The sequence below is a fragment of the Adiantum capillus-veneris genome, chromosome 1, assembly GCF_014529385.1.
Source record: "Adiantum capillus-veneris isolate H3 chromosome 1, ASM1452938v2, whole genome shotgun sequence".
Classification (NCBI taxonomy): Eukaryota; Viridiplantae; Streptophyta; class Polypodiopsida; order Polypodiales; family Pteridaceae; genus Adiantum; species Adiantum capillus-veneris.
This window is the reverse complement of record NC_140931.1, coordinates 100,980,829-101,044,077: the sequence shown is the minus strand read 5'-3', so window position 1 is coordinate 101,044,077 and position 63,249 is coordinate 100,980,829. Positions and strand designations below refer to the sequence as shown.

Here is a 63,249-nt window from a genome sequence, read left to right as displayed (position 1 = left end):
GCTGGTTGTTTTGACATGCGAGTGTCTACGAGTGGTTTTCGTTTCATGCTCAGCAGTTCATGCATATCATGGTTGAGCAAGAAGCAACCTAATGTGGCCACTTCTATTTGTGAAGCTGAGTACACGGCAGTCTTCATAGCTATGGTTGAGTGTGTATGGCCCAGACGCCTTATGGCTGATTTGGGTGTTGGACAGGACACTGTTAACACTATCTACACTGACAGTCAGAGCGCATTGGCAGTTGCGAGGAACCCAGTTTTTCATGCTCGGACAAAGCACATTGAGGTGCATTACCATTATGTCAGGGTGAGGCTCTCAGCAAGAGAGACCATCGTGGCTTATATGCCAACATAGGACAACCTTGCCGATCTTTTCACAAAGGCATTGTCTCGTAAGAAATTCGAAGCTTTCCACAAAGCTTTGGGCTTACTCCCCTTTGTGGATTGATCATGTCCTCACAGAGCATAGCACTTCCCTATACTCTATGTGTCAGCTCTCATTCACCGCACCACTCCCAGAGGGGGGTTTGTTACCATATACATGTGGTAGTGATGTGTGTGAACACACACATCACACACACGGTCATAAGTGTGTGTGAACACACTTAGGACCGTCGGTGCATTTTTTCCCTCACTAGGAGTTTTTTTCTCCCATGCATTGTATACACTCCCATAACTCTAGGGCTATCTTATCTTTCCATTTCACACTAAGTAATACTCTCTCTGTTGTGTGCCTTGGGATTCCTTCATCTTCTCCAAGCTATGTGTATTTTCTTGCAACCCTAATTCCAACACTTGTCGCCTACCATATCTACATCAACATATCCTTGTAAACAAATGTTAGTGCCTTCAAAACATAAAGCATTTGTTTTTGTCCCTTGTATATACCTAAGTGTCCATCTCACACCTTGGCAATGTTCTTTACGTAGATTCTCCATGAACCTACTCACAACTCCCTCTGCATGTACCTTTTCCAAACCATAGCATACATTAAACAACATTCTACTGCAGCACATGTAACTTTAGATATATATAATGTCTCCTATTGTGTCTTTGGACACATATCCTTGGTTAGTCTAAGGTGACTAGCCAAAGGTGTAGAAACCCATTTTGCATTTTGCACTACAAACCTTTTAGTACCTTTTTGATGCAATTCTCTTGAGATAGTATTAGTGTCTTCGTTAGCATGTCTCTTGATACATTCATACCAAGCATTCGTTTTGTAGTACCTAAATATTTCATTGAAAAAGATTTAGACAACTCCTCTTTTAGATCTTTTATGTCCTGCATATTAGCACTTGCAATCAGCATGTCATCAACATACAACATTGAGATGATAAATTTTCCATCCCCCAATTTTTTTGTGTACACACAAGGATTTGAGTTGCATCTCTTGAATCCATGATCTAGTATCCACCATCAATTTTTAGGTACCAATGTCTTGATGCTTGCTTTAGACCATACAAGCTCTTTCTTAACATGTGTACCACTTTCTCCTTACCCTTTTCTTCATACCTCTCGATTGAAGTATATAGGTCTCCTCCTCCAAGTCGCCAAGAGGAAACGCCGTGCTTACATCCATTTGCTCAAGATTCAAGTCTTGAGAAGCCAGAAGACTTAAAACAAGCTTAATAGAATTCATTTTTACAATAGGAGATAATATTTCATTAAAGTCAATACCTTTCTTTTGAGAAAAGTATTTGCGTTCTTTGTTTGTTTTTTTCTAAGTAAATTTTTAACATATTATGCTCGTTAAAAATAACATGCCTACTCCTAAAGATTTTGCCATCTTTAGGATCCCATAGGCGATACCCAAAGTCCCCTTCTCCATAGCTAATGAAGAAACATTTCTTGGAATTTCTCAAACCTTAGACTTTTATCTATGTGCATAAAGGCCTTACATCCAAACACTTTGAGAAATGTATAGTTCATCTTTTTACCTGTCCATGCCTCTTCTGAAATTCCTCCATCTAATGTCGTTGAGGCCAATTGATTTATCAAGTACACAAATGTAATTAGAGCTCAAGCGATAAACTTGCATGTAGCCCCATGCTTTTTGCTCACTCCATGATTGTTCTCTTCATCCTTTCTGAAACTCCATTTTGTTGAGGTATCCTTGAGGTTGTCTTTTGCCTTCGAACATCATTGCTATCACCAAAGCTTTTAAACTCTTGGCTATGATATTCACCTCCATTGTTGGATCCAAGGCATTTTAGCTTAGTACTTGCCTCATTTTTCACAAAGGCTTTCCACCTTTGAAATAAAGAAAATAGATTGGATTTATTTTTCATCGAATAAACCTATATTTTCCTAGTTACATCATTTATGCATGTAAATACATTAGACCACCAAGGAATGGTGTAGTAGCACAGGTTTCCGTGAAGAGAGGAAACATGCCCTAACATCTTTAAGTTTCTATTTATTTTCATTTTTAATTTTGAAAGAAACTATATCTTTGCTAATAATTTCACGAGCTTCATCATCTCCCAAGTATACATACCCAATATTACCTTTGAGGTAATCTTGGAAATACTGCTTGTGGGGTGTCGCATGGAATGAAGTTTTGAAGTCTACTACCCAAGAGATGGACACATTGTCTAATGAAAAAAATAGAGCATCTTGCTCTAAGTTACCTGCCACATTGGCCTTCGATGTTAGCTTGTTGTCCATTCCTTCTTCATGTGTCCCTTCTTGCCATAGTTCCAACAAGAACTGACTTTGATCGTGACTTGCTCCGCCTTAAGTGATCACGACTTCTTTGGTTCTTGAACCTCTCTTTTGGTCTTCCTCTTGTTTCCACCGACAATGCAATACTTGATGATTCTCCTTTGCATTTCCTCACTTCAGAGAACACCCACAATATCATTAAACTTCACAGTGTTTGTACCAAAGATTGAGTTACTTACGACCATCACAAGGCTGTCCCAACTATCCGACAATGACGATAGTATTAGGAGAGCTCGTACTTCATCATCGAAAGTTGACCTTCACCAATCGAAGCTAACTTATCTTGGTATTCAAGTCATTCAAGTGTTCTATAACCAAACCATTGTGTGTCATTTTTAAATTGAACACTCGCTACATGAGAAGCACCGTATTTGACATGCGGATGGTTTCTCATAGAGGTTGTTGAGCGAATTTACCGAGTCCTCCGTGGTCTTCATCTTCGAAACCTTGGATGCCACCGTTGATGACAAGCAAATCCAAATTGTTCCCAATGCCTTTCGATCAAGGGGATTCCAAGCTTTATCTACCATTGTTGCGAGCTTCTTTGCAAGACTGTTTGTTGGGGTAAAGGTGCTACTCTTTGCCCAGGCCGAGTGTCCAGTTGCCTGTCCACATGTGTACATGCCCTTATTCATTATACATATATGAATAAGGAGCACTTCCCTCACACGGTCTCTTGCTCTTCCCCTTCCCCGCATGCACTGCACCGTGCATGCACGCATGCACTCACAAGTGGTATCAGAGATTTGGTTCGGTGGCAGCTGTCTCTCGGTGGCGATGAAGCTCGGCACTTCACGGCACCAGATCGGGCTGATTCGGAGCGGATCCGACACGGATCGGGTGAGATCTCGACTTCTCGATGTACGCAGCCCCTCTCTGGCACGTGGGAGATCTTGATGATTCTCTGAGAATCAAGCAGGAAATTAGATCTGCAATAGACAGTCTATTTTTGGGAGCTTGGTAGAGCTTAAAGCTCCTGGAACAGTCGGCATCTTGCAGGGAATTGAAGCAAATTGGGGAGCAGTAGAATCGAGCTTGGCGGCTCATTGTGCAGATCTCGATAGAGATTAAGAACCGGGGAATTGAGGCAAGATAGTCAAGAGCTTGGAGCTTGGAGCTTGGAGCTTGAAGCTAAGCACAGTCGGGAAAGCAAGCAATTAACGGAGCAATTTCAATTGCAAAGGAAGTCGGGCAGTGCCGAGCTTTTGGAGCAGAACATTCTTGTGACACAACCAAGCAAGGCTTGAGCAAAAGAGCAATTAACACTCTTGAGCAGCGCTGGGGTAAAGGCATCATATCTGAGTACTAGAGAGCAACATCGGGCAGGCCATAGAGAGAGAGTTGGAGGCTCATAGTGAGACGAGAGAGAGAGAGAGAGCGAGTTGCAGCCAGGTCGAACATCTCAAGAAATCCTGCAAGCTGGAGGCAAAGCAAGCTTTGAGCAGTCAATCAAGGGGAATTTCGGGCAGCGTTGAAGCTTGGGGGAAGTCTAGCAAGGAAAGCTTGAGAGCGTGCAACAGTCACGAGGCACATTTAGCGTAAATTGCAGCTCGACAAAGTGAGGCCTTTTTTTGACAGTCAAACAATGTGCAAGATTTTTTTTTAATAAAAATTTTGACTTCACACACCTCTTCTGTGCAAGTTTTGGTTCCCACCCAAGCCCCTCGCCCCCCGCCCGACTCCTCGTGTGCAAGGGTTAAACCCAGCCCTTCGACTCTTTGTCTTGACTCACACACACCTCGATAGAGCAAGTGAGAGAGAGCTGTGAGAAAGAGAGCTTGAGAGACATCTGAGAGCGAGAGTGAGATAGAGAGATAGCAAACGAGTAATAGAAAGAAATAGCGAGCAAGTGAGACATAGAGAGAGAGCCCTCTTTGTTGGTGTGCGCTCACGTGCACACACACAGAGGTGTTTAAGGCACTTGCGAGCCTCGGTGAGTAAGCCCGGACATCACCCGGCATCGACCCGACATCGGCTTCTCCTCGACTACGATTTTTCTCCTACTTCTCGACATCAATTTCGACACTAATTTTGGCATTTTTCTTAGTGTCTCAAGGTTTTCTTCTATGGCTTCGTATTTACGGCTCGGAACATTGGTTTTGACATCGATCAGGTGGCTATTCTACTAGCACGCTTCTCTTCGATGACGGAAGCCGACATCAAGCGTTCTCTCAGCACAACATCGATGCTGACAACTTTTAACAGGTTTTGTCAGTTTGGACACAATTTGGTGTTCTTGTACCCACTCTCACAGGAGTGAGGATTTGTGTATGCTTGTGTGGCTACAAACAGACAGTCACAAGTTTCACAGGTTTTTTGTAGAGTTTTGCAGGCAGTTTCTCTTGTGGGAGGTTTTGAGCTAATTTTCTCTCTACTTGCGTATATGGTTATGCGCTTTACGATCGATTGAGTAGTTTGTCCCAGATTATATGCTTACAGTTTGCAGATTGTGGAGTTGCTTTTAGGCATATGTGAGCGTTAGTTTTGATGCGTTTGATCATGCTTTTGACGATTGTATAGTGGTTGAGTTACCTCCCACTTTGTTGCTAGTTTGTAGCACGGTTTATGATTGAGATTGTACTTGAGGTTTGCTCAGTTTACAGGGGAGATTCTGCAAGATTTTTCCCAGATTTCTCGCCATACTTTGATTCTTAGCCATTCACTTATGGCAGCAGACATGTGTGACAGTGAGATGGCGGCCTCATTCTTGCCGATACGTACGATGTTGGCATTGTGGTCACACATGAAACATTAGGCGCCGTTGTTTCAGACGTATGAGACAACAGCAGAGATGTATGCATGATGCAGATACGGCTTTGACACAGGTTAGAGAGGCAATTCCAGTGGCAGTCTATGCCAGTGACGGTGATTTCATGTTTGCCTCGAGTGTACCTCTTGCAAATATGCATATGGCTAGCACACTTTCTCCACAGTGGTTAATAGATAGTGATATTGTTTTCCACGTCACACCATGTCGTAAGTGGTTCATCACATTTTCTAGTGGGAGACTTGGTTGTGTGCACTTGGCAGATGGTTCGACGTTTGACATAAAGGGTGCAAGAGACGTTTGTTTGTCTTTGTACAGTGGTGCGTCATACACGCTATGACATGTGCGTTATGTTCCTCAGCTGAGATAGAGCTTGATCTCAGTGAGACAGTTGGCAGCTTTTGCTTGTCAAATACTGCTTAGAGAGCAGTCTTTTCAGATGCAGTGCGGGTCACTAGTGATTGCCAGAGGAGCCCGCAACAGTCTGGTATATCCTATGCATTATCTCCATCATGCTCAGGAGACAAAGCATATAACTATGCAAGACGTGCAAGTAGATTATGTAAAGACAGAGGTAGATCGGTAGTGCTCTAGCACGACACAATAGGTGTTGTCAAAGTTTGTGCAGACAGAGGTAGAGCAGGTCTTCTCCCTAGAGACACATACACAAATGACAAATATGGAGTTTTTTGACATGCTCATGCTAGAGGCTGATGAGCTAATGAAAGGATACACAGTTTTGCCTATGGGTGAGAGGGACGTAGGTACCCCAGTGTCAGCAGTGACATATCCATACACGTGATGGGTAGTCTTGATGATGCAGTGATGGCAGATAGCACAAAGGAGGCGTGTACAACCAGGGTTTGCATAGATTTTGTCAGCGTTCGAGCGTCTCATGTTCGATTTGTTAGTGTCGAGGCCCGATCTAGCAACTGCAATGGGAGCATTGCAGTAAGGATTGTCAATCGTGCGATGACTGACACTAGCATGATGCAATGGAGTTTTGCAGACCATACAAAGTTGTTGCGAGATTTACATGCAGGTTCTAACGTGGGTACACACACTCGCCTACCACCAAAGCCGATACTATTGCGTGTAGATCGACAGAGTGAGCCAGTGGACATAGGTTGAGAGAGTCTCTCACCTAGTTTCTTGTACATACTAATAGTTTACCTAGTAGGTCTCACTTATCGATGCATCGCCTTTAAGCAGGAGATTGTTGGGGTAAAGGCTCTATGCCTTTACCCAAGCCGAATGTCCGATGTCCGACCGCCCGCCCACGTGTACATGCCCTTATTCATTATACATATATGAATAAGGAGCACCTCACTTACTTGAGTTCCTGAGAGGTTGCTCCACCCACACGGTGTCTTGCTCTTCCTCTTTCTGGCACGCACCCACCGTGCATGCAGGCAGGCAGGCATCTACGCACACACGTACTCACACTGCCTAATGGCAAATAGAGATCCTTTTGGTAGAGATAGTTTTCGATCTATATCTTCCAGTGTTGGTAGTTCTTACCATTGAACTTCTAATCTTGAACATACCTTCTTCTGTCATCACTCCCACTCAATTCAAAGAATCTTTTCCTTTAAATATTTTAGCTACTAGTAAACCCTGCTTTGATGCAAGTTGTTAGGCATTAATGAGTAGGTAAATAAAGACTAGAGTGATCTTACTTAATGGAGAGAGATAATTTTCACACACAAAAGATATAATAAAGAGAGACTGACAGAGAACATACAATGTACGTGGTTTATCGAAGTGTGGGCTATGTCCACAGGAAAGCAACACTCAATAGCTTTGCACTTCAAACTTAAAGTAAGGGATTAAAAACCCTTAATGGACCTCCCGTCTAAATCTCTTCTTCTCCTTGCTTCACTCCACCACTCTCTTTTTGCTACCTATGGTCACTTATTTCAGAGCCACTCCCACAGCAGAGCTCCCCACCATCTCACACCAGAGGCACACTGATTGATCGAGCTATTGAACTGGGGAAGTCCAGGCGCCCACGACTGCGCAGGACTACACAGCATCGACGGAGGCTACGTCAAAAGATTCAGAGCACGCTGGCTAGGCATGCACGACGCCCGATCAGACTACTAACCATGGAGAAAATTGATGAGATTTGCCAACGACCGATGCTAGATCTTTTGTGATTCAGCTATCCCAACTAGCCGCCCCTTTTTTGCTTAGTTTTCGGCTCAGCTCACATCGACCAATCTAGAATCCCATAATATATATCTTTGTTTTGTACTGTTGTAGGTTATTTTGTTACTCTGACTTTGTATCAGATCCACCACCTTGTAACTTTCTGGTCTCATAGGTCACTATGGCCTTTTGAAGACGTTAATATAACATTTCATTTCATTTCATCTCTCTCTCTCTGTCCTCTCTCTCTCTCTCTCTCTCTCTCTCTCTCTCTCTCTCATGAGAGACAGCCATCTATGTGTCTATACGTCGTCGCCCATGGGTAGACAAGTCCTCTTATAACTCACCAACCAACAATTGAACGCCGGCCGCTGGCCATTGAATTTCGACTAGTGACCATGGACTTTCGACCATCAGCCATGCATCAAAAGATTAAAGAAACGGTATCCCTTGCAACCATAACCATAACCATAACCAACATAAATACATTTGATGACCTTGTCATCTAGCTTTGTACAGATTTGTTATGGTAGTCGAATTCTAATTTGGGCTCATTTCGATCCCCATTTTCCAACAGTAATGTAGATGACGGTTGCAAAGTGGTGGTAACCAAAATCATGCCTATAGCAATAAATAATAATCATACGACTTATGGAGGCAAAGTCAAGGTAGAAGAAGATACCGGTGCTTAAGAGGTCAAAGAGGACGATAATCGGGAATGTTGCAAAACAAGTCACTAGAAAAGGCTCAATGATAAAAAGGAGAAATTTTGTTTGAAAATGCTTCAATAGGCAAGAATATAGAAAACATAGAGAAGTTCCTTGCTTTGTGTGTGTGTGTGTGTGTGTGTTGCTCTTTGTGTATGATGCCTTAGATGTGAGGAGTATGCCTGGTTGTCGACATCCTAGGCATGGATCATATGACATACTTCCTTCTTTTGAAGTAAGAGCTTCACTTTAACATGATTTAGAAAAATGCATGTATGGTTGTTTACCTCCCTTCCACAAGTGAAGGCCCAATTACATGCATTCACATACTCATTAGACAAGTAACCAATTGATAAGACTCAAATATGCTAGCCATGAGGTAAGACCTCTTAAATACATCTTTTCATGCTCATTAAACAGAGTGCAAAAGAAACTTTGCAGACAAAAGTTGCTATTAAAAGTTGTAGCACGTAAATACTCATTATCATCGTTAAGGCAATGGAATTTTCAAAATTTTATAGCCACCATAAAACGGTTATCATAAACACATAAACATCAAGTGATTGTGTAGAAAATTTGAACCAGACAAAAGAGAGAGTGTATAGAAGGGAGGGCATTCCGGATGATGGTTTATATCTTCTAGATTGTAAGCATGTCCGGAGAGCCTAGTAACTGAGAATGCAGAGAAACGAGAAAAGTGTGGAACCTACTTCTCTTTCAAATGCTTTCTTTAAGTTACTACAAAATAAGAGTATATGAGTTTAATCAAGGAATCAAGCTCAGCCTGGTAAGTCTGCTGCCATTAGATGGGCCAAAGACCAGTGGTATTAGAGATCACAATCTGTAAATGGTGGGCAAGGCCAAAAATATAACGCATTTGTACCATCACATGAAAATCATGAAGAATGATATCCCGAACACCACCTTGCCAACCCATCCTACTCAAAAACATATTACTTTTTAAATCCCAGCCGCAATAGCATGGCTGGAACAATGAGGTCGAATCCTATTGATTGTGCATACAGTAGCCATTCAATGTCCACAGCCACTTCAGATTTTGGGAAGGGGTTATTTGTGCCAGTCACTGCCGTAGAGAATGACCGACACTGCTACATAAACGACAAACATTCAAGGAGACTTGTGTGACCTGCCTAGCAATAATTTATTCATAACCAATTCCATTGTTATGCACATCTTTCAATACTTATGTACACTAAGGTGTGACACTTCCCCCTCTAGTAATGCCTAGAGGACTTTGGAAGAAGGCAATATGGCAATGTACAAATGATAGTCTGAAGGAAAGAGGGGCTATCCCTCCACTCATCAAAAACGGCAGACTAAGTACTACTTGGAAATCATCAATGACTTTTTTCTGCTTTAATACTCTTCTGCCCCACGGCTGCAAAGCCAATTCGGAGCCCCATTGACATAAAAGGTAAGGGGCCACAGGAACCCAAGTAGCTGAGCAAAATGAAAAAATACCCTTCGTATAGAAGCATTCAGAAATGCCACAGTAAGGGATGCTATGTAGAAAGAAAATTAAGAAATTGAGGTTCATAATAATTTTTTTGCAAAGGTCAAACTTGATTCGGATATATAGGCACTGAAACAAGTTCCAATAATGCGGCTAGACCATAGCAAATAAGAAATTTACCCTTCAAAAATAAAGGCAATTGGCTGAACACCTACTACACATACGAACCTGCAAAACTTTCCACTCGAAAGCTCAAAGAACAAACCTCAAAACTATGTACACATCCTAAAAAGCACTCAAGAATGACCTGCACACACCACCCCTCAATTAATACAAGGACAAAAAGATGCAGCACCTCGACAAGGAGCAACATAAGGGATACAAACGAGACGTACGCCAGCATCAACTGATTGAAATCACAGATAAGGTTCATACAGCTTGACAAACCATCAACTCCAAATCTACTCTGTAAAAAAACAACACAAATTTAAAAGACCTAGAATTCTTTGTTGGAGGCTTTTCAAACAATCAAAGAGCTCCTTGGACATAACCAGTGTCTTGAAACTTTTAATCCATAAGACATTGGTAAATAAGTCTTCATTCCAAATAACAGTTTGTATGAAGTATGAGCAAAAATTATGCTACTCCAAAGGCGAAAAGACCCGCTCAAAACCTGTACACCATACATACCTTTGGCTGGGCCATAATTCAGATGTCAAGCTAGACAATTCACAGCAGCACCTTGCATGTACACCAGTTCTGTGTGTTTTAGAAGATATTTCACACACAGACGAAAGCCCGGTATAGCAAGCTTCAAAAAACCTTTCTTGCCCATTTCTTCTACTCATTTACTCTTATGTTGGATAATCAGAATTGATTCCAAAAATTCTCACTTTGTGCATGTTGGGAAACTTTGCTATTACTAGCACAAACACAGCAATCGTGTTGGGGAAGAGCCATGGACTGCTGTAGTCTGTTGTGTGGCAAGCAATTAAGTATCTGCATTCGAGCATTCAAAAACTTAAATCAGCTCAGATACTACACCAGTTTGCCGATAGCTTAATGCTGAATTAAAACAAGGGAAAAACAGACAAGAAAAAGAAATCTTCTTATAAACATCTCTAAAGAACATGCTACTGCAAAGCCTTTGGGTATACTTACAAGACAACCGGAACAACCATCAGAAATTTCCTGTTGCGAGTGAGCTGCCGACCATTATCCATTTGTTCCCACCATGTCAATTTGTTGTACATCCCTTGATCTTCGGCAAAAGGAGTGCCTTTCTTCCAATGAAAGGACCAATATGTAATCTGTGCATGCACGAAACCAACTACACTTTATTCCAATATGATTTCTTGATAGAACAAAATTTTTCTTCACATTAGCATTACTTAGCATTAGAAAAGCCAATGAGTATCAGTTGAAATAGACTTTATGAAGGTCTGGAAGTGCAAACAGTTTAAAATTGAAATCCTCCAGCAGACTCTTAAAAATGAACACTTGAATTTATTGAGATCTAAAGACCTGCAAACAGCCAAAATTTTATACATTAAGACCTTCCAATAAATTCATAGAAAAGTATCAACATTCCTAGTCTTGGATTCTCTATACAATGACACCTCAAAACAAGATGCTGACACACAATCGAGATGACCACTCCAATCTGAAGAAAAAGAGAACTTGCAGACTGATGATGAGGATGCAGTTGATGATGGTTCCTACTTCAATGCTGATAAGAATTGAGGAAATTCCGCACCCGAGCTATGTCTGGCCAGCCACCTCTTGAGTGAGTCCTAAAAATAAGACTCAAGCCTCCAGCTTTACAAGTTGCGGAAGGCCCTCTATGGCCTAAAGTAAACTCCCTCTACTTCGTACCAGAAGATTGATGCCCCCTACGATGTAGCTTTGATCATTCTTTTGCTTATGCAGACTTGCATGTTTTTGCATAAGGGGGACTAATGGAGGTGGTTATCCTCCATGTGGATGATCTAATTATTATAGGTGGCCATACTTAGCATATATGTTGGACTATGGAAACCTTGGCAAAGGAGTTTGGAATAACGCATCTTAGCTTAGTTCATTACTTTCTTAGATTACTGACTTGAGAGTCAAAGGGGGATATGTTTCTCTCCTAGTAGGAATATGTCCAAGAATTATTGGAGGCTTTTGATATGACCAACTATCAGCTCGTCTCTACTCTGATGGAATTTAACACCAAGCTGTCACAGTATGATCTTCAACCAGATAGTTGATGCTACCAAGCTTCAAAAACTACTTGGTTTTCTTCTTTGGCTATTCAACCCCCGTTAGTTTTTTGGTGGGATTTCTTAGCTCTTTCAAGCAGAAGCACCTGTACCAGACCTGAAGAGAGGAGCAACCCATTGAAGACCCGAGCCGAGACCCACGAGCACAGGCCCTCAATTTGCAGCACAATCTAAGATGGGATTTGCAGTGGAATTCACGCATGATTCACCGCATAAACAGGAATCACGAAAAAGCTCATGTGATGCTTTTGGGCGATAGTTTATGAAAACACTGACCTTTTGGTGCTTTTAGGGCGCTAAATTTTAAAGCAGTCGACTTTTGAGCTTTCAAGCTCTGTTGTAACAGCAAGAAGCCAAGGGCCTATAAATATGTGCCTTGGGGGCGCCATTACCACTCAGACTTACGACTGGGCGTTACACTCAACTCAAGTAATAAAGAAATACTGCAAGGGGTGCCTAGTTGTGGGCCAGTGCATCTGAGTGGCAAACTCCGCTTCACTGCGTATGGTCTCAAGTGTTAAGTTCTCTTTCAATTCAAGTATTTAAAGTGTTTGCAAATTTGTTTGTGTTGTGTTTCACATCTTCTCATCCGCACATGGTGCTCTCCGGCCACGCACTCCAACTCTTGCAGTATTTGCAAGAGTCGAAGTCACTATGGAGGTACAAATTGCAAGGTTACTCTTCAAAGATGGAGTGATTCCGATTGGGACAGAGATCTAGATGCACCACGTTCGACTATAGGATCCACCTTTGTTCTTGGTTCATGAGCAATTCCTTGGAACAGTGAGAACCCACTGTCGTCTTATCTTCTATGAAGGCAGGAGTATTGCACTCCTTGCAGTGCTACATGCAAGTCTATTTGGTTGTTTCAAATATGTCAAAGTTGAGAGATTCGATAAAATCAAGCAATCACATAATCAAATTCCATATTGTAACCTTGCATTATAAATGTAGAAGCACTACACTTGAGGACAACTGTTTAGAAGCCAGAGAGATGTTGCTAAATAGAGATTTCTTTTTTTTTTTGAGTAATTTCTATTTATTGAAAATTAAATAGTTAAATGTGTACACTTGAACCGTAAAAGCTAGGAATTGTAGATCTACTGGAATTGGTAAAAACCATCACAAACGGACAATTTTGGGTGTCATATGATGGGTGACATTAAGCATCGTGAAGGGGTTGTATCGTTAATTCACTTGAAGAGACCGGGAAGTGGGTATTCCCGATGCGCCATATGATGGGTGACAGGTGCATCGGATAAGGAATATTCCATTGGTATGGGAGGAAATCCGAACTAGAACAAAGAATACGCGTAACGACGCAAGCACAAGAATTAAGATGGATTCTGAGAGCTTTTTCTAAAAAATGGAAATTTTAAGTGCTTTCCCGCGAGGAATCTATGTTTGCTTTGAATTTGTGCATGAGAGTTGCATCTAGTGACACCTGGGAAGTGTTGTGTAGCATCAGTTTTCAAACTCACAAGGTTTTATTGAGCTTTTGCAGATGTTCACATCATTTTGAAAGATGACCGGCCGCCAACAAATTATAAAAATAAAGCAAGGCTAGTAGGAAGCACTCCTAAGTCTGCCAGAAAAACAGCCTAGCGTGCAATGGTTCTTCTCTCTCAATAACAGACTTGGATACCCCAAATCGAGAATCTGATACGACATGTGAGAATCACTTAAAAACACTTCCACAACTTTAATCACGGTTCACTTGAGTCGACACATTTGTTTTTGTATTAATGCTTGAGCAAAGTTACAAGGCCCAAGGGTCCTCTCTGCTCTGCTCTGCTCGTCAGCCGCCAGACTGAGCCAGAGAGTGGCCCGGGGTTTCATTTTAAAATCACGTCCTACCACGTCAGCCAGTCAGTGCATTTTGCGGAGAGTCGGTACAACTGCCACGTCAAGACATTTTCCGCGCGAGTCTCTCTTTAATTTTCTAGTGTCCCTAGGGGCCCATCGGACGAGACCCTATAAGTTGGAACAACTTATTCCAACTTATAACTTTAGGGTTTCATCAATTGGACATGCCACGTCATCATTTTGTGACATTCCCCCCTCTTGAAAGAATTGTAATCGGCCTCAATTATGCCTGCCAAAATAGACAGAAGCCATAAACCAGTTCAGTAGACACTGACTCTAAGTACCGACGCACTAGACAACACAAATCTAGACGACAGTCAGTGCACCTTCACTGTCACACCCCAATAGAAAAGAACTTATATCCTTTTTCTATTAATCTTAAATTTTACGAGTGTGTTTTCCTTTCGTAAAACAACATAGCTAGAACAGTGCACATTAGTATGATTAATGATGAGTAGTCACAGATTATGGTGGACCCATGCAGTGGGTTAGAACATAGATATTGTACACTCCCACCTAGATAACCCAACAGGGCGCCTGTGACTTATAACTCGTGCATATCGGGATCATACTTGCACATAAGAAGGGTTGATGCCTTGGAGTGTGGGCTAGGTATGCCAGAAAAGACAGTTACAATCAATAAGATGGCATGATCATGAAGATTGCTCATTATGCATATGTGGACTGAATGCATTGAATGCTTTTATCTCCTCATAGAGATGTTAAATCCATGTTTTGAAGCAAAAACCGTATAGTACTCGGAATGAGCTTTCATTTGATACCCATTTTGATGTGTGTTTTTAGCAGTTCCAAGATGGAAGCTTCTAAACGGGAGATTCTAGAAGGAAGGTTCCAAAAGGAGAACACGTGGCAAGACACTTGTCCAAAAGATGACACTTGTCAAAAAGCTTTCAAAGGAAGAGACAAGTGTGTGGATACTCTAAAAGCTTTCAGAGGAAGAGACAAGTATGTGGACACTTGTCACACTAACTTTATCTTTTACTAAACACTTGTCACAATCCTCTTCAACTTTTCCCTTTTTGTCTTGAGGCAACTTCCCTATAAATAAAGCCTCTTTCCCTCTCGTTTCACCATCTCCTAGTTGCTAAATTTTCCTCTACCATCAGCCTAAGAAACCCCCTTCATTACCATCACCATCTCTCTCTACGCTTACTATTCCTACATCCTCAATAAGCCATGTCTCTCTCAACAGAACCCCAGGAGGAACCCTTGGCGTTTTTGGTCTCAACTCTCGCCATAGACACATCAGCCCCAACGTTTTTCAGTTGCATCATCGCCATCATCACCAGCTTGCATAGCGTTTTTGCATACCATCGTCAGCCCCAGATCCCTGGCGTTTTCAGCCTTCCCGTCTTCGCCAGCACATCAGATTGCATAGCGTTTTCACTAACGCTAGGAAGAACAGCCAGCGTTTTGGTTTTCAGCCCTTATCGCTGCACAAGAACAGCGTTTTCAGCCCTATTGGACAGCAGCAGATTCAGCCCTAGTTGGTTGCAGAAGACCCCTATTTTCAGCCTTCGAAAGCGCAGCCAAAACGGTCATTTTCAGCCACTGAAACAGCCCCGAAATTCAGTAGTTAGAAGACCACAGATTTCAGCCCTAAAGTCGTCGCCGTCACCACCGTCATCGTCATCGGCATAGTCAAAGTTGCATCAGTCCATTGCATCCACATTGTACCACTTTGTGCAATCATAAGTAGACCGCTCTCGCCGACGAGAGTGGGGCCTTTGGAGGAGGGTTTTACAACGTCTCTGGTGTCGTATCTCTCTTCTCTCTCTATCTCTCAGTCTCATACACTTGCACGCAAAATGTCCATTCACTTTGTTTATGATCATAGCACTTTCCATTAAGAACGGAAGGCTCTACCTTCCATAAGAACTAAAAGGAACCCTTGAGCACAGTTCGGAGCACTCATCTTGAGCAAAGTGCAAACAATCATTGCGCTGCACCTAACAAAACTTAAGGGCGAGTCTGTTCCTATTGTATCGGCTTTGGCCATTTCTAAATTAATGAAATCTAGTCTGTTTGTTTACTCGATCTTTTTGAAAGAGTTGAGTGATGAGGATAGGACAAACATGTCTGAACTAGATAAAGAACACCAAGATTTTCTCCACTCTCATACCGATTGCTTCTCAGAGGGCCTGCCAGGCGAGTTACCACCTGCTCGTCTTGATCATACCATTGATCTGATACCTGGAAGCACGCCACCGAGCCGGCCACCTTACCGTGTGAGCCGAGCTCAGAACGAAGAGATTATGAACCAAGTGAAAGACCTATAGGCAAAGGGTCTTGTCCAGCCTATTCACCATACTGCTCAGCTGTGGACAAAATCACCATCAAGAACAGATTTCCGATTTCTAGGATCAATGATATACTTGACAGATTACAGGGATCCTCGTGCTTTAGCAGGATCGATTTGAAGAGTGGATATCATCAGATCCGGATCGTGCCGGGAGACGCCTACAAGACTGCCTTTCGGACGACTTTTGGGTTATATGAGTTTTTGGTGATGCCTTTTGGCTTAACCAATGCTCCTGCGACATTTAACAGGATGATGGATAGGATTTTTAGAGAGTACAGACTATTCGTTGGCACTTTCTTTGACGACATCATTGTTTTCTCCAAGGATGAGGCAGAACATAGAGATCATCTAATTCAAGTCTTTCAGGCATTAGGAGATCACAAGTTGGTGATTAATGCAAAGAAAAGTGAATTTTTCCTACCAGAGATACACTTTTTGAGACACATTGTAGATGGATCCGACCAAGATAGAGACTATCCGTGATTGGCCCGATTTGAAGAAGGTCCATGAAGTTAGAAGCTTCTTGGGATTGTGTTTGTACTACAAGCAGTTCATTAGAAAGTTTGCAGAGGTTGCTTCCCCTTTGCATATTTTGACACAAAAAGGAGTCCCTTTCTCGTGGGGACCCACAGAGGTGACTGCCTTTCAGACTTATAAAAGAGAAATTGACTACGGGACCAGTTTTGACTTTGTTGGATTTGCAGAAGTCATTTGAAGTATATTGTGATGCTTGTGGTCGTAGTCTGGGTGCGGTCTTAATGCAAGAAGGCCATGTCATTGCCTACGAGAGCCGATTGTTCTCAAGGCCAGAATTGACAACACCGGCTTATGAGAAAGAGCTTTTGGCGGTTATCCATGCTCTTACTCTGTGGCTGCACTACCTACTCGGAGTGGATTTTATTGTCTTCACAGACCATCAGAGTTTACGTTACTTCTTGTCACAGAAGCAGCTATCGAAAAAGCAGATACAATGGGCGAACATCTTGTCACAGTTTCACTTCCAGATTGTCCATGTTCAGAAACAGAAGAATTTGGTGGCAAATACTTTGTCTCGGAAGCCGTTGGTTCTGGCTATTTCCGCGATACATCATAGGAGCTTCGAGGATATGGTCGATCAGTATGCCATAGATACAGATTTTGCAAACATTTTCACACGGATACAGGATGAGGAGACAGTAGCGGGATATTCCATTCGGGATGGCTACTTGATGAGAAAAACCATGTTGTGTGTTACACAACCGTTGAGGGAAAAGATTATGACTGAATGCCATTGTCCACCGTTTACGGGTCAACGTGGCATTGCTACCACCTTGAAAGGGGTAGAGAAATACTTCTTTTGGCCAAGACTCAAGAAGGATGTGGACGAGTTTGTGCGCAGTTGCTTGGTATGCCAAAAGGTCAAGTTTGACAACATGAAGCACAGGGATTGTTACAGCCTTTGCCCATACCCACCCGCCCATGGGAAAGTATTGCAATGGATTTCATTTTAGATCTCCCGAGAACACAAAGTGGTCACGATGGTATATGGACTGTTATTGACAGATTTAGCAAGCAGGCTCATTTCATTCCAATGAAGAAAACAATCAAGCCGGTCACTTAGCGAGACTGTTTGTGGCCCAGACTTTCAGATTAATAACATGTCCGAGACGATTGTCTCCGACAGGGACCCCGGATTCACGAGTTTGTTTTGAAAGGCAATTTAGGAGAACATTGGCACGCGGTTGCAGTTCTCGTCATCTTTACACCCACAGACTGACGGGCAATCTGAGATTGCCAATTCAGTGGTTTTAGATTTATTGAAGTCTTACATCTCGAATCAGAGGACTCAATGGGAAAAGTATCTACCTTTGGTGGAATTTGCCTACAACAACACAATACTCTTCGATGGGGAAGGCGCCATTTGAGATTATTGAAGGTGTTGTGAAGGTTCCACCCTTTCTAAGCACAAAAGATAAGATTTTTGAAGGTGATGAGTACACGCGCGACTTGGATACGGCTTTTGCCAAGGTCCGCGAGGCTTTGCAGAACTCTCAAGAACGACAGAAAAAGGCAGCAGATCGCCATCGTCGCGATTTGAAATTGAAGGAGGATGATTGGGTGCTCTTACGTTTTGAGAAGGCACGCCTGAGAAAGAAAAAGGGAAATGAGAGGCTTTTTCCAAAGCTTAGTATGCAATACTATGGACCTTTCCAGATCTCCGAAAAGATCAATGATGTCTCCTTCCGACTGAAACTGCCAGACACTTGGAGGATTCACAATGCATTTCATGTGAGTCTCTTGAAACCTTTTAAAGGTGATGTGCCCAAAGATGGGGAGCCTGATGAGCAACCCGAAGTAGAAGAAAACGAGGAGATCCTTGTTCTTGAACAGATATTGGCACATAAGGACAGAAAGAATAAGGGTAAAGTCAAAAGGCGATTCTTGGTTAAATTCAAGAACTATCTTGCATTGGATGCGAAGTAGATGGAGGAGGGGGACCTAGCAGATACTCCTCAGATTGTGAAACTTTACCTTGAAGCTTTTGGTTTAGCATAGTCTATTCCAAATGGAACCCAAAATTCAGCTGGCCGGAGATCTGGTGCAGTGATTTTGCACAAGAGGGGAGTTACTCCACTCCTTTGTCAGCAGATGCCTCGATTTTTGAATATACTAGTCACCGATGTCTCTTTGAGCTTCAGGGATATTGAGAGCTGACACTATTCTGTTGTATGACTTTATGAAATGGAATTCCTGAATATGAAACTAATTTGTTCTTGACTTGTTTAAGTGCAGGAACTGATAGAAGAAATGACTACAGCATTTTGTTCTGAATGGTCTCAAATAGACATGGTTGCAATAGGGGTTAGTCAATCGGGCATCTATGAGGTCCTGAGTGGATCTAGATGCGATTGCTACCTGCATTGCCGATAAATCATGGTCTAAGATCCGAATGAATGTTGAATGTGATTTGTCATGTGATGTCCTGTGATATCCTGTGATGTGACTGTCGATTGGTACATGTGCTAGATGTGTGTTCCTAGTGCGTCGGTACTAACAGTCAGTGTCTGCTAAGACAGTTTATGTCCTTTGTCTGTTTTGCAAGCGTAATCGAGGGCGATTACAATCCTTTCAAGAGGGGGGTATGTCACAAAATGGTGACCTGGCATAACCCTAACACACACACTCTTGCAAGGAAATTGCAGTTGCAGAAAGGCTGACGTGGTTGGTTGCGGATTTCCGGATTAGACGCTGGTGACACGTGGAAGCTGTACGGACGCCCGCAAATCACGGCGCAAATTGCAGCAACTTTTGGACTTTGCTTTTTCTACACAAGAGATGAGAGAGAGAGAGAGAGAGAGAGAGAGAGAGAGAGAGAGAGAGAGAGAGAGAGAGAGAGAGAGAGAGAGAGAGAAAACTATATTGATTTGCTTTATTTTACTCAAGAAGGCTTGGGAGTGAATGCTTTTGATTTTGAAGCTTTTGTGGCTCTGCTTTTAGCATCCCTTGTAAACCTTTAAATAAGTGGGCAGGCCTCCCACTCTGCACAGCATCTGGACGTAGAGTCTGAGAGTGAGCGCCTGCATGCACTCTTGTACTTTGAACACAGGTTAATACAAAAAGAAATACCAAAAGGGGCGCCAGTCTTTGGGGCCAATATCTCTAGGCACAGAACTCCGCCGGGCCAATGTCGAATCAATTGTGAGCTGTGAATTACTGGTGTTGCGGTAGATTCTCGACTTGGAGTGTCCAAGTCTGTTACAAGATCAAAAATGAAATCCATAGCAATGCTTTCCCAGGGGCGAGTACGGACTGTCTCCACCTACTGAGTACGAAAGGATGAAGACGGAACGACGACAATGGGTTGACGCTTGTTCCCAGCAGATGCTTTAGTACTCCAAGGATCCTCGGCATGCGAAATTTTTGGCCAAGCACCCGCTTGTCAAGATGCATTCCAAATGGCGTTCCGTCATCCGATCACCTCTGAAGTCAGCCTTGAAGAAGCCAAAAGTTTCTAGTTCATCCTCATCTTCTTCTGACAACTTGGACAGTTCTTCTACCTCCGAGTCTAGTGATGAGGGAAGAAAGAGTAAGACGAGGAGAAAGATTAAGAGACATGGCAAAGGCAGCAAGAAGGCAAAGAAGAGTCGAATCTCGATCCCGTAGAAGATCTCGGAAGTATTTTGACGGGTCAGACGAGGATTCTTCTTCCTCGGACAGTTCAGATTCTGATGAGCCGATGTTTTCAAAGGGAAGCACTTTTACAGAGCCAACCAGTATGATTTTCTCGGCAAGAAGCCCAAGGATTTCAAGGAGGGCGGGCAAGCAATAAAGTTTGATACTCTTTCTGGTTTTAAGGATACCCACAAGGCCCTCGCTTTTATCAAGCAGTTTCACATCGCATACTCCGGAGGACGCTATTCAGAGCATTCCAAGGTCCGGAGGGCAGCATCTTACCTCAAGGGGAACGCACAAACCTGGTGGTCTACCCTGCTTCCTCCATAACATTTTATGAAACCCCAAATGAAATAAAGAATGTACATGTCAGGCATAATATACACAAGGGCAAAACCATAACAAACCATTGGTGTACTTGTGTGTGTGTGTGTGTGTGTGTGTGTGTGAGAGAGAGAGAGAGAGAGAGAGAGAGAGAGAGAGAGAGAGAGAGAGAGAGAGTGCATGAAGCTCTAGATTGCGCTTTCTGGAGTGTGCACAGTGTAGAAAGAGCACAAAGGGGTTGCAAATTCACAAAAAAAAGAGCACTCAGAGATTTGCCAGAAGGAAAAAATTGCTATTCGCCACTTAAGTGCCAATTCAGACAACAGGTTCAAAAGGGCTTTTTTTTTTTGTTGTGGGGGCGGAAGGGGGGGGCAAGGGAGTTTCATTTCTTAAAAAACAAAACCTATTAAAGCGTTTCAAGTTATGGCTAAGTGCTCAACCGCGTTCTTGATCCAATACAGTATCCCATCGTGAAGCCACAATATAAGAAAACTAAAGTGCAAATTCAGCAGTAAGATCTGTTGAAAAAGAAAGTCCAAGGCGGAGGTATATGTAAATCAAAATAAGATAGAACAGTATTTATTACAATAACGAGCTCATTCCACAAGGGTAAGACAGAATCAAAAATAAAATACTAAGAATTGATGCAAGAAAACGGTGCCGATGGGTTATCTAACTATCTTTAGGCCTTAGCCAATGGCTGTCTGTCCTGGTGATTCAAGTATGTATGTGCATGATGTGAGTGGCTCAGACATGAAGCAGCTACAATTTTACACTGTGATTTGTTTCAAAAACAAGAATCTATGATCAAGATGCTCTCTCTCTCTCTCTCTCTCTCTCTCTCTCTCTCTCTCTCTCTCTCTCAAGCTAGATGAGTAAAAGAATCATACCGCAAAATGGAGCAGGTGCACAATGGACCAAGCGGAGCCTGCACTGCAGCCAAAGATGGAGAGAGCCACAAGCCATCCGAAAAAGATGAGGAGAAGGTAGGACGTCCATACGCCAGGGTATTGAAACCAGGAGGTGTTCTTGTTAAGATCAGGAGGAGGCACTGTCTTCACATAGAGGTTACGCAGAGTAGGAGATCCAGGGTCTGCCATGTAAATGGAGCTTCAGAAAATGATGGCTATGGCGATTGCCAGGAGTAGGGTTTGCGCAGCTCGACGACGAACAAGACCGGAACAGCAGGAGTCAAAATAGCATAATCGAATCGACCTTCCAAAGGTCCCAGCTTGGCAACCTGGACTTTCTAACCACCTTCTTCACGCTAGTACCGTGACCACTTGAGTGCAGGACGGTATCCTGATCGATCCTTGGTTCCTGCAAGGGTACAACAGCAAAATTTTAAGCCAAACAATAGATGAAATTAGGAGACTTGCCCATAAGTAATTGGCATTGGTACTCCAAACAAGCTAAGGGCTAGATCGCGTGAAGACTATTGTCCACCCCATTGTCAGGTTTTTCATGCGAGCCTCTTGAAACCTTATAAGGGCGAGCCACCCAAAGAACCAGTGAACCACCCGAGTTTGAGGGTCAAGAAGAGATTTTGCAACCAGAGAGCATCATGCGACATGAAGACAAGGTTTTAAGAAGTGGTAAGCCTATCCAACATATCTTGTCAAATTTAAGAATTATTCTTTTGAAGATGCAAGACATCCAGCTAAAGGATAATGTAAACCTTGTAAATACTTACAATGACTCCAGTCAAAGGTAAGAATCAAGTATGAAAAAAGAATTTTGTCTTGTTTTGACTCTACAATTTTTTTTGAATGTTCATAAGTTTTAAGTGTATGCATACCATGAATCAAGCTTGCGACAACTTAATCTCTCAAGCACCTAGTAGACCTTGCGAATCTAGTATGAAAGATCATTAGGGCAAAGTAAAGACATGCTTGCAATAGCTAAGCCTTCCAAGCACCATGTACATTTCTTTTGTACTAGTATAACAGGTGAAAAAAATGGAGATGAACTACGCCTGACCATTCCTTTTTCCACAAGCTCGTTCCCTTGCCTCACAATCTCCTCTTGCTGAGCCGGTGAGACTCAATAAGGAGGCTTATTAGGAGGTGAGCTACCACGTAAAAGTTCTATGGAATGATCATTTTGTCTACTATTGGGAGGTAGCTCCTTGGGAATGTCATCCGTAAACACATTTTGAAACTCATTTAGGAAACTAGAAGGTTCTAACTCCTCTTTAGTTTCATCTTTAATTTCATTAGGAACGCGTGCATCTTTCTTAGACTCCTTGACAATAAGAAAGAGAGCTTTTCATTACTTTATCTAAAGTTTGAGTCAGTACAAGAGGTTTAGTGTTGCCCGCATTGTTATCATCCAGTTCAATATCCTTGCCTCGATAGGATAAGAGGACTTTTCTCTCTAGAAACTTCATATTGATAGCCATGCAATCAAACCACGACGGCCCTAGGATAATATCTTCATGCTTGAGCGGAGAGATGAAATCTTCTTTATCAACATAGCTTTGCACATGGAGCCTTAGCTTCCCAATCAACGGAGTGACTGAGACCTCTTGCCCTTTGAAAGCTCCATCTCCTTTTACCACATTTCCCATCTCAAAGTCATGAATTCCTAGCTTGGTAGCTAGCTCAACAGAAATATATTTGTGGGTAGAGCCAGGGTCAAACAATATGAAAGCATCATGCTCTCTTACTTTTCCCCAAGCACAAGACAGTGGTGCTCCTTTGCAATGGCCTTCCTCTTTAAGAGCTTCCATGAGAGTGGCTCTAGAGGGTCATTATGTTCACTTCTCTTGAGACATGCCCGAGAAACATGACCTTGCTCTCCACACTTGAAACACTTGTTATCTTTACGATAACGTTCAACCTCTTCAAGAGAAAGTTTATTTTTACCTTTGTATCCCTTTTCTTTTGTCTTTCCTTTGTTGTTGTTGTTATTGGCCTTGGAAAAATTCTGCGTCACATTGTTCTTTCTCTTTGGCTCAGTTGTTCTGTTGGCTTTGAGCCCTTCTTGGTCCCTTATTGGAAATGAATCTTTGTTATGATGTAGACCTTTGTAATAGTTTTAGGTCTTTGTGAGGTGACATACTCACTCATCTCTTCAGATAGGCCAACACAAAATGGTTGCTTTTGTTCCGCAAAGTCTATTTTTTTGTAGATTGTGGCTTTCAGAAATAACTCTCAAAATTTATCCACATACATATGGGGCCATCTTCAAGCTTCACCATTCCGTGAGGACTTTGTCTTTGGCATCACTTGGAAGAAATTGCACTCCGTACTAGCAATCCTCAAAGCTTTCCAAGTCTTTGAAACTTAACCTTGACTACGTAGACTTGCCCACCATTTACGAGCTGACTTTTGAAAATGGATATCTCCAAAAGCCGCGTCAAATTGTTGGATAAAGGACAGTACTTTGTAAGTTATTCTGAAAGTTCCATCATAGGTAAGAAATCTGATGTTCTTTCCTCCCTCTTTGAATTTCTTCAACTTATGTGACCTCTTCCATGCCGCATAGCTCCTCCGTTTACCCCTTCTCTTCTCTCTTGGGTGGCAAGTTGTTGCCTTCCTTGTCACAAGATGGTGATGATGATGAAGAGGAAGAAGGCAAAGATGGTGTCCGCTTTCTTCGTTTCCTCTTACTTGGATTTATTTCTCCCTTCTTTGGTTTAGCATGGGAGGGAGTGCTTGATGAATTCATCTTACTTTTGGCAGGAGTAGGTGATCGCCATGCCCGTTGTTCAAAGGTAGGTGGAGTGTCACTTTCATACCTCTTCCTTGAAAGTTCATGATGCACTTCTTCTGTCAGGACACGGGTCCTGTACCCTAAGAACTAGGCTAGGCAAGGACCACGGCCAAGGGCCGGGCTAGGCAGTGTGGACAGGGGATCCGTCTAGGGCAAGGGGCTAGGAGCCCACCTATAAAGGGAGGTTGGGAGGAGGATCCAGTAGAGCCTAGTTGCCTAGTTTCTTACAATGGTATCAGAGCAAGGTGGAGAGGAAGGGGGAAGGTGGAGCCATGGAGGAGGAGCAGGCATGGAGCTCTCTCTCTCTCAGGCGTGGATCTCTTTCTTTCTCCCTCTCCCTCGGAATCTCTTTCTAGCTCTCTCGAGATGGGAGGTCGTGCATGAAGAAACATGGCGTGCAAAGCATGAAGGATTTTGCATGAAGGCCGTGGTAGGGGAGGAAGCAGGCCGAAGCCTCGCGTGTGCAGGATCCCCAAGTCGGGAAAGGGAAGTTTTTTGACCTACTCGGAATCGCCTGCTATTCGGCTTGACGGGAGCGCACTGGGCTGGGGAGCAAAGCTCGTTTCTGTGGCGAGCCCTGCCAGGGACTATGGCGCACTCTGGCTTCTGACTCAGCATCTGCGCAGGCGGCAGCTGCTACCATCGCCAAAACCGACTTTTTTTCCCTTTCTTTTTACATTGGTGGGCACCCTAGGGGCCCCGTCACGCCAACCAGCTCCTTGTCGAAATCTACCAGGGCTGCAACTAAGACAAGGCATCGGCAAGGCTGTATGGGCCAAATTTCAAACAGAATTTTCTGCATATATGTGCAGACAATTGTATGTGACCTCGGCGTTTTGATCAGGAAAGCGTACACAGTTTATACGACGGGCATTCTTTACAGTCGAGGCCACAAACTCCCAGGGCTTGTCGCCATGGAAATCGAAAGGGCTACCCGTCAACACAAAAGCGAGGTTCGGTGATTATGATTGCATGCAACCCACCAAGAAAACAAGTGCGACGACGACTGCTGTAGCTCTTGGATGACGAGACTACCATTCATCTCTAACCTTCAAAGGCAAGGTATGCATAGATTTGGTTTTTGTTTGCCAAAGTTTTTTCAAACATGCTGTGTAAATTTTGCATACACTCAACGAGTAAGTGCTTTGGCCTCGCATCCACAAGCAAGGCTGGTAGCAACTATTTTTACACACATGCCAAGCACAAGGTGCTTCTGTGGTTAGAACAAGCATGACAAACTATGGGCCTTGTCTACACTTACCGTACTGTAACTAGAAATCGTCCTATGCATCCCCATGAAATGGTCATACCATACAGTTGGAAAAATTTACCCAATGAATATGCTCCTAGCATACGCCAAATGTTAGTAGGACAAAAATGAAAGCATTGCCTCGGACATTGCCCTTGTACAATTTCTTCACTAAAAGGTACAATTGGACAAGGTCCATTATCTGTGCATGATCGACATAGTTGACTCTATTCGTTATGACATCTGTCGTCAATAGCATTTATTGGCAATGAGGCCAAACATAGTTATCTGAAGCATGGCCTTCTCCTGAGTACCTTGATAGAGCACCCTCGTCAAAGGTTACATTTTTTTTCAAGGGCCAGGGCCAAGGGCCGATTTTTCAGTATCCCAAGGGGATTGACATGGCCTATTACTGGACTTGTTGAAGGCAGCAAGTTGCTAGGCATGGCCGACTCCTTGTCACTGTTTCTACAAGCCGACATAGGATGTCATGATATTTGCAGCCACATCCGTTGGCTATCAACACACACATATTTATGTGAAGCAAGGCTTCAATTTAAGAATCTTGCATGTTTGGGGTATGCTCTGAGTACATGCCATAGGCAAATTTCTACATATGACGGCAGGATATTTCAGGGCATGTATATGATATATATGCCAACTCTCTCTTGCATAACAGAGATGGTTATGAGCTACATTTGAGCGAGTTTTCTTCCACGAAATCTCGGGACAACTAGTTACAGCAACAACAACCAGGTTAGCCAAGTTTAAGTTTTTCTTGTTTTTTCCATGTTTACACTTTACTTGGCAATTATTGGCATTGTGCAAAGCAAAGTGCTTTGACAATTTTCCGAAGCAAGGCTTCTCCCTTGTGCCGAGATACTGCCCATTGATTTGGAATCAAGGGCATTGGCACATAAGTTTGAAAAAACTGGCAGCATGGGGAATCCCTACCAATTTCGACTGTGCAAGGCACTTATGGTTGTGGCACTCACGTTTAGAGGCCATCCCTTTTTCCAAGGGCTTACAATTCAGTGTGGACGGCATGCTAGCTTGGTGGATTCACTTCTACCACCTCATGAACGCTTCCGCTATAACACCAGATACTTTGTCAAGGACAAGATAAGTTCTGGATTGTTTACCATGATTTTTGGGTCGTCACAACCACATACACGATAAGTGGGTCAGTTTGTGATTTGCTTGTGTTTTCCTGTTCCCTCTCTCGATGAGAGAGTCATAGCAGAAAATCATTGCATGCTTATACGATAAGCTGCACGTTAGGCATAAGATGCACAAGAGCATGGCAATCAACTATACAGGTCATAGTCGTTAAGGAAAGTTCCTCAGCCCAACATGCTCTTCTTCTCAATAGTTTACTTGGCAATTATTGGCATTGAACAGATTTTCCTAGTGGAGTACACATCGAACCTATTGACGTCAATGGACAAGCAAGAGTCTTGTTATTTCGGAGGATTCGGGTGTCATTTTTGCACTACATGTTTTTAGTGCAATTGAGTTTTTGATACTCTTACACTTACGTCAGTTGATCTATACCATGGAGTCTAGATGCAGCAAATGGTTGAGACAGCATGGCTGTTGACACGAGCTAGGCATCTTACTTGTGTCTATGGACATACTGTTTTGGGGTAAGACCCGGCGGGTGATGCTACATCACCCCATAGGCATTAAGGATCACAGTTTGATCTGCATTGAGGATCACCGTTGATCTCTCCCAGTTATACTTTCAAGGAAAGAATTCTACAATCTACCAAGCGGTAGCAAACGAACACACTTTTCAAGTTGATTCCACTCAACCTACACGGTTGACTATGTTGTTATCTGCTAGTTGAGCAGTTTCTACAAAGAGTCTTATCAAGGGGTTTGACTATGTAGATTCTAATCCAAGAGCTTGGATTGCAAAGGCAACACCCAGGCTTCCCAGTGCAATGCTGTTTGTTTTTTCAGGTAGGGGACGTGCTCCTCTCCATTTGAATACAGGTAAGTGAACATTACGTTCAAATCTCCAGGTATGCATCTATTGATGTGGTGTTATTCCATTTTTAGTATGCTTTGCTTGGTTTTTCAAGACGTATAAGTACGCTTGAATGTTACAGAGTCATGCCAAGGGCATGTCGGCACAAAGTATTTTGGGCCAAGTATCCAATCTATTTTTCTGCCTTATGTTTTTACGAACCTACTTGTAGGGTTCAATTTGGCACATGTTGTCACATGGGATACAACATGGTCTAGGAACTCAAGGAGTTAGGTTTAGCCAGTGTGGAGCAATGAATGAGGGTCCCTCTCACTCCCGTCGTAGAGTGTTTACAGTTACCTCCACCCACAAGTACATCTTGTACTTGAAGGATGTTCTTTTTTACACATCCTTACATGAGACATATTCCACATGTGGAGAATATGAGTCTTTGGACTGACACTGGTGCCATTATTTCAATTACGTGTCACAACAAAGTCCCTAGGTGCTGGTCACATCTGTTTTCTAGACCATTTTTTAGCACAACGTATCAGGAGCAATTTCGTGGCCAGAAATTGTCGGATACTTAGAATGACTTGTTAAGGTACAAGTACTGCTAAACAACATTACAGATGGTTGTTTATACATATAGCAAGGCTATAAGCTGTTAATGAAAAAGTTTCATTGTCTGTCTAGAAGTGAGCAATGTTTCACCATTTATTGTGATTCAGACGTTTCAGCAAGGCTTGCAAAAGATTGCAAACTAAAAGTATTTAGTTTCTTTTCAGAACTATTTACATTCCTTTTATTGTGTGCTAGGCGCATCACATTTGCCATAAGTATTGGCAAGGATCATTGTGGATATACAAGTTCGAGTTGGTTTTCGCTAAATGCATGCACACTAGGTGATATGGGCCCTAGTGTTTCGCAAAGGCTGATTTGGAACGGCATGCATATTCCACAGGTTGCTGCTTATGAAGCATTTTGCACTCTATGTGCACTATCTCTATGAGATTACTTTTAAATCCACTAATCACCAATAGAGGTCATGGCTCGGTTTGGGCGTTTCTGGATTTTTTCAAGTTAACCACGATGGTTATTTCGGACATTGTTGATTCTTCACCAATGTTAAACACTACTGAGATTTCCCGTTTACCAGTCATCTGGGACGACTGTCTGTAAACCGTGAGGAAAACACACCTCAGTACTGTCAGTTATCCAAGGGTATAGGCAAATTACGAAGATTACAAAGAGTAATCTTGTGCTAAAGGATCTGCTAAGAGCATACATTAGCACAACACATTTCTAGATAGATGATTTTCTCTCTATTCTAGAATTTGCTTAAGTACGATTTTCGACTTTGAACACCTCTTGTGGTGGGGTTGGAGATTGTGTCAATACTTTCATACGTCAAGGACTTACCAGGTGTGCTGACAGAGTACGTTGGCACGTAACCTTCATTAGGGACGAACATGTAACGGACTTTCCAAGATACTCAGGCGAGTAGGAAATCTGGCTCACAATTGCATGGAAAGTTACGCCAAGGTTTCCTTGCATTATTCCAGTACCTTCAGAAGATATGAAAATTGGTTATGCCTTTGGACAACTCTTAGTTGTGGTTACTCCTTTACAGTACTCACGTAAGTTATAAATGGAGTTACCATTTAAACCCAAGTGACTCTTAGTTGTGGTTACTCCTTTACAGCACTCAAGTGAGTTATATATGGAGTTACCATTTAGACCCAAGTGGTTGCAAACGGACAACAATGTTGAAAATCAAGATATTCCTCTTGGTTTCATTGAACCTCCTCACTGCACCAATTATCGGTCATACAGACAACTGGCTCACTTATGGGACGTCAATAACGAGAACATCAGTATTCTTAAGAAGAAGTTTCCCACTTTTGTTTTCGAGGACGAAAACTCTTCTTTAAGGGGGGAGTAATGTCAGGACACGGGTCCTGTACCCTAAGAACTAGGCTAGGCAAGGACTACGGCCAAGGGCCGGGCTAGGTGGTGTGGACAGGGGATTCGTCTAGGGAAAGGGGCTAGGAGCCCACCTATAAAGGGAGGTTGGGAGGAGGATCCAGTAGAGCCTAGTTGCCTAGTTTCTTACATCTTCTTCCTCAGCAGTTTGCCTTGGAGGTCCTTCTAACATCTCCTTTTCATTACCCAAAGAGATTGATCAAAAGCATGGTATGTCTAGCCGGGGCAAGGTAAAGAAGCCCTAGTATTTTTCCAACGAATGCAAAGTGAGGGGTAGGTCTAAATTTTGAAGGGATTTCACATTTTGCAAGAAGATTCATGTTTGAAATGTCATTTTTGGGAATGCATTCATTGCAAGGTAGTCCAACATGGCAAGGCATTTTCTCATTGAATGCAAAGGGAGGGCATGTCTCAAAATCTGATCACCTATGCTTGCATCTTGAAGCCCTGTGCCACTACACAAGAATCTTGCATGGGTGAACATATTAAGATGAGATTATTAGTCATGATTTGCTAGAAAAAGACGTGTTTAGTAATGATTTGGCTCACATGTATGCAAAATGTGCATATTTTCAAAACCACAAAAAGTGCTAGACGAGCTTCACTTTTGAAATGATGTCTCTTGGAATGCAAGTACATCGTTGCGCAGAATGCAACACTACCTTGGAATGCAGTCTGTCTTTCTTGGAATGCAACAATTTCTTCATTTCTAGGCTGATTTTCAACAGTTGCAGAATGTGATCTTTTGGTATGTTTAGTAGAAGGCATGTCTAGCATGGGTAGGGGTAAGAAGCTTTAGACTGTCGGATTGATGCAAAGCTAGTTCCTCTCTTCAAGTTAGATATCTTTGCTTGCATTCTAAAGGCCTATGACGTTACAAAAAAACATTGACATGAGGGAACATATGCACAATGAGTTTGTTAGTCTGCCGATTGAAAAAGCCTATGCTTTACAGTGGTTTTGGTTGATATATATGCCACATGTGACGTATTCACAAAATATCTTTTTCATGTATGGAATGTCACTTTTGGAATGCATTTTCAAGCAGGGTATGTCAATGGGGCAAGGCAAAAGAAGCTCTTGAATTTTCTTAGCTTCGTGTGGAATTTTCTCTCTTGGATCGTACTTAGGCAAAGAAGATTTTGGAGGGTTTCATTAGATGCAAAGTGAGATCCTCTCTCTAAATTCGATCACCTATGCTTCTATCTTGAATCCATGTTGCATTACATAAGATGCTAACATGGGGGATCATATATATGGTGAGATTATGAGTTAAGACTCCGAGAAACGTACGTTGTGCTTGGAAATGCTTTGGTAGACAGGTATGCCAAGCGTTTGTGTAGTCACAAAATGCAGAAGAGTGCTTGGGGAGCCTCCCATGGGAAATGTCGTCACTTGGAATGCATTGACTACACGGTATGATTAACAGGGGCAGGGCAAGGGAGCTCTATATTTTTTTCAATAAATGCAAAGTGATGTCCTCTCTTCAAATGTAGTAAGCTATGCTTGTAGCTTGAAGAAATGTTGCATTATGCAAGAAATTGACACGGGAAAACAAATCCATAATGAGACTATTGGTAAAGGGTTCCTAGAAAAAAGCATAGGTAGCATTGCTTTGTTTGTCGTGAATGCCAAGTGTGGTCAGAGCACAAGTCACTGACAAAAAAATTGGACAACTTTGCCCAACAAGGATAGGGCCAGCGAGCACTGACGGGGCTGTTCTCAAAGTGTAACAAGCAGATTTTTTTGCATCACCTATGCTGGCACCTTGAAGGAAGGCGAAATCATGAAAAGCAGTTGGCATGGAAAATAACTTCATGTTGTGATTGTTAGTCTAGGCACTGGCCTTAGAAGGTCCAACCATCATTTTGCTTATACAACTGCCTATTCAACTACTAAGTCGCAATGATCATGGAAGTGAATGGTTCGTTCATTTGATTGATGTAATGGTGGACTCTCTTATGTCCAACTTCCACAAAATGTAGACATTGGCGTTGTCACTACTTACCTTCTCAGCTCCCTCGTTGATGAGCACCTAGCGGTGGGACATCCCGTGGAATTGCTCACAACTATCTTGTACATGAGGTTGCCAATCTTTTTCATTGGGAGTAGAGTGTTGAGGAATTCCATCACACGCAGGTTAGAATTTGACATGCTATTTTGTTGAAAGACCTTGCCTGGAGAGCTCTTCCCCATAAGGGGGGATAACTTAACCAAAGTTGGATCAAAAGTTGCAGCTATCAAAAGAAATTATGGTTGATATGTTAAAGCATGCTACAAACAACCAACCAACCAAATGATGCTTGAGTGTGCGCACGCACGCACACACACACACACACACACACACACACACACACACACACACACAATACACACCTTCTCTTAAAAGAGGCATTGTAGTAAGCTCACCATTTGAACTGGCAACCCCAACATTGGCAACCATCTTTGTAGTGGCTTGTATCTTGCTCATCATGCTTGCAATGACAGCAATTGTCTCTATTATCACTCCGTGTAGAGGCTTGGAGGAAAGGTATAGTTGTACAACCCTATAATAGTCACCTTCACTTCTGATCATAGCCCCTTTTGTGTAGAGAGAGAGAGAGAGAGAGAGAGAGAGAGAGAGAGAGAGAGAGAGAGAGAGAGAGAGAGAGAGAGAGAGAGAGAGAGAGAGAGAGAGAGAGAGAGAGAGAGAGAGAGAGAGAGAGAGAGCGAGAGCGAGAGAGAGAGCCCAGACACTTTGCCAAAGGGAAATGGGAGTGTGGGAAAGTAAATTTTAACAAACAGAGAGTTCATACAAAAGGTCATTAGAATTCTTGCCTAGTCATCTTTGTAATAGGTCAGGCAGTACGTTAGAAAATTGACAATAGTTATCCGTCGTCATCACACAACTATAGCCAATCTTGCAATTATTAAAATGCAGATGCAATTATGTAAGCAATCATCAACTGTAAATGAGAAAATTGCTCTCTCATCACTATTTGCACGAGCCATTAGCTCAGTAATGAACAAGTATACCCATTACCAACAGTGATGTAATGTAATTAGATTTTCACTTTGATTACTTTGCAATTATCGCGTGCAGCAACCCTAAAGGGAGGAATGCGACCTGCGTCAATTTGCAAGCAGTTGGGGTTGGTGAGATCGCCATGGCCTACTGAGGAGTTTCCACTTCTTGAGCCAGGCCAGCGGAGCACCACATGAGGCGCGGCCTTTCTCTGTATCTCCGCGCTGTTTGCTGCGATGCGCCATATCCAAGTACCGCCCTCATTAAACAAAAAAAATTGACCTTTTGGGGTTTGTAAGGGTGCGTTCCCACCTCCCTCAACAAATACAAATGACGACCAAGCCTCCGACCTCGAAAGGCCACCATACAGGTACTTTGGCATGGCGATTGATAACAGCAAGTAATCGACACGATTATGAGCAGGTACACACTCATGCAAAGTTCATGCATGGCACGGTGAGATCGAGTAGATCCGGTGCCAAGGCGACGCCTATAGATCGATAGGCGAGTTTCATCATTCAATTGGTATTTATGGATCGAAGTCGAGGTCATTTCCATGGAGGTGCAAGGTGCAAAGGTTTATGTGGTCTTCGAGCATATCAGGGGCCGCCACGAGCACGGTCTTCATTGTCAGTCTGCTATGAAATTGTACACGTCTTTACCACTCGAGCGCAGATAACGAGACTCTCAGATTTTAAAGAAAGATGTAGAGACCACGGTGGATAAAAGCCATGTCTTCCAGCATGGAGCAATCCCGACAAGTAGATTATGACAAGGATGATGTTATTGGTTGATTCAAGACGCATTGATTGAGGTAAATTAAGATTTTGTTATCAAAATTTTGTGTGAGCAAGGCTTATTACAGATCAACAACACCCAGCAAGGCTGCAATCGACAAGGATATACCCTACCATGGTAAGGACCATGGTTACGGCTACAACAAGTCCTCAAGCACGACTCGAGAGTCAACAGAGATCATGGCCAAGGTATGCAATAGCTTTTGTTTTGGTTTGATCACGCTTTCAAACATGCTATGTAGCTCTTACAAGCAGGCACAAGCACAACTTGTGACAAGTTCCGTATGCAGTCAACTTTTTTCCGTTGTTTTGTTTGCAAAGAATCACTGTTTGGTTGAGGGATCAACATCGAGCAGGGCTTGGTACACAACATTCAAGCCATGCAAAAGGACCTGGTACTTACAGGCATCGGCACAGCCGATAACTCTTCCTGCTCGAGGGTACAAAGTTGTTTGACATGGCCGCTTCTTTGTGGATTCGACAAAGCTCTTTTCCTCACGTCTAGGCTTGATTGATGATGACAAATATGTTCCGCATGGCCGACTATTTGTCAATATTTGCAACAGCCGACGGTAGCTGTGATTCCGGATCTCTCGCATAGTGATTTTCTCAGTGCCGACATGACGGCACTTTGCAAGTATTTATGGAGGATCTTTCAGTATGCGTGAAGCCAAGGGGCATCCATTATCTATTGGAAGCCATGGCTATGAGCCAGAAGGGCTCAGGTTTATCAAGTACACCTCAGTCTACAAGGACACAAAAGTACTTATCGGAAGCACGACTTCCATTTCGGAATCTTGCATTGAGCTTTTTCTCCTTTGGGGTACTATGAGCACATGTCCTTGGGAACTTCCTCCATATACCGGCACAATCTTTCAGGGCATGTATATGATACATACGCCAACTCTCTCTTGTGCAACACAAATGGCTATGAACTACATTTGAATGAGTTGTTCTTCCAACATCTCCAGACTGGTTACTGCAGGATAACTAGGTTAGACCATGTTCAATATTGTTTACTTTTTCCATGTTTTTACATTTACATTGGACATTAATGCTTTTGTGCACATCAAAGTTCTTTGACAATTTTACATGAAGCAAGGCTTCTCCCTTGTGCCAAGGTACTACCCACTCACTTGGAATCACGGGCAGCGGCACACAAGTTTGAAAAATTGGCAAAATAGGGCATATCACCTCACGGAATCCCTACCAGTTTAGACTGTGCAAGGCACTAAACGTTTTGGCTCTCACAATGAGGCCATCACATTCGCCAAGGGCTTAAAAATTTGTATGCAAGGCATGCAAATTGGGTGGCATGAATTCCACCCCTTTAGAGATTACGCTTCTGCTATCACGCTAGACACTCGGTCACAGACAAACTAAGTTCTGAATGGTTTAAATTTGGGATTGCTGTCAACGCACAATATCACTAAATGGAACCTAAATCTAGGATTTATTTCACAGGCAAAGTGCCATTTTAAGTCATTTTTGTCGAGTCACGACCCCATACATGGTAAGTGGGTCAAGCTGTGGCTTGTGTTTGCTGTTTCCTCTCTTGATGAGAGAGTTATACAGGCAGATTGTTGCATGCTTATATGATAAGTTGCAAGTCAGGCATACGATGCGTCCGAGCACACAGATTGGGCACAACATATACAAAGTCGTCACATAAGGAAAGGTCCTTAGCCCAGCATTTTTTTTCTCTCTTTCTTCTTTCCCTCCATGAATAATGAAAACTTTCTACGCAGTGTTTGATACATGTCAACATGAGCCAAGGTGCTCTAACTCTCAACTAGAAATTGGACAAGACGCCCTCTACATTAGTCTTCATCGTTTGATCGATTGGACACTAATTGCCATAAGGGCTATGAGCCACACACGCTGGCTACGAGTCATTGTCAGATCTTGGGTACGACCCAACTATTGGCATTCCTTGGGGCTCGTTCTCAAGATCGAACAGACATACCCAGTGTAGTACACAACGACGTTAATGGATAAGCAAGAGTCTTGTCATTTCGGAGGATTAGGGTGTCATTTTTTCACTATATGTTTCTAGTGCGACGCTCAAGTTGAGTTTTTGATACTCTTGCACTTACATCAAATGATCTGTACCATGGAGACTACAGGCAACAAACAGTTGAGAAGCATGACTGTTGATACGAGCTACACATATCACTTGTGTGGATTTCTTGCTCTCTCTATAACACTACGAGTGTCTACGGCATCAGAGTTTTGGGGTACGACCCAGCGGGTGCTTCCTAAATCACCCCATACGCATTGAGGATCACAATTTGATATATTCCCATTATACTTTCAAGGAAAGAATTCCGTAATCTACCACGCGGTAGCAAAAAAATTCAACTTTTCAAGTTGATTCTCATCATTCTGTACACGGTTAACTAGGTTGGTTATCGTTACCTGCTAGTTGAGCAGGTTCTACAAAGGGTTTTACCAAGGGGTTTGACTATGTAGATTCTACCCAAAGGGTTTGGATTGCGAAGGCAACACCCAGGGTTTCTACTGCAATGTTGCTTGTTTTTTTTCACAAGTGGGAGATGTACTCCTGTGCATTTGAATATGGGTAACTGAATTTTCAGTTCAATCTTTAGGGCCATGCTAAGGGCATGTCGAAACAATTATTCTGGGCTGTAGTGTCCAAAGTACATTATGCTGTTATGAATCCTCAAGGAGTTCGGTTTAGCCAGTGTGGAGCAATGAATGAGGGTCCCTCTCACTCTTGTCGTAGAGTGTTTAGAGTTACATCCACACACAAGTACATCTTGTACTTGTAGGATGTTCTTTTTTCAAACATCATTAGTTGAGACTTTTTCCACATGTGGCAAATATGAGTCTCTAGGAATGACACTGGCGCCCACCATTTCGAATATGTGTCACGGCAAAGTCCCTAGGTGCTGGTCACATCTGTTTTCTATACCATTTTTAGCACGACGTATCAGGAGCAATTTCGTGGCCAAACAATTTTCGGATACTTAGAATGACTTGTTCAAGTACAAGTACTGATAAACAACATTACAGATGGTTGTTTATACATATAGCAAGGCTCTAAGTTGTTAATGAAAATGTGTGCTAGGTGCATCACATTTTCCATAAGTATTGGCAAGGATCGCCATGGATATACAGGTTCAGATCTGTTTTTTGCTAAATGCATGCACACTAGGTGTTATGGGCCCTAGTGTTTAGCAAAGGTTGATTTGGAATGGCATGCATATTCCTCAAGTTGTTGCTTATGAAGCATTTTTTCACTCTATGTGCAATATCTCAATGAGTTTACTTTTCGGTCTACCAATCACCAATAGAGGTCATGGCTCGGTTTGGATGCTTGTAGAGTTTTCAAGTTAACCACGATGGTTATTCATTCAATTGTTGATTTTTCAGCAATGTGGTACGATATTGTGATCCCCGTTTACCAGCCATCTCGAAAGACTGGCTGTAAACCGTGGGGGAAACACACCTCAGTACTGTCACTTATCCAAGAGGATATGCAGATTACAAAGTGTAATCTTGATACACCTCAGTACTGTCACTTATCCAAGGGGATATGTAGATTACAAAGTGTAATCTTGTGCTAAAGGATATGCAAGTGCGTACGTTAGCACCACGCGATCCAATTAGTAAGCATTTATTGCTCTACTTGGAGTTTGCTTATAAAGTTGAAGCATGTTTGCGACTAGGTGTAGTCTCTTCATGTATAAAGCAAGTTCTCAACCTTGAACACTAGTGATGGTGGGGTTGTGTACTGCTGAAATTGGAAAACAAGTCAAGGACTTAAACTTGGCTGATGAGTATGTTAGCAAGTTACTTTCATGAAAAGTGCAAAGAGGTACTCTTTAGGGTACATCTTTGTGTGATAACTTGTTTTGAATACTCATGTGTGTTCTAAATGGAGTCTACACACAATGATAGGATAGGAATCGGTAACACAAGCTGGTTGCAAATGGACAACAATGTGGAAAATCAAAATGTTACTCTTGGTTTCATTGAACCTCCTGCGGAACCGTGTTCCGGTCAACCAAACAGTTGGATCCATGAAGGATGCCACTTGGGAAAACATTAGTGTTCTTAAGAAGGAGTTTCCCACTTTTGTTTTCGAGGACGAAAACTCTTCTTTAAGGGGGGAGTAATGTCAGGACACCGGCAAGGTCGGGCTAGGTAGTGTGGAAAGGGAGTCCAACTAGGGAAAAGGGCCAGGGGCCATGCTATATAGTGGGTGGTTGGGTGGTGGAATCCTAGGTTCTAGTTCCCCTTGTCTAACAACTTACTTATACATGAGAGTTTGATATCAACACCTTTCCACTAGGAGCCTACTTGTAGCCTACGCAATCATTACGCTTGGTACTGCTTTGTCACAAGACCGATATCCACTGGTTATTCCAATTTTACAAAGCACTCTGCAAATTTATATAGCACCATTATTATCCGCTTCTCTAAACTCAAAATTTCCTACTTTCGTTTTTTTATTATTGGTGAACCATCTCAACTTCTTATCAATTTTATCATTAATGAATTATAATTAAATGTTGATGTACCTAGTGTGTGATTAAATTGTTGCTGAAATTAACAAGAAATTATCTTTAGAGCTTTGTCTTGGAGAAACACTTTTGCAGATAAAGCTATGTACAATGCTATCATATTAGAGAACCTCAAGGTAGAAATTTCTCAATGCATTTTAAGAATATACATCTAGCACATTCACGTCAATTATCTTTGATGAGTAAGCTCTCTCTCTCTCTCTCTCTCTCTCTCTCTCTCTACATCCAGATGCCATATATGATACAACACTCTAGTGCTTATTCTACTCCCTTCATTATCTTAATATCTTCAAATTTTGCACCACATTTTACAACACCTTCCTATATGACAATCCCATAGTTAAATATCAGTTTGATAAATTAATGATCAATATATTTAATTTCTTTTAAGTGACCTTCTTTGCAAATACTTCCAAGAGGCTATACTCAAGAAATTTTGCAACAAGCGAGAATACTATGAGACACTCCTAGAAGAGAGAGCTCTTTTACTTGTCTACATTGTGTTATAAGCTGTGAGCTCAGGTGATTTGGGATGATTGTCAATATTCTCACATACTTCAGTACCCCAACCTATTCTAATTTCGTATCAAACAGGTAGTAAATGTTTTGTTTTTTTATGCCTTGTCTAGTCCATTGGTCATGTGCACACAAATTCATTGATTTAAGCAGTGTGTAAATGCTTATTTGCGTGTAGATTTGCAGAATTAGGAAACACCAATTATCCATGCAGATCCAGCGGTTAAGGCAACATGAGTGCAGATTCTCCAATTTAGGCACCACAGCAACAAACTACAAATTCACTATTTTAAACAATATTAAGTGCAGATTCATTGGTTTAGGCAGCACAACTACACATTTGCACATTTGCCAATCTAGGAAGCACATCTCATTGGTGTTGATTTGCCGATTTAGGCAACACCAATCACAAATCATACTGCAGTGACTTTTCCATCGTTGTCCTTAGTATGATATTGTTACCCGGGTATGTATGGAAGTGATTTTGGATTTGAAATTTGGTTTATGATGATTTGTGGTTGACACTGTGTATGGAATTGGACTTGAGATTTATGAGAATTGATTTAATGAACCATGAGGGTGACCAGTGATATTGTGGAGCACGCATAGCGAAACTGCGGAAGACAACGAGTTCTCTCACATACATGGGTATGGATTGCGAAAGAGCAGCAAAGAAGCAGAGAAGATAAGGTGCACGATTGGAGCAAAATGAAAAAAGGAGTTCTAGTGAGCCTTATAAGGCTTTACAAAGAGATTCACACATAGGCGACCGCCCAAGTTGGGCTGACCCCAACAATCGCCCCCTTCAACCAAACTTGGCATAATCTTTGTTGTGACACCCCCTAGAACTAGACTCAACATTATCATGACACATAGAGTTTTAGGTTTACTCTCAACCACAAATTTTTGTATACTCGTGATCCCTAGGTTTGCTAGTCTTTTCATTGGGGATAATGGCTACATGCCTTAAGGCTATATGTCATTAAATATCTAATATCTAACCAACCCAAATGATTTTCTCATATTAAACTGATCATTTAATATGGGATAATAAACGGGAATAAGGGTTAGAATATAGACATGTGCTTACGGATATATCTCAACACGGGGCCAATGGTAAAAGGGCCCAAATGAGAGATGGTCTATCAAAGAGCAAGGTTAACTAATGAAGCTTAAAAGACCTTAGGGTTAGCTTCATTAAAGACCTCCAATGGTTAGTGTTAAAAGTCCTTTGATCTTAAGCAAGCTAGGGCTGAGCTTGAGGTGGGAACCCGACCTAAACTTAAGCAAGCTAGGGCTGAGCTTGAGGTGGGAACCCGACCTAAACTTAAGCAAGCTAGAGCCGTTCTTGAGGTGGGAATCCGACCTAAACTTAAGCAAGCTAGGGCTATGCTTGAGGTGGGAACTCCACCTAAGGTGCTTGTCATGCTTGATGACTAAGGTACTTGAGGTACTTGTCACATTTAATAAGGAAGTTGCTTGAGAAGCTTCCTATGCATGGGGGTTAAGATTCTTGAGTCAAAAAGAGAACCTACACACTTAATGAGGAAGTTGCTTGAGAAACTTCCTATGCATAAAAATTTGAAAGTTAGGGGAATTCGAAAAGAGCACATGGGACACATGTCAGACTCTCACTAAGCTTAACCACATGGTGTGCTTGAATGCTATTTGTTGGGCTAAAGAGGGGTCCAATGCGATTCTACTTCCATCTAACAAACATCTAGATATTTTCAAGCTCTCCCTCTCTAAGGGGTAAGGAGGACCCTTGTCAAAAGACTACCCATGTGCTTGACTACAGGCTGCATGTGATTGGCTACGGGAAGAGGGGTCCAATGAGCTTGTAGCATGGAGAAATTTTACCCAAAGCAAGGAAGGGGGGTGCTAGGGGGATATACTCCACACACACACACACACACACACTCATTTGCAAGGCTATTCTCACTTGGAGAAAGTGGAGGAACACCACCTCCTTCTCCAAGCTTGTGAGAGTGAAAGCCTACACCAATACTCTTGGCTATGGAATGCAAATCCAACCAAGAGTCATGCTTCAATGCTTAAGCTTGCCATCTTCTCCATCTTCATTACTATGCTATTATGTATGCTAGCAAGAAGAGTAATGATAAGTGAGGAACTATTTATTTCTCCTATGGAATGTTTCTTCTTCCTCTTCCCTATCCTCATTCCCCGCTAGCTCTCTCCACCTTCGAAGGTGTTTGAGGCCTTGGGACTGAGGCTTGGGATAATTAATGCTTTCTTCAAGTTTATGTTATGCTTGTGATGCATGACGCTTTCCATCTTCATTGCATCGCCTAGGTTACAAGGAACACAAAGATTGTATTGTATCGAGTCTCTCTCGATGTGAGAAACTATAATACAAATGCCTATTGGAGGGGGGACCGACTCCATACGAATCCAATCCTCAACTATTGTCATGTTCTCTAAACTCTCTCTCTCTCTTGCAAAAGTATTGTTCATGCCAAGTTAACTAAGTACCATGTTTATGTTGCTACCATTGATTAAGTTCACCCGCTAAACCTCACAAAGTAATCTCTCGTTAAGTGCTTCACCTAATTTCCTAATTCCGCTACTCTCAAAGTTCATAGGCGATTTCCATTACATTGGTATCAGAGCGTTAGGTTTCTCTTTTCTTGCTAAAGAAGAGAGGTCCTTAAGTAGCCTATTAATGGTTGATTTTGTTAATTATATTAGGGTAAGTGGGATTGGGATCTATTATCGGTTTTGTTGAGCCCACTATGTGGGATATGGTGCACACCCCTCAGGAGCTTTGGTCTTAATAATGGAGTCTTTTTAGACTTGCCTACGGGTTTACCATTATTGAGCCATAAGAAGTCTGAAAGGAGCTATCTTTTGGCAACTTCGCTATGTTAGACTCACTCCACTACTCTCTATAATGAACCAATTTGAGCCATGGGTGTAGATACTTAAGTGCCTATTTTCAAAGGCTAAGAGGAGTAGCAACTAAGGTTTTGAATTGCCAAAGCATACCCTAAGTAAACACCTAAGTTTAATTAACATGACTGACAATAACCAAGAGAGTAGAATGAACATTGATAACTATGATTTTGCACATGAAGGCGTTAATGATGATGCCCCCATGTTTGTTAATTATCTTGTTACTATGTTGCAACAAGCTATGGGCAACCCCTCTTTGCAAGCCAAAGTTACTCAACAACTTCGTGCTTATGGGATTTCCTTTCCTCTCAAAGAGGAGAGAGAGCTTAGGAGGCCTCTTGGTGAGACCCCCAAAAGAAGACTCTCTCCCATATGAGAGGAGGAATCCAAAGAACGAGAAAGTAATGGCTCCCTAAGTTCCTCAGAATATGTGGCCCATTAAGATGGTGGTCTAGACGATCGCCAACTCCTCCCAAGAGGAAACGGTTAAGCCATAGTCCTTCTCCTCGTCACTCCAAAAGGGAAGAGAGGAAACAAAGGAAGAAAAGAGCAAGAAAAAGGTCACCCTCTTCTCCTTCTTCTTCACCTTCCTCCTCTACCGATGAAAGCTATGGCTATTCTCCTAGAGAATACAAGAGGGGAGGACATCGCAAATCTTACCCTGCATGGCAAAGGTCACAAAAGCTAAAGAAGTTCAAAGAGGGAGGAAATAGTATCTCTTTTCTCACCTATAATGGCACCTTTAGTGCTACCGACAAAGTATTGGCCTTCATCCAACAATTTGATGGGCCTTTGGAGATGAGGGCTTTAGGAGTCTCCAAGATACACCATGTAGCTAAGCACCTCCAAAAATTGGCTCATCAATGGTGGGCTAGCCTTCGTGGCAATGGCGAAGCCCCAAAGACATGGAATACTCTATGAGTTTCCATCATGAAGCAATTCCTTGCAAGTGATGCAAAGGAAAAAGTGCTTACTAAATGGTGAAGTTTAAAGCTTCTCTCTCATGAGTCTATCCACAAATATGTGGACAAGTTTTGGGATTTACATCTCAGGGCTACTATCGTTCAAAAGATAGACTTTGTCGAGCAAAAGCAACAATTCTGTGCGGGATTACCCAAAGAGATGGCCGAGTATGTCAACTCTCAATGGCCTGGTTCTATCACCAAAGTAATCCACCACGCCATGTTTGCTTCGCGCATCAATTTCCAACAAGGGGCTAGACGTAGTTCAACTCACAACTTCATATCCACGGAGTTGACCACTAAGCTAGGCATACAAGCCCACAAGATGGGAGATGCATTGAAAGCCAATGGAGCTATCAAGGGACATGACGTCTCAGTTACTTCTTTCATTGGAAAATTAAGGCTTCATGTCCAAAGCTATTTGGACAAAGAGGATTTCTTCATCTCCCCTCTCAAACATGAGAATGTTATTGCTGGGGCACCATGATTTAACCGCATGGCTTCTAACATGAAGCTCCTTGAAAGGAGAATCTACTTCACCTACAGAGAAAAGAGAATGCACTTAGATGTTTATGAGTTGGGAAACACCATATCCCTACAATAAAGGGAATCAAGAGGAATTAGAGTTGTCTAATTTCCTAAATGGATTCCAATATGTTTTCATTGATGACATCCCTAGTGAGCTATCTCTAAAATGAGGGATGATGACCATGCAATTGAGCTCCTACCAAGAAGCTCTGCCTAACAAGCCTCCTTATCGAGTTTCACAAGTTCAACAAGAGGAGATCATGAGGCAAGTGCATGAAGTGGTGAAAAAAAAGGGGATGGTGAGGTCTAACTCCTCTCCATTTTTTTCACCATTGCTTTTAGTGCAAAAGAAAGACGACACATATCACATGTGTGTCGACTATAGGGCACTAAATAAGATCACTATAAAAAAAATAAGATTTCCCGTGCTACGAGTAGAAGATCTATTTGATAATTTACAAGTTTTGGCCTGACAAATGCTCCAGAGGCATTCAAACTCATGATGGACAAAAAAATCTTCAAGCCATTCAAATTCTCTTGAAGAGTATAAGCAACACCTCCAGGTAATCTTTCAAGATTGTGAGAGAGAATAAGCTTTTCATTAATAAAAAGAAAAGAGAATTTTTCCTACAAGAGATTCAATATTTAGGTCACATTATCTCTAAAGATGGCACCCATATGGATGCAACAAAATTAGAGATAATAAAAGGATGACCTAATCCAAGGAATCTATAGGAGGTACGAAGCTTCATAGGTATGTGTGCATACTATAGATGCTTCATAGAAAAAATTCTCTCTAATAGCAGGCCCATTACATGACTTAACAAAAAAAAAAACGTTAAGTATTCATGGACTACAAAAGTCTAAGAAGCTTTTGAGAAGCTTATCTCTCAACGTGTGTTCACACTACTAGATCTCTCAAAGCCATTTGAGGTCCAATCTGATGCTTGTGGTGATTGCCTTGGAGCTATTTTGCTTCAAGCAGGGCATGCCATAGCATATGAGAGTCAAAGACTCAACTTCAATAAGTGAGTATTAGGCAAATACGAAAAAAAGCTACTAGCTTTTCTATATACCCCAAACACGTGGAAACACTATCTCTTGGGGACTCCATTCATCCTACAAATGGATCACAAAGCCTCAAGAACTTCATGATGCAAACCAAGCTCCCCGACAAACAAATGAGGTAGGCAAACTTTCTTTTGCAATTTAAATTTCATATTGCTCACATTGTTGGCAAGCACAATCAAGTGGTCAATGCACTTTCACAACGACCAAGGGTAAATGTGGTGTCTATGGCAACTCACAATGATCTATCTTTTATGATAGATGAGTCTGCTACTAACCGAGACTTTAAGTACGTAATTACAGTCTTTGCAATAGGAAAGTAACAAGAACCATTCACCTTGTAGGATGGTTATCTTCCAAATGGCAATAGGCTATGTGTTAATCACCCATACAATAAGAACGTCATGTATGAATCCCATACATCTCCTTATGCGGGGCAAAGAGGAAATCCATAATCTACTCTTCAAGGAGTAGAAATGTATTTCTATTGGTCTACCATGAAAAGTAAACATACAAGAGTATGTTTCAAAATGTGTGGTATACCAAAAGTTGAAATTTGATCGAGGGAAGCAACTTGGATTGTTTCAGTCGATAGGCTTTTAACAAGAAAACACACTCTATGCCTGTCAAAAAGACTATTGAGGCACATCAAATGGCAACCCTCTTCATATCTCAAATTTTCAAGCATCATGGATTTCCAACACCCATAGCGTCAGACAAAGATCCTAGAATGACCAGTAATTTCTAGAAGGGTCTCTTTGAGAATCTAGGAAGTAGATTAAATTTGTCTTTTGGCCTATCATCCACAAACGAATGACCAAAGTGAAATAACTAATCTAACGATTCTTGATCTACTAAAAGCCTATGTCATGGAAGTAGATCAATGTTCTCAATGATAGAAGTACCTACCTCTTATAGAGTGTGTGTACAATGATATTGTACATACTTCTATGGGGAAAGTACCTTTTGAGGTTAAAGAAGGAAGATCCAAAAGCCCCTTACTAATTAAAGTACATGGGAAGATCTCTGCTGCTGATGAATATAGCCGATACCTACAAGAATATTTTCCAAAGATGAAAGGGGTTATATCCATCTCACAGGAAAGGCAAAAAGGACTGCTGCTAATAAGCACAGAAGAGCCTTAGCCTTTAAGGAAAATGATTGGGTCTTACTTAAGTTTCCTAAGGCTCGATTGAGGCAAACGATGGGCAAAAATCCAACGGGTCATCAAAAGTATTATGCTAAACTAGCAAAAAGATATTATGGTCCTTTTTAAATTCTTAAGCTAATCAATGAGATGGCTTATTAATTAAAGTTGCCCAACCATTGGCTCATGCACCATGTTTTTCATGTGAGCCTACTCAAGCCCTACAAAGGAGAGCCTCCAAATGAACCAATTATTGAAGACCCTCCCGAAATCGAAGATCAACAAGAGGTACTACAACCCGAAGCTATCCTTTGGCATGAAGACAAGGTATTACGACATGGTAAAATTATTCGACGGTATCTTATTAAGTTCAAAAATTATCCTTTTGAAGATGTTAGATGGATGCAAGGAATCCAGCTTAAGGATAGTATGAACCTTGTCAACGCTTACAATGCTACATTAGAGTAACCAAATGTACAAGTTTCTTTTAAATGATCAATGTTTATGTCTTATAAGACTAATTCTCTCTTTATTGTGCAAAAATTTAAGTAGTATGCATACTAAGAATCATGTTTGGGATGATAATGTCTCTCAAACACCATGTAGAATTTGTCACTCTACTTGGGAGGATGAAATGGACTAAAGAGCAGACATGCTTGTGGTAGCTATGTCTCCCAAGAACCAAATGGATTAGTCATCCATCTTGGAATGATGTCATAGGGTAAAAAGGGATCCTCTACCCGCTAAGACAAATTGACTAATGACTATGACTTTATCTCTTTTACCTCATAGTCGAGGATGACCATGATTTCAAGAGAGAGGTAATGTTATTAAATATATAATATCTAACCAACCCAAATGATTTTCTCATATTATAATGATCATTTAATATGGGATAATAAATGGGAACAAGGGTTAGAATATAAACATGTGCTTACGGATCTATCCTAACACGGGGCCAATGGTAAAGGGGCCCAAATGAGAGATGGTCTGTCAAAGAGCAAGGTTAACTAATGAAGCTTAAAAGACCTTAGGGTTAGCTTCATCAAAGACCTCCAATGGTTAGAGTTAAAAGTCCTTTGACCTTAAGCAAGCTGGGGCTGAGCTTGAGGTGGGAACCCGACCTAAACTTAAGCAAGCTAGCGCTGTGCTTGAGGTGGAAACCTTAAGCAAGATAGGGTTGTGCTTGAGGTGGGAACCTGACGTAAACTTAAGCAAGCTAGGGATGTGCTTGAGGTGGGAACTCCAGCTAAGGTGCTTGTCATGCTTGATGACTAAGGTACTTGAGGTACTTGTCACATTTAATGAGGAAGTTGCTTGAGAAGCTTCCTATGCATGGGAGGTAAGATGCTTGAGTCAAAAAGAGAACCTACACACTTAATGAGGAAGTTGCTTGAGAAACTTCCTATGCATAAAAATCTCAAAGTTAGAAAAATTCTAAAAGAGCATATGGGACACATGTCAGACTTTCACTAAGCTTAACCACATGGTGTGCTTGAATGCTATTGGTTGGGCTAAAAGAGGGGTCCAATGAGATTCTACTTCCATCTAACAAATATCTAGATATTTTCAAGCTCTCTCTCTCTCTAAGGGGTAAGGAGGACACTTATCTAAAGACTACCCATGTACTTAAATTCATGTTGCATGTGAATTGGCTATGGGGGAGAGGGGTCCAATGAGCTTGTAGCATGGAGAAATTTCACCCAAAGCAAGGAAGGGGGGTGCTAGGGGGATATACTCCACACACACACACACACTCATTTGCAAGGCTATTCTCACTTGGGGAAAGTGGAGGAACACCACCTCCTTCTCCAAGCTTGTGAGAGTGAAAGCCTACACCAATACTCTTGGCTATGGAATGCAAATCCAACCAAGAGTCATGCTTCAATGTTTAAGCTTGCCATCTTCTCCATCTTCATTACTATGCTATTATGTATGCTAGCAAGAAGTGTAACGATAAGTGAGGAACTACTTCTTTCTCCTATGAAATGTTTCTTCTTCCTCTTTCCTATCCTCATTCCCCGCTAGCTCTCTCCACCTTCGAAGGTGTTTGAGGCCTTGGGACTGAGGCTTGGGATAGTCAATGCTTTCTTCAAGTTTATGTTATGCTTGTGATGCATGAATCTTTCCATCTTCATTCCATCACCTAGGTTACAAGGAACACAAAGATTGTATTGTACCAAGTCTCTCTTGATGGGAGAAACTATAATACAAATGCCTATTGGAGGGGGGACCGGCTCCATATGAATCCAGTCCTCAACTATTGTCATGCTCTCTAAATTCTCTCTCTCTCTCTCTCTCTCTCTCTCTCTCTCTCTCTCTCTCTCTCTCTCTCTCTCTCTCTCTCTCTCTCTCGCTCGCAAAAGTATTGTTCATGCCAAGTTAATCAAGTACCATGTTTATGTTGCTACCATCAATTAAGTTCACCCGCTATGCTCACAAAGTAATCTCTCAAAAGTGCTTCACCTAATTTCCTAATTCCGCTACTCTCAAAGTTCATAGGCGATTTCCATTACACTATAGCACTAGGAAGTGGTGGTTGGGTCCCTAAACTAGATTTGGTTGCAAAGAGCTCCGTTGTTGATTGGACTCCCCGCTTGAGCATAGGTGGAGGGTCGATCCTTCTCCTAGATTCATTTAGTGCTCATTCTCTAATGAGACAACTCTTAAGTGTTGTAATTACCCATTTTTCTACATACATCACACTAGACCTTACCATTAGCAACTTGAGAAACATTTGTACATGGTTGGCAACTCCCTATGGGATGATTATCTCCACAAATGCCATAGACATAGGATTAAGGTCAGGATGACTGATTCCATAATAGCTAGGTCCCCGAGATTCTTGTTGCATTAGTCACAATGCTTGGTCCATGATAGCTTCTTAGTTGACATAACATGTGGTGGCACTAGAAGTTTGTGAAGCATTTTCTACAACTTTTATCACCCCCTCCATTTATATATGTATGCATACAAGAATGCATCTCTATAGTCCTCATTCAATGTGGTGTGATGCTTTAACCTCATTGGAATGTCACATATTGCTACAAATAATTTTATGGGAAAGTACATCCCACAAATGATAAACCATTTTTCTACTTTCTCCATAGCCAATGAAAATTCACTTTGTAGACTTTAGTTTCAACTTCTTTCTAGGCTCCTCGGGTACACGAACCAATACCTCACAACCTAAGACTTGCAAATGACCATATTATGGCTTTCGACCACTTCAAGATTTTTATAGAAAGTCTCCCACACTGTGTCTTAGTTGGTGATTGATTGATCAAATGGACTAGAATTTTAAGAGCCTTAGCCTCCAAAAGTCACTTAGGATGAGATAACATGCTATAAATTCTTGCTTGAATCAGGTGATTTATTCTTTCAAAAACTCCATTTTGGGCAAGTTTATGAGGGGCATTAAGTTATCTCCTAATGCCATGTGTATCATAGAAACTTTGGAAGCCAGTAGAGACATACTCTCCACCATTATCAGTCCTTAAGCACTTAAGCTTACTCTTTGGCTCATTCTAAACAAATGAAATGCATCTTTTTATGATATCAAAAGCATCGTCTTTGTGCTAGAAAATATATCCAAACCTTACAACTTGCATTATCTATAAAAGTGATAAATATGGAGCACCACCTATTGACTTGGTAGGCATAGGTCCACACACATCCAAATGCACTAGATCTCCCTTCTCAAGGTTCTTCTTATTTGATAGATTGAAACATGCTTATCTAGCATGCTTTCCATGCATATAATTCTCACACTATTCAAGGTTTGATTAGTTGAAAATAGGCAAGTAACCCATATGAGATGAAGCTTACATTCCATTTTGGCTCAAATAGCCTAATTGGCTATGCCACAAAGAGGTATTTGACTGTTTGATTAAAAGATAAGGCTTGCCCTAGAATGATGAGTATATATATAAGCTAGGGGACCCCTAATGGAGCCCTAATGAGGGCAAAAGGTGCCTCGACAGTCCTAAGTGGGTTCACACACATCATTACCATATTATGATAGCAAACCCCTAGGAATGATGCACTGAGCAGGAGTTGGCACTCATGTATAGAGAAGTTCTAGACCTTATGTGGTCAATCCACAAATGAGGGTAAGCCTTCAAACTTCTCACAATATAGAGCCTTTGTGAAAAGATCATTGGAGTTGTCATGTGTAGGCAAACACATAAGCCAAGTTGACCTCTCCTACATAGAGTCTCTCCCTACATAATGATAATGAACCTTGATGTGGTTTGTGTAAGCATGGAGCATTAAGTTCCTTGTAATTGCCAAAGCACTTTGACTATCATTGAAAATAGTGACGGCAGACCACTATCCAACACCTAGGTAAATCAAAAGACATTTGAGCCAAACACACTGAATAATAACAGTAAGCACAATCTTCCCAAGTCCCTTAATTGGATAAGAAGAATTATTTCACGTGTGCAAAGCATCCAAATTATAAAGAGCTATCACCTATAGCAAAACACAACCTTCCCAACTCCCTTAACTAGATAAGAGGCGTTATTTGCACACGTGATGATATTTGTTTGAGGGATAATCTGAAGAGGAGTGACCAAATAATGTACTTAGTTGCACCACCATCAAAGTATCACACATGATCCATAAATTTTGAAATTCATGCATCATGAACAGATGGGTCATATTGACATTGTGCACTAAAAGCCCATTCTACACATGTGCAATGTTTTGCTAAATCTACATTAGAAGAAGCATCTGCAATGGCTGTATTTGCCTTTCTCTTCCTAGCCTCTTTAGCCATAATCTTAGGACATCGCTTGATGAAATGATCATTTGCCCTACAGTAATGAAATTTCATTTTCTTCATGCCTTTATTGCCAAACTACTCAAACTTATTGTTGTTTGAAGAAGCAATAGCTACAATGACAAGCTTGCTACCTCTAAAACTATTGGAGGTGACAACAAGGGTATCCTTTTTTGCTATGCAGCCACAAATGATGTTCAATAGTATGCTACTTCGACCTTTTTTTTTTGGATTCAATAATGAGCATAAAAGAGATATGGCCTTCACTTCCTCATCCAAGTTCAACCTTTAAGCGTGTAACTCGCTAAAGAATGAAATCAAGCCCATTCAAATGAGAAGCAATTATGTTGCTTTCTTTCATCCTCAAAATTTGAAGAGATTCTTCATAAAATAGACCTTATTTGTAGCAATTTCCTTCTCATAAGCACTACAAATCTTTGCCCACAAGGACACATTGGTATTCTCATGAATCAAAGTCATATAAATTGGACTTGCCAAGTGAAGTCTAATAGTAAACTTAACCAATGCATCTAACTCAATCCAATCCTGGCGTCAAGCTTAGACGACTATCCATATAATGGCTTCAATTACCTCGTTTGGAAAAACCATCTTGGATTTTCTCTTTCCACAAAGAATAGTTGGTTCCACCAAACTTACATACATTGTAAAGCACTTTGTTTGACAAAGTAGCTACCATGATCAAGCATGAGATTATGGAAACCCCATGAGAAAAATTTAGTAGTAAGAAGACAACATCTCAATCAAAAGTAATAGAGAAAACACATAAACCAAGTTCAAAAACTATCTCAAGAAAAATTGACAAAAATTCAATAGAGTTTTGGCACCAAACAGACAATATGTTAGCCAAAACATTGTGGTAGAGAGACACATAAACCAAGTAGAAAACTATGGCAAGTACTTGGTCAAATTCTAGCAAAGTTTTAACAATACTTTGTCATAAATTCCAAATCATGACAGCCATAAACAATGTATCAAAATCCTAAGATAAATAAAATATGAACTAACTAAGAACCAATGTTAAGCCAACTTAGGTATTGGGCACTTAATCCCATCTATACATGTCCTATGGTGAAGTTACGATAAGGGGAGTCTCATCAACATAATCCACCTCAAACTGGGTAGTCCCAGTTCCAATGCTCATTGTTGATGAGTGAGCAATGTGGAAGGGATGCAAGGACTGAGATAAGGGTTGAGAGAGAGAGAGAGAGAGGGAGAGAGGTGTGTTTTTGGTGGAGCTTCTTCTCACACTATGTGTGAGCTCCTTATTGTTCTATATCATCAATAAGAAAGAATGTGATTAGGATTAGTGAAGTGTTAGTCTGTGAGTGGTATTGGCCTAATGGCATTTATCCCCAACAACTTCCCACTTAAAGGTCAATGTGCTAATAAGCAGAGAAAGGGGTAAGCAGAGTATGATGGCTTTACCCAATACCCATCAAGTCATGACAATATGCAAAACTTTCAAGAGGTAAACATTTTGTGAGAAGGTTGGCAGGGTTGTCATGTGTGTGCACCTTGACAAGCTCGATGCACTTGTCCTCAAGCATCTCCCGAATGAAATGATACTTGATCTCAATGTGATTTGTCTTCACATGAAAGATAGGATTTTGTTCTAGTTGAATAACACTTTGACTGTCACAATGTAATATCAAAATCTCAGCATTAATGCCCAAATCTCCCACTAGACGAGCAAGACAAATAGCTTCTTTGCAAGCTTCAAAGGCAGTTGCATATTCTGCCTCGGTGGTTGATTGAGCAATGAAATCTTGCAAATGAGATCTCCATGATATTGGACCCATAGCAAATGTGAAAGCATAGCCACTAGTGGACCTTCTATTGTCCACATTCCTTGCATAATCAACATCTGTGTATCCTTTATTATACATGTCTCCTTATTTCCAAAGAATAAGCATTTGACCTTTGTACCGCTCAAATATCTTAGCACTCCTTTCACTGCCTCCCAATGCTTCTTACCAAGATTAGACATATAACCATTGACTACTCTCACTACAAATGCAAAATTTGGATGTGTAGCAATCATGGCATACATTTGGATGTGTAGCAATCATGGCGTACATCAAGCTACCAACAACAGATGCTTAAGGAACCTTAAGTTCAGCCTTTTCCTCCTCTAATTTAGGACAATATATTTGGCTAAGTTTCACATATGGAGGTAATGGGCTATTCGATACCTTTCACCTCTTGATATTAAAATGTTGAAGTACCTTGGAAATGTACTCATTTTGAGATAAGTATTGCATTTTCTTGCTCCTATCTCTGACAATCCTCATATACATAAAATGATTGGCTTGTCCTAATCCTTCATATCAAAATTCTTGTGCAACTTTGATTTCAATTCATCTAACTTACTAGTACTTTTTTTTTGGCAATAAGCATCTCGTCTACATACAAGATCAATATCAAAAGACTACCATCTATAGCCTTTTTAGTGTAGAGGCAATGATCTTTGTCACTCCTTCTAAAACCTTGAGACTTCATAGAAGCATCAAACTTATGATACCATTGACGGGATCCTTGTTTTGTTCCATAGAGAGCCTTTCTAAGTTTGCAAACGATCTTTGATTGGGTCTTTGTCACTCCTTATGGAAACCTTGAGACCTATGATACCATTGATGGGATCCTTGTTTTTGTAAGGATTGTTGGTTTTGAAACAATCCCCATGTATAACCGCTCTCCATGTGTCAAACTACATTTGTGTGTTGTGTTGCCTACCATGTGTCAGCCTACATGTATAACCATGTGCTAGCCTATGTGTCAATACCATGTGACCTATGTAGCTCTATATAGGAGCACTTTTGTACAAACTTCCATAACAAATCAAGTATCTATTTTCATATGTGTTTGATTATCTTTCTTGAGTTATTTTAGTTAGTTATCATCTTATGATTATGAACGGCTCTTTTAATTATTTGCCCTAAAATCCCTACAACTGGTATCAAAGCTTAACATAAGGCTCATTTATTTATAGTTATTAAAGCATCCTATTGTAAATATTATATTATTAGATCTTTATTTATTTTTTTAAATTTTTGGTTGAGCTAAGTGTCTCACTCAGCTCATGCTAAGTGGCATAGGGAGGTGACTCAGGTGACATATTGGGGGCACGTGTTAGAGCTTTGTCACTCTTCATTTAATGAAAAAGGAAGTGTTTTGAGAGCTCTTAAATGAAAGCTCAAGCTGACTGCCCACGTCTCCTATCTTTATCAAAGCGTGCTCCTAAATTGTGCCATAGCCTCATCTGCCCGCACTAAGCTACTCGCCAACATGTAACCATCATTTCTCTTTGTTCTCACTATTAGCACTACGCTCCCCTTTTGTGCCACCAATTTGCACGTGCTGCTCTCATCCTCTGTTGCTCTATTGACTGCAACCACTCTTGCCATTGAGTCTGAAAAGCTGCCCCGTTGCACCTTTTCGAAGTGCTCTTGCCAACAACCCCTATTTGCCCTTATCTTGCACTCCGCACCCAATCAACCTATCGCAAACCCTTGCTACCTTGCCATTTCAGCCCCCCCCCCCCCCCCCCCCCCCCCCCCCACACACACACACACACACACATGATATCCACCGGCCTTGTGGGCTGATTTTTTTGTAATGTGCAGCCCCTATAAGCTGAGCCCTCGCAATAATTACCATGCCTACAACTGCTGCTACTGTCCCGTAACCTCATCCGAGTCGACCATTTTTTGAGTGTGCCTGCATGCACACGCGCTTCTCCAGTGCTTCCACTGCTGTGCAATCACTGCATCACGCAACAACAACTCTCTTGTCATCACTTGCTACTACTGTCTCGTGAATCCCACAACCCCGCCAAACCTCAACCTACGTCCCTACAGTCCCTGCCTCATCAACGTCATCACCTCATCGCATATGCAAGCACGGTGTCTACAAGCCAGAAGCTATTTGACATTCTATATTTGGCATTAAGAATTTATCTTTTAAAGGCCCATTCCCACCCATCTCCATCACACACATCTTGTGCATCTCGTGTTGCTTAACTGTGCATTGTGGAAGGCATTGAATGCGTGAAGCAGCCACCCAAAAAGCTGCGTCTTGCTTGGGTCTTTACTACGAGCATTGATCCAATAGCTACCAAGCAACCAGTTGCACACATCCGCTTTGGGTAAGCAAGTGCAACTACAAGTATTTCACTCACTTTTCATTCGACGCTATTCAATAGAGGCCCCAAGCCTTGTGGCCTCATCTTGCATCACATAGTGCCTCAATTTCTGCGCACAAATTCAAGGGCTCACACAACCTACGGGGAATTTCCACATAAGGCAACGGCTCGAAGGGCCAAAGCAAGTCGAAGACAATTCAAAAGAATTTTTTGTGAAGAGTAGCTTCATTATAGGTGAAGAGGTGCTTCACAGCAACCATTGATGAATGGCTACCAACAACAGTATTTTAAAATCGAGGTCTGAATATTCTCCTGAATCAACCGGGCACAAGCCTAAGAATTTGTGAAGTAAATTCATCTCACGGCACCAACCAATGCAAGAGGAGATACGATTGTGGCATTCTCAACCTCCCATTGCTGTACCAATGCCAGTCTCTACACCTACGGAAGTAGTCGGTGAAAATGACCAAAACCAAGCAAATAAATCTTATGCGCATAGCTTGGTCAATAAAGTTTTAAACTTTTGATCCCTACTTTTTTAAAGCAGTTGTTTGTGTGTCCTTGCTACCCTCTATGTGTTTGTAAGGGAAGGATTTGTGTGATCTCACCTTGTGTTCGGGGGATCTAATGTTCCATACCCTACATGTGTTCCAGGGGAGGATTGTGTATACCTACACCTTGATGTGTGAGGAGAAACTTGTGTGCCTATACCCATGTGTCAAGGAGAGGAAAATTTATGTTTCTTCATCCTCGTTTATTATTTGAGGATAGGCAATTGTGAAATATGTGAGTGTTATTTTGTGTATCCAAAACCCACAAAAGGGAGGATTGTAAGGATTGCGGGTTTTGCAACAATCCCCATGTGTAACTGGTCTCCATGTGTCAATCTACATTTGTGTGTTGTGTTGCCTACCATGTGTCAGCCTACATGTATAACCATGTGCTAGCCTGTGTGTCAATACCATATGACCTATGTAGCTCTATATAAGAGCACTTTTGTACAAACTTCCATAACGAATCAAGTATATATTTGTGTCATTAAATCTAATATCTAACCAACCCAAATGATTTTCTCATATTAAACTGATCATTTAATGTGGGATAATAAACGAGAACAAGGGTTAGAATATAGACATGTGCTTACGGATCTATCTCAACACAAGGCCAATGGTAAAGGGGTCCAAATGAAAGATGGTCTATCAAAGAGCTAGGTTAACTAATGGAGCTTAAACGACCTTAGGGTTAGCTTCATTAAAGACCTCCAATGGTTAGTGTTAAAAGTCCTTTGACCTTAGGCAAGCTAGGGCTGAGCTTGAGGTGGGAACCAACCCTAAGCTTGAGGTGCTTGTCATGCTTGATGAATAAGGTACTTGAGGTGCTTGAGAAGCTTCCCATGCATGGGGGGGTAAGGTGCTTGAGTAAAAAAGAGACCCTACAAACTTAATGAGGAAGGTGCTTGAGAAGCTTCCTATGCTAAGGGAATCTTTGACTTAACCTTCCACTCACCCAAAGGGCACCCCTTTTCTCAAAGGGCACATGGGACACATGTCAGACTCTCCCTATGCTTAACCACATGGTGTGCTTGAATGCTATTGGTTGGGCTAAAGAGGGGTCCAATGAGCTTCTAGTTCCATCCAAAAAATATCTAGATATTTTCAAGCTCTCTCTCTCTAAGGGGTAAGGAGGACACTTGTCCAAAGACTACCCATGTACTTAAATTCATGCTGCATGTGAATTGGCTATGGGGGAGAGGGGTCCAATGAGCTTGAAACATGTGTAAAAGCTACAACTCACCCCAAACAAGTAAGGGGGGTGCTGGGAGGATATACACCACACACACACTCTCATTTTGTGGATCATTCTCACTTGGTGAAAGTTGAGGAACTCCACCTCCTTCTCCAAGCTTGTGAGAAGTGAGAGCCTAAACCAACACTCTTGGCTATGGAATGCAAATCTAACCAAGAGTCATGCTTCAATGCTTAAGCTTGCCACCTTCTCCATCTTCATTACTATGCTATTATGTATGCTAGCAAGAAGAGTGATGATAAGTGAGGAACTATTTCTTTCTCCTATAGAATGTTTCTTCTTCCTCTTCGCTATCCTCATTCCCCGCTAGCTCTCTCCACCTTCGAAGGTGTTTGAGGCCTTGGCACTGAGGCTTGGGATAGTTAATGCTTTTTACAAAGTTTATGTTATGCTTGTGATGCATGAAACTTTCCATTTTCATTGCATCACCTAGGTCACAAGGAACACAAAGATTGTATTGTACCACGTCTCTCTTGATGGGAGAAACTATAATACAAATGCCTATTGGAGGGGGGACCGGCTCCATATGAATCCGGTCCTCAACTATTGTCATGTTCTCTAAACTCTCTCTCTTGCAAAAGTATTGTTCATGGCAAGTTAACTAAGTACCATGTTTATGTTGCTACCATCAATTATGTTCACCCGCTATGCTCAAAAAGTAATCTCACAAAAGTGCTTCACCTAATTTCCTAATTCCGCTACTCTCAAAGTTCATAGGCCATTACCATTACATTGGTATCAGAGCATTTGGTTTCTCTTTTCTTGCTTAAGAAGAGGTCCTTAAGTAGCCTATTAATGGTTGATTTTGTTAATTATATTAGGGGAAGTGGGACTAAACTCTCTAAACTCTCTCTCCTGCAAAAGTATTGTTCATGCGAAGTTAACTAAGTACCATGTTTATGTTGCTACCATCAATTATGTTCACCCGCTATGCTCACAAAGTGATCTCACAAAAGTGCTTCACCTAATTTCCTAATTCTGTTACTCTCAAAGTTCATAGGCCATTACCATTACATTGGTATCAGAGCATTTGGTTTCTCTTTTCTTGCTTAAGAAGATAGGTCCTTATGTAGCCTATTAATGGTTGATTTTGTTAAATTGTATTAGGGTAAGTGGGACTGGGATCTATTATCGGTTTTATTGAGCCCATTATGTGGGATATGGTGCACATCTCGGAAGCTTTGGTTTTAATAATGTAGTCTTTTTAGACTTGCCTATGGCTTTACCATTAGTGAGCCATAAGAAGTCCGAAAGGAGCTATCCCTCGGCAACTTTGCTATGTATGACTCACTCCACTACTCTCTATAATTAACCAATTCGAGCCATGGGTGTAGATACTTAAGTGCCTATTTTCAAAATCTAAGAGGAGTAGCAACTAAGGTTTTGAATTGCCAAAGCATACACTAAGTAAACACATAAGTAGGAAAGAGTATCTCTTTTCTCACCTATGATGGCACCTTTGGTGCTACCAAACAAAGTATTGGCCTTCATCCAACAATTTGATGCGGCCTTTGGAGACGAGGGCTTCACGGAGTCCTCCAAGCTATGCCATGTAGCTATGCACTTCCAAAATTCTCCTCATCAATGGTGGTCTAGCCTTCATGGCAACGGTGAAGCCCCAAAGACATGGAAAATTCTATAAGTTTCCATTATGAAGCAATTCCTTGCAAGCGATGCAAAGGACAAACTGCTCATCAAATAGTGGAGTTTGACGCTTCTCTCTCATGAGTCTATCCACAAATGTGGACAACTTTTGGGATTTACATCTCAAGGCTACTGTCTTTCAAAAGATAGACTTTGCTGAGCAAAAAGCAACAATTCTGTGCGGCATTACCTGAAGAGATGGCCGAGTATGTCAACTCTCAACAGCCTGGTTTTATCAGCGAAGTAATCCACCATACCATGGTTGCTTCACGCATTAATTTTCAGCAAGGGGTTAGACGGAATTTCAAGCCCATGGAAAATAAAGACAAAAGTGATGCAAAGGGAAAAATTACTGCCAAAAATTCTTTCCAAGGCCATTCCAACAACAACAACAACAATTGGTTCAAGGAGAAAGGTGTTTATAAAGGTAAAAATAAACTCTCTCTTGAGAGCTTGAAACTTTTTGCAAGGATCACAAATGTTTTAAGTGTGGGGAGCAAGGACATGGTTATTGTTCTTGCCCCAAAAGGAATGCTCGCAATGAGACTCCTAGAGCTTCCACTATTGAAGCTCCAAAAGAGGATGTTCATTGCAAAGGATCACCTCTCTCCTATGCTTGGGGAAAGGTAAGGGAGCATGATGCCTTCATCTTGTTTGACCCTAGTTCTACTCACAACTTCATATCAATGGAGTTGGCCACCAAGTTGGGCATTCAAGCTTTTGAGATGGGAGATGCTGTAACTGCCGATGCCGCTTTCAAGGGACAGCAAGCCTCCGTTACTCCCTTGATTGGGAAGTTGAGGCTTCATGTCCAAAGCTATGTCGACAAAGAAGACTTCTTTATCTCTCCTCTCCAACATGAGGATGCTATCCTAGGGGTACCATGGTTCAACCGCATGGCTGCCAACATGAAGTTCCCTGAGAGGAGAATCTACTTCACCTACAGGGGAAAGAATATGTATATAGATGCTAATGAGTTTGGTCGTACTATACCACTTGTAAATCCTCTCGCTCTTGATAAACCAATCAAGAGCTCAGTTTGTGTACATGAGTTTTGTCAAAGAGTCCCTAAAAGGCCCTAATGTTTCATAAAAGGTGAATGGTAGGAATCAAGAAGAGTAAGACTTGTCTAAATTTCTAAAAGGATTCCAAGGTGTGTTCATTGATGATATCCCTATGGACTTACCTCCAAAACAAGGGGATGATGACCATTGAATTGAGCTCTTATCAGGAAGCTCACCGCCTAACAAACCTCCTTATCGAGTTTCACAAGCTCAACAAGAGGAGATCATGAGGCAAGTACAAGAACTGGTAGACAAAGGGATGGTGAGACCTAGCTCCTCTCCCTTTTGTTCTCCAATCCTTTTAGTGCAAAAGAAAGATGGTACATACCGCATGTGTGTGGACTATCACGCACTAAACCATATCATTATCAAAAATAGATTTCTCATACCTCAGGTAGAAGATCTATTTGATAAGCTACAAGGCTCTACCTACTTCAGTAGGATTGACCTTAAAAGTGGCTACCATCAAATAAGGATAGTGAATGAAGATATCCTAAAGACCGCGTTTTGTACAGCGTTTGGCCTTTATGAATATCTAGTCATGCTTTTTGGCTTGACTAATGCACCAGCTACATTCAATCGATTAATGGAGAAAGTTTTTAGACCCTACCGGAAATTCACCGGAGTGTTCTTTGATGATATCATCATCTACTCCAATTCCTTGGAGGAACACGAGCAACATCTCCAAGTGATTTTCCAAGCATTAAGGGAGAATAAGCTTTTTCTCAATCAAAAGAAAAGCGATTTTTTCCTTCAAGAGATTCAATAATTAGGTCATATTATCTCTTGAGATGGTATCTGCATGGATCCATCAAAGTTGGAGGTAATAAAAGCATGGCATAATCCAAGGAATCTACATGAGCTAAAAATCTTTATTGATATGTGTGCATACTATAGACTCTTCATAGCAAAATTCTCTCAAATAGTAGGACCATTACATGACTTAACAAAGAAAAACGTTAAGTATTCAAGGATTGCTAAGGAGCAAAGTGCTTTTGACAAGCTCAAAGAGAAGCTTACCTCCCAACCAGTCCTTATGCTTTCGGGTCTCTCAAAGCCATTTGAGGTCCAATGTGATGCTTATGGTGATTACCTTGGAGCAGTCTTGCTTCAAGAAGGGCATGCCATAGCATATGAGAGCCGAAGGCTCAACATGGATGAACGGGTCTTAGGCATTTATGAGAAAGAGCTGTGAGTTGTTCCACATGCCCTTGACACATGAAAGCACTATCTATTGGGGACTCCATTCATTTTACGAACATACCATCAAAGTCTCAAGTACTTCATGACGCAGATAAAGCTTTCCGACAAACAAATGAGGTGGAAAAATTTTCTTTTGCAATTTAATTTCCACACTGCTCACATTGCTGGTAAGCACAATCAAGATGCTGATGCACTTTCACGATGACCAAAGGTTAATGTCGTGTCAATAGCAACTCACAATGATCTATCTTCTGTGATAGATGAGTATGCTACTGACCCTGACTTTAAAGACATAATGTCAGCCCTTGCTTTGGGGAAGAAAGAGGAACCATTTACCTTGCAGGATGGTACCTTCTCCATGGCAATAGGCTATGTGTTACCCACTCTCTTTGTGAGAAAGTCATGTATGAATCCCATGCTCCTCCCTATGCGGGGCATAGAGGCATTCAACCTACTCTTCAAGGAGAGACGTACTTTTCTTGGCCTACCATGAAAGTGGACATACAAGAGTATGTTTCAAAATGTGTGGTATGCCAAAAGACCAAGTATGATAGAGGGAAGCAACCTGGATTACTCCAGCCATTACCAATTCCTAATTCACCATGGGAGAGTATATCCATGGATTTTATCTTTGGATTACCCAAGTCTATCCATGGGAATACGGGAATATGGACAATAGTCGACAGGTTTAGCAAGAAAGCACACTTTATCCCTATCAAGAAGACTATTAAGGCACACCAAATGGAAGCTCTCTTCATATCCCAGATTTTCAAACACCATGGCTTGCCAACATCCATCGTGTCAGATAGAGATCCTAGAATGACCTGTAATTTTTGGAAAGGTCTCTTCAAAAATCTAGATACAAGATTGAATTTCTCTTCAGCCTATCACCCACAAACGGATGGCCAAAGTGAGACAGCCAATCTTACGATTCTTGATCTACTAAAGACCTATGTTATAAAAATAGATCAACGCTCACAATGGGAAAAGTACTTACCTCTTGTAGAGTATGCGTATAATAATACTATCCATACTTCTACGAGAAAAGCACCTTTTGAAATCATAGAGGGAAGACCTAAAAGTCCCTTGCTACTTAAAGTACATGGGAAGATCTTCACTGCCGATGAATATAGTTGTGACCTGCAAGAATATTTTCAAAAGATTAAAGAGGCTATATCCATCTCCCAAGTAAGGCAAAAAGTTGTTGCTGACAAGCATAGAAGGGCCTTAACGTTCAAAGAAAATGATTGGGTCTTACTTAAGTTTCCTAAGGCTTGATTGAGGCAAATGACGGGCAAAAATCCTACGGGCCATCAAAAGTATTATGCTAAACTAACAAAAAGATACTATGGTCCTTTTTAAATTTTCAAGCCAATCAATGAGGCGGCTTATCAACTCAAGTTGCCTAACCATTGGCTCATACACAATGCTTTTCATGTCAGCCTACTTAAGCCCTACAAAGGAGAGCCTCCAAATGAACCAATTATTGAAGACCCTCCCAAAATCGAAGACCAAGAAGAGGTGCTACGACCCTAAGCTATCCTGCGGCATGAAGACAAGGTACTACGACATGGTAAGATTATCCGACGGTATCTTATTAAGTTCAAACATTATCCTTTTGAAGATGCTAGATAAATGAAAGGACTCCAGCTTAAGGATAGTATAAACCTTCTCAACGCTTACAATGCTACATTAGAGGAAGCAAATGTACATGTTTCTTTTAAATGATCAATGTTTTTGTCTTAAGACTAATTACGTCTTTATTGTGCACAAATTTAAGTAGTATGCATACTAAGAATCATGTTTGGGATGACGATGTCTCTCAAACACCATGTAGAATTTGTCACTCTACTTGGGAGGATGAAATGGACTAAAGAGCAGACATGCTTCTGACAGTATGTCTCCCAAGCACCAAATGGATTAGTCCTCCATCTTGGAATGATGTCGTAGGGTAAAAAGGGATCCTCTACCCGCTAAGACAAATTGACTAATGACTATGGCTTTATCTCTTTTACCATATAGTAGAGGACGACTATGATTTCAAGAGAGAGGTAATGTCATTAAATTTAATATCTAACCAACCCAAATGATTTTCTCATATTAAACTGATAATTTAATGTGGGATAATAAATGGAAACAAGGGTTAGAATATAAACATGTGCTTACAGATCTATCTCAACACGAGGCCAATGGTAAAGGGGTCCAAATGAGAGATGGTCTATCAAAGAGCAAGGTTAACTAATGGAGCTTAAAAGACCTTAAGGTTAGCTTCATTAAAGACCTATAATGGTTAGTGTTAAAAGTCCTTTGACCTTAGGCAAGACCTTAGGCAAGCTAGGACTGAGCTTGAGGTGGGAACCCGACCTAAGCTGGAGGTGTTTGTCATGCTTGATGACTAAGGTGATTGAGGTGCTTGTCATGCTTGATGACTAAGGTACTTGAAGTGCTTGTCATACTTATGAGGAAGGTGCTTGAGAAGCTTCCCATGCATGGGGGGGGGGGGGGGGGGGGGGGGGGGGGGGGGGGGGGGGGGGGGGGGGGGGGGGGGGGGGGGGGGGTAGGGGGGGGGTGCTTGAGTCAAAAAGAGACCTAAAAACTTAATGAGGAAGGTGCTTGAGAAGCTTCCTATGCATGAAAGTCCTAAAGTTAGGGGAATCTTTGACTTAACCTTCCACTCACCCAAAGGGCACCTCTTTTCTCAAAGGGCACATGGGACACATGTCAGACTCTCCCTATGCTTAACCACATGGAGTGCTTGATTGCTATTGGTTGGGCTAAGAGGGGTCCAATGAGCTTCTAGTTCCATCCAACAAATATCTAGATATTTTCAAACTCTCTCTCTCTAAGGGGTAAGGAGGACACTTGTCAAAGACTACCCATGTACTTGAATGCATGCTGCATGTGATTGGCTATGGGGGAAAGGGGTCCAATGAGCTTGAAACATGTGTAAAAGCTACAACTCGCCCCAAGAAAGCAAGGGGGGTGCTGGGGGAATATACACCACACACACACACACACACACACTCATTTTGTGTGTGTGTGTGCTGGGGGGATATACACCACACACACACACACACACCCATTTTGTGGATCATTCTCACTTGGTGAAAGTTGAGGAACTCCACCTCCTTCTCCAAGCTTGTGAGAAGTGAGAGCTTACACCAACACTCTTCGCTATGGAATGCAAATCCAACCAAGAGCCATGCTTCAATGCTTAAGCTTGCTATCTTCTCCATCTTCATTACTATGCTATTATGTATGCTAGCAAGAAGAGTGATGATAAGTGAGGAACTATTTCTTTCTCCTATGGAATGTTTCTTCTTCCTCTTCCCTATCCTCATTCCCTGCTAGCTCTCTCCACCTTTGAAGGTGTTTGAGGCCTTGGGAGTGAGGCTTGGGATAGTTAATGCTTTTTACAAAG

The 63,249-nt window shown here is 41.7% G+C and overlaps 1 protein-coding gene across 1 annotated transcript; it reads right to left on the bottom strand.

Moving 5' to 3' along the window:
• Window positions 1-10,379: 10,379 nt before the first annotated feature.
• Window positions 10,380-22,073, bottom strand: LOC147465264 (uncharacterized). The gene is made up of 3 exons (XM_086519192.1): window positions 21,645-22,073; window positions 10,987-11,135; window positions 10,380-10,824 (listed from the first exon to the last, which is right to left on the bottom strand). Exons 1-3 carry the CDS (start codon window positions 21,852-21,854, stop codon window positions 10,680-10,682), a joined length of 504 nt encoding a protein of 167 aa, XP_086375318.1. The 5' UTR covers window positions 21,855-22,073; the 3' UTR covers window positions 10,380-10,679.
• Between the last annotated feature and the right edge of the window lie 41,176 nt (window positions 22,074-63,249).

Bases quoted from the DNA above. Each gene is read 5' to 3' on its own strand.
- LOC147465264 (XM_086519192.1), bottom strand. From the start codon at position 21,854: ATGGCAGACCCTGGATCTCCTACTCTGCGTAACCTCTATGTGAAGACA. The intron at 11,136-21,644 runs GTATGATTCTTT...GTGCATGCACAG, and splicing joins TGCACCTGCTCCATTTTGCG to ATTACATATTGGTCCTTTCA. The intron at 10,825-10,986 runs GTAAGTATACCC...GCTCGAATGCAG, and splicing joins ATGGTTGTTCCGGTTGTCTT to ATACTTAATTGCTTGCCACA.